Here is a 72,089-nt window from a genome sequence, read left to right as displayed (position 1 = left end):
GTGAATACCAAAGCGCTCTGGTTGTTAAGAAAACTGCTGACTGGTAGTTTAACGGTATTGTTAACATCAAACCAGTCAGGAAGGTAGTTGTACGCGCCAGGGGGTGGGTTCATAGGTGCATGATAGATCAATGAATATGTACAAAGCACTAGTCAAATGTTCATTGCCCCACACGAGTGGATAGTATGGCGTATGTAGATTGTCGGATCAATGGACCAAAATGGCCGGTGACCCCAACGGTGAGTAAAAACACATGGGGAAAGAATTAAAATATCTCACTTGTGGGGTGAGAAGAAATCACACCATGGATCACGGGATTGGGGTGGTGGTGAAATCGGCACACCCTTATAAACAAAAAGACACCATTCAGCACTGTTTGCATACAGATTGTACTAAGCTCTTTGTATCGGTGGTGTTGGCTCTCGACTTACGCCCACCACCCCCCTCCCGTGATCCATGGTGTGATTTCTTCTCACCCTACATGTGAGATATTTTAATTCTTTCCCAGTGTGTTTTTACTCACCGTTGGGGTCACCGGCCATTTTGGTCTATTGATTCGACAATCTACACACGCCATACTATCCACTCATGTGGGGTAATGAACATGTGACTAGTGCTTTGTGCATCATCATTGATCTATCATGCACCTATGAACCCACCCCCTGGCACGTACAACTACCTTCCTGACCGGTTTGGTGTTAACAATACCGTTAAACTACCAGTCGGCAGTTTTCTTAACAACCAGAGTACTTTGGTATTCACCAGCAAGACAACAATAGATATGTTCATGAGCTGAGAATAATAACTAATTGTTTGTTATGTCTCTTTTTTGTATGTCTATGTCGCTTCCTTTACAGGTGCATTATAAATAATTTTTTGGTTTCTCAAAGTTAAGAGTACCAAAGAAGAAATGTTTCCTTCCCATGCACTTTTTACATTATAATTTTTCACTTTCACGTCCCTAGGTTAGGGTGGGCCTTAGCATGCCCATACCGCCGGGGTTTAGTCCACTCATGGTCCTGACGAATGCCTGGTAAAATTACACCTCTCTTGGCAGAAACATGTTGACCCACTTATAGGCTAATGGAAATAGCCAAACAATCTATTTGGACTGTTTGCCTACACATTGTTTTTAATATGTCCAATTGATCAATTAATGAAAAAAAAAATGTTGATACAACTTAGACATTTTTACATTTCACCACCACTACTATCACTTAGCACTCACCATTTCACAATACCTGCTCCGCAGTAAATCTGGCGTTGTAGCACACTGGGGAGGCATTCAGCCTTTCCCAGTGGGGCCCAATGATGAAGCATGTCAACGACCATGTCGATGAGTGAGGGCCTTTTATACAAACCAGAATGGGTTTTGTATTCCTGCATTCTCTGCTCTTGTTGTTATAATTAGAGTTTTTTTTACATTATTACGTTCTCCATTTGATGCAGCACAGCGAGTTGTCTTGCTGTGTTATGCTGTGTTGCAATCCTTTATAAATCTGGGCCTAAGTTTCAAGCAGTCTCCTATGCTCCTATCACTGTTTTTGTTTGTTAAGTGGAACAGTGGCGGCTCGCATAGGGAGTGCTGCAAAGCGGTGAGGCGTTGAGGGGCAGGGTGGGGGGTAGTAAACGAGGACATATGACAGAACGAAGGAAAGTAATTATTAAGTTCCACCGTTCTGTCCTATGTCCAAGTTTACTACTCCCCACCCTGTTCCTCCCCCGCCCCGCCTCACCGCCCTGTAGCACGCCCTATGTGAGCCGCCACTGAAGTGTAACCCCACTGATTTGCAATTTGAATTATTTGAAAGCTTTCAAACAAAAATAAACAATCTAGATTACATGGGCGCATAAAATGTGTGGTAACATCCTTGGTTGTGTATATTAAAAATAATTCCTCATAAAACTCCAGACAGAGCTCCGCGGCCCTTCAGCCATATCTGCACAGCAGGAGAGCTGAAATAAAAGCATGCTTTTTTTTATTACCGAAGTGCAATTTTTATCAGTGTTGAAACCTTAATAGCTGCTCCTCAAGTCACTGGCAAGGAATGAAAGGTCTTAAATAACAGTTATCAGCAACCTCAGCAACTTGAATCCGCAAAAAAGCAAACCAAATAAATATGCATGGGAATAAAAACCAAGCACTGGGAGAAAAAGCTGCCAGGAGAAGCAACAACGTGAACAAGGAAAGGGGAAGCGATACAACGCCTCACAGAAAATGGTTGCAGGAGGCAGCCCTACCAGACCTGCATGATGCTCGGAGATGAGAAGAGTGAACAAGCAGGAGTAGCAAGACGTTTTGCAAGGAAGTCATACTGATCCGATGTCTACAGCCAATGTTTATTGGCTACTGCCTAGCGCGTTGATATTGGTTACGATTTAATACCAATTGGTTGGCTATCTGATTGTTTCATGTATTCATAGCACTATTTGCACATTTCTTGGTATGTTTGATATAGGAATTTTTATCAGTCGGTTATATGATTGTTTTATGTATTATAGCATTATTTGCACATATCTCAGTATGTCTGATATAATTTTATAGCACTGTTTAAGGAAGGAATTTTGTATTGTATGTAATGTTTGTCCTTTTAATTGTTGGCGTGTTTTTGCGGACCTCCGTAGGAGTTCCAAAACAAAATAAATAAATAAATAAAATAAAAAAATTGCCTTGATATTGGCATTGGGCACTGCACTCAAATAAGCAACACTGGATTTACAGAAAAAGAAAGTAACATGTTTAAAAAAGCCATTATCGAATAGAAGATGAATAAAAGGAAAACAAAATTAGAGTTCTTAGTAAATTAAATGTAAAAAAACAACGAAGGAGCACCAAAGGAGAAAAACACATAGCAAACGATCACCGTAGACACAGATTACACAATACTGCGTGGAGCAGCCTCCACCTGCGCCAGCACAAACAAGCTGACGTTGAAGGATGGGTTGTCTGACTGCAGTGGAAGGATGTGGCAGTTGCCATTAATAATGTGCCTCAGCATACTGACTTGCAATGGATGTGACGTGCAGGATTGGGAGGGAGGTTTTTCCTGAAGTAACGCTTGCCAGTTACTATTGTTTGCTCTCGACTCGTTTGCAGCTTCCTCATTGGCTAATTCCTAAAGGGGCAGTGGCGGCTCCTGTTCCTCAATTCCTGGGCATATCGATCTCATGGGCAGCGTTTCTGAATATCTAAGCCACCATCTGGCTTCTCAGCTGAATACAGTCAACATAGCAACAATGCACCCCCAGTGAAACAAGTGATAGGAAATGGTCTTCATGATGAAGTCAGGGTTCTACACCTGTCATAGCATAATAATGCCAAGCCTAATGGCTCTGTCGGTGCTTGTTGTGAATAGTAATCTGAGGGCGAGGTGGATGGGAGAAGTTAGGAAAGTTGATTGGGCTAGGTCTTCCATCTCATTTATCAGTACCCTGAAAGTTCAAGAACCAAATCTCACTCTGCCTTTCATCTTTAAGAGGCTGATACAAGTTATAAACAACACTTCCACCGTGGGAGCAGATGGCACGTAAAATCGTTAACATTCTTGAAGAAATTAAATTGGAGATAAAAAAGACACTATTTTGCTGGGTTCTTAACATTAATAACCATAAATTGCCCAGCATTTGATTTGGATTATCTGTAAATGTTATTTTGATTCTAACAACGCAGCCCTAAAAACTGCATTACTTTATCGAAGGCATGCAGGATAACGCAATTAATATTTGCTATTTAAAATAATTTTACATAGCAATACAAATGTATGCGACGATCAAAAGACGAGGCTATGAGATTCTGTCTGCTCGGCTTCCCTTTATCCTAGACGTCAACGCACAAAATACAGGCATGGTGCATTATGATTCTATTATTCATTATACAGAAAAGAATATGTGCACATATTTATAACTTATTAATGTGTGAAACATTGATTTCACGTAAAATAGACTTCGACACCCAAAGCCAGAGACCAAGATATTATCCTTACATGAAGGAGGTATGTGATATGACGTACATTCACCAGATGCATTTAATTATGCTATCTAGAGTGCATAATCTGACATCCATTGAAGCTGTGCAAACAAAAAGCAAGGCACATGTTTTATCACAATGGCAACTGTGTAAGTAGTTGAGAACAAGTATTATTCTGGAAAAAGGAAAAAAAAATTTCAATCCCCAGCAGAAAAGCAAGACACTCCAGTAAATTGCCACCAACGGGCCGCATATACTGTAGACATCCAGAGCGATAAAGAAGAGGAGAAAGGTGGAAATACACTGGGTGATGTAAACACACTTAAAAAAACCGGTATAGTTTAGATGGAAGAAGAGAAATTTTAACCTTTGCGACGCAAACAAATGATGGACAGAATGCTGAATAAATCATACATTCACCCCCAGACATATGGGTTAAATCCATTGATCTTTTGCTCACCATGCCATCCCTGTTTTGACCCAGCCATATGCAAATCAGTCTTGACCCTGCGCCTCATAGAAACAGTCCAGACGGAACTGCCAAGCCAGGTCCTCCCTGGACCAGAAACAAGCATCCTGGGACCGGTTTCTGGGTATTACCCTTCAACAGCCAGGCTAGCTTGAATCCAGTGGCACGCTGATCCTGGTCCTCTGACGCAGTGCAGAGTGCGGAGCGCAGAGCAAGGAAGGAGCAAAGAGCGAGGAGTGAGGCGTAGTGGGTGAGCGGAGCCGAGCCGCAGGCAAACTGCTGAGGAAACCGCTGCCGCGGGGGGAAACTGCAGCCAGGACACCCGCTTAAACACCCACCCGTGCGCACCCGCACACCGCTTAAGCACCTACCCGCACCTACCCGCTCCCCGCCCTCCTGTTTCATGGACTTGTGAGACTCGTGACACTGCTGATACTGCCGGTATCAGCGCCGGTGTCAGTGCCAGTGCCGGTTCACCCCCTCACCAGCGCTTGCTCGCTGAGAAGAAGTAGAAGGAGGAGACCATTGGTTCTGCATACCCTGGTGAGCACTTGACCATTATTGACTATCTGCCCCTCGTTGTCCCACCTGCACCTGCACCCCCGGTCCTGCACCTGCACCCCTTGACTTTTTTTCTCTTTGTGCCAGGGAGAAAGAACAATCTTTGCTCCCGGACTAGGTTCTCTGCCGCTTGTAGCAAGGCATGGGAGTTGCGTGACTGGGACCGCGCCAGCAGCAGGAAGGGGGTGGGGGGTTGCGCCGTAGGGCCACAGGGCAGTAGAGCACGAGCGCGGCTGCCGATAGAAGCAGCTGCTTAGTAAGAGCCCGGGGAAGGACAGTAAGACAGCTCGGCTAGGTCCAGCGGATCAACGGCCCTCCCCGTGAGCACCGCTTGCCTCTACTGTACCCTCTCAGTACCCTCTCGGCCCACACCCTCCAAAATCAAATCAAACCAAATCAAATTTAACATCAGCTACTTGCTAGCAACTGGCAGCAACTACCCTCCAGTAGGCACAATCCGCCACCAGTCTGCCATAGTCAGAAATCAGAGCATCAACTGGGGAAAAAACTGGGAAGCCGAAGCAGGAACCTTGCAGCTGTTCCCATTTGACCTGCTTTGTCCTGCTTTGACCTGCTGCCCAACTCTAACAAATCGCCAGCGTCGTGACTAAGCAGGACTCAACAAGGACTCACCAAGCCAAAAAAAGAAGGGGAGAGGGAAGGGAGAAAGCAAGAAAAAAGCAGAACAATGAGATCTGGAAGAATTAGACAAACACCAAACCCAAAATCCAATTCTAAACTTCAAACCAAATCACGGAAAAGGAAACTGGGGTAATTGGATGCAGCATCCCCATTACATCCAAATAATTCGCAGGTAGACATCCATTTCGCCTGCAACAAAATAAAAGAGGACACAACTCTCGCACTGGTGGAAATGCCAACATCAACATTAAACCAAAATTCAACCCCAATTCAAACTCAAATAATAAATAAAAATGCTCAAACCAAGTTCTCTGCTGCATCCCCTTGTCAAGTTACAGCCCTTCAGCAACCGCAGAGACCTACACAAACCTCATTACCTTCGGCATCAAAGCCAGCACCAACTGTCTCAGACAATCTGGTAATCATTGATGGAATGCCAGCAAAGAAAAGGATATGTTCCCACCAACCAAAGATTTACACTAAGTTCTTGTTCCTAAAAGATCCTGGGACAGCTATTTATTCCAAGATAGGAAACATTAGTGGACTCCATACACCGCTCCTGCAAAGCGAATTCGACTGTAGCCGGACCACTAGTGATCAAACAGTCGACTCCCGACTATCCGAAGTCCCCTACTTACCCAGAATTGAAACTGCCGCTGTCGCACCAGAATCAGTACCTTCTGCTTCTAGAAGAGCGGCAGCGGACACTCATATAGCAGTCCTAGACCTCACTGATTACAATCCTTCGGAAATGGCATCTACTAGAAACATTTCCATCAACGATTGGAGTTCACCAAAGAAAGCTGAGCCCCTAGAGACAGAAACTGCTGCCCATCCAATGGATCAGGGTTAGACTCACCCTTGGAAGCATAGATCGCCCCCATATGAAATCAAGACATGTCAGTGAAAGTCAAGGTACTGGTCCACAATGTGGAGCAAAGAGAAGACATATCTTCTTCTCAATTACTTAGCAGTACATTCAATGCAACGAAGGAAACTAGAGACCCACAACCAAACCCATTTACAGGTATTGAAGAGCAAGGAAGCGGCACTCAATCACTTCCATTCTTAAACACATCTTTGTCCCAAACTAAGTCACTTCAACTAAACTTGTGCAACACTCCTGAACAAATAGTCTCAAACAACAAGCTAGCAACGCCAAATCCATCTCAACGCCGTACCTTACTACCATACAATGATTCTCAACAACTCCATAAATAATGACATATCTTCCATAGCAACAAAGGAGATGGAGGAACTAGTTGCTACTTATAGCCTCAAACCATCGGAAGGGAAACCATCCATCGACGCATCTCCAACACTAGCGAGGAATAGTAACCCAGGAAAGCTACCCCCCGAGTCTATATGGCTAACAATCTTGAACACCTTACAACACTCGGCCACAGCCTTGGAATTTCAGTCCAATAAAATGGACCTGCAGCTTTCTGTTCTGCAGACAATGGCCAATTCCATTTCAGGAATCGTCTGGAAAATATCGGAACTAAACGGTCTGATAAGGAGGGGTGAAGACGCCCTTTCTGCTGCTCAATAAGCTCCATCACAAATACTACCCTGTGACCAAATCTTAGATAAATTATCATTTTTACCATCAATGTTAGGCGACTTGATATCCAACCTAAAATTGACAGTTCAACAAACCAGGATCCTGCAAATCTCGGATCCACCTCTTGAGCCCCCAGTGGTGCCAACAGGCCCAACGACGGAGTAGTGTGCTGAGCAGAGCTCAGTAATTGCTCTGCTCTCAGTACAAATACCATTGTCTAGACTTACGGAAACAGAGCTAATGACCACTTCTGAGACCTTATCTGAACCATGCCCAGCAGAGAAACAGGCCGCTAGTAGGATCCGTAGAAAGAAAAAAAGGAAAGGAAGAAATCAACTACTAACGACACAAGATTAAACCCAATCGGAATACAATCAAATTCTTCTCCTTATCAGCCACTGACAGCAGGACACCAAATTATAACGATCAATCGCCTCCCACCTGCAAGGTCGCTGAAAATGCTTCATCAGAGTCCCCACCTTATCGCGTAAAATTGACAGCTGGCGCCACCAAGAAACCCGTACCAAAAAAAACAAACAAACTCAAACAGAGACTCTTAAAATTCAAACCAATTCAAATAGTAGAGAATGCTTACAATGCTGAACTAACTCCATTCGAAAGTGTTCCAACAATAGGAAGAGATGAAAACGCCATGGCTATGAATGTGGAGTCAACTCAGCAATCTGTACGCAAGTTAAATACTAAAACCTGTGAACCAAGGATAGACCGTGACCAAAACGAACACCCAAATTACTTGGATATGGTATTCCCAAGTCACTCCCCTCAACCAACTCAACAGGGCTACGAGAGACCTCAAATCAACTCATCAACACCAGAGCATGTGAATTGCCCAACATCAATTTTTTTCATCCCTGAATACACATCTGAAGGTAGGGATGATATACTAAATAGGAGCAATATACTAAGACTCCTATGCTCAGTGACCAACCTAGCAACCATGAGCTCCAAAGACCTTATGCAAATAGCGTTTCAGACAAATACTGAGCATCATCGCCCAGACATAAAAAAAGCAACATGGCACTCACAAGAAATAGCACACAAAATTATGGAGGATAGAGACACATTACAGCAATGGGGGATTGAACTGAGGCTCGAACAGCGACTATGCTATCCGACACCTCTCTTACCATCGACAAGACCGTCGGTTCAAAAAATCCCTAACTCCATACTCAAGGGAGCAAGGAGCAGCTCGCCGAAGTTGTTGCCATCAGACACAAAAAGTTCTTGGCCTGCTCAAAACCAAACTCAAGGTAGCCATTTTTCGCCTAAAACCATCCATAACTGGAAGTCAATACAACGTACAATCATCACAACGACTATCGATAACTGACAAAAAAGTATTCACCACCCATTCTGGAAAGCCTAGGGAACTCAGAATCTGCTCCTGGAACATTAACGGCTGAGCTAGTAAAAGCAACGACCCCGAATTTCTTCAATACCTCAGTGCATTTGACCTTCTATTGCTCCAAGAAACTTGGGAAGAAAAAGCATTCGAGCTCCAAGGGTTTACTTCGTGCTGTATTCCGGCAACCAAAAACGCCACCTTTGGGCGAAGGTCAAGAGGGTTAATGTTCTTCCCCCCAATACCTACAATAGGCGAATTTGAGATAATGGATTTTCAAATAACTCCCCCAAGTGCCATACAGGTGGTAAAGATCATGCTTCGGTCAAAAAAGCAGGTTAAGGGAGTAACTATAATTAACACATACATCCACCCCAAGCAGAAACAAAAAGCCGTGGAAGACTTGGCAAAAACGCTGGAAAAATAATGGAAGCAAGGGAGTTTGACTCATTCATCTTGGCTGCCGACTTCAACATGCACCTCATTAACAAAGGTGAAGACAATTACCTCATACAAGACCTGAATGCAGCATGGGGCATACCAACACAAGGCCCAACAAAAACTTAGAAATCAACAAAGCACTCAAAAAACTTATTAGGATCATTGGAGCAACTTAACTTAAGGGCCTTAAACGGTCGCTACGTTGAGGATGATCCACCAGTAGCCACCTTTCACTCCAACAAACAACCTTCTCATCTTGATTACATGTTTATATCTCTAAACATGTTTTGCTGGGTAACAACTTTTAAAATAGGGACGAGCGACCTCAGTGACCACTTGCCTCTAGAAGCCAAATTAAGATCAAACTGTCAATTTGGAACAGCAACATTTATAGGCCCCGACACAGAAGTCAGCTCAAACTTAAAGCGGCTTCGGTGCAACGTCGGCAATATTGACTCCGTAAGCTGCAAAGCAAAAACCCTCTTCAATGAAATTGCCAGCTCCTCAGCCAAGGTGTCGGATGTTTGGCAAAACTTTATTCATGCCATCAGAGAGAAAATGGAAGAAATTATGCCTAAAAACTCACGTCGAGGGAAGGGAAATTCGAATAAACCAACCGTAGAAATGAAAACACAAAAATGACTAATAAATCAAAAATTGAGGCAATTGCGGAAGGATCAGACAAACCAGAGCCTACAAAGTGATCTACGGGCAGCAAAAAGCCAACTCAAACTGTTGAAATGGGAAAAGCAGAAATTAAGAAATGAAGACCTGTGAGTAAAACTTCTCTACGAAGGGAAACAGAAAAATTGCTCCAAGTTTTGGCAAATGGTCAAAAGACTACAGAACCCTGATCATTTAGGTAACAGCTAAGCATGGGCGTAAAATCCGTTCCGTTCGCGGAATTTGCGGATTTTCTGCAATTTTGCAGTCCGCGAATCTCGCGAAATTGCAGAAAAATCCGCGAAATCTCGTGCGGGACGGATTTTCAAAAACTGAAGTACATGAAGCACTTACAGGGTTACAGCAGGTGCCCAAGTTGAAGCTAATTTCTTTGTAACCATTTACAAAATGGTTACAAAGAAATTAACTTCAACTTGGGCACCTGCTGTAACCCTGTAAGTGCTTCCTGAAAGGCGCCTCCAGAGTTGTTGCCTACTTGCAACTATTCTCTGACCCTGCTCTGACCCTTGAAGCAGGGTCAGAGCAAGTATGTCACAATGCTCCAGGCTGTCACAAAAATTAAACCACAACAGGAAGCACTTACAGATAAGGAAGCAGCTGCCGGACTTGAAGCTCAAATTCAGTAACACATTAACCAGCCCCAGTTTGAGGCTGGGCAGGTGTGCTTTCTCCCCATAATCTACAGTGGTGAACCAGAGGGTGCTGTGACGAACCTGAAGGTGCAGTTGTGAACCAGAGGGTGTTGTGATGAACCAGAGGGTAGCAGTGGTGAACCAGAGGGTGGCAGTGGTGAACCAGAGGGTGCTGTGATGAACCAGAGGGTGGCAGTGATGAACCAGAGGGTGGCAGTGATGAACCAGAGGGTGGCAGTGGTGAACCAGAGGGTGGCAGTGATGTACCAGAGGGTGGCAGTGGTGAACCAGAGGGTGGCAGTGATGAACCAGAGGGTGACAGTAATGAACCAGAGGGTGGCAGTGGTGAACCAGAGGGTGGCAGTGGTGAACCAGAGGGTGGTAGTGATGAACCAGAGGGTGGAAGTGGTGAACAAGAGGGAGACAGTGATGAACCAGAGGGTGTCAGTGGTGAACCAGAGGGTGGCGGTGATGAAACAGAGGGTGGCAGTGGTGAACCAGAGGGTGCTGTGATGAACCAGAGGGTGGCAGGGGTGAACCAGAGGGTGGCAGTGGTGAACCAAAGGGTGGCAGTGGTGAACCAGAGGGTAGCAGTGATGAACTAGAGGGTGGCAGTGATAAACCAGAGGGTGGCAGTGGTGAACCAGAGGGTGCTGTGATGAACCAAAGGGTGGCAGTGGTGAACCAGAGGGTGGCAGTGGTGAACCAGAGGGAGCTGTGATGAACCAGAGGGTGGCAGTGATGAACTAGAGGGTGGCAGTGGTGAACCAGAGGGTGCTGTGATGAACCAGAGGATGGCAGCGATCAAGTAGAGGGTGCTGTGATGAACCAGAGGATGGCAGCGATTAAATAGAGGGTGGCAGTGGTGATCCAGAGGGTGGCAGTGGCGAACCAGAGGGTGGCAGTGATGAACCAGAGGGTGACAGTGGTGAAACAGAGGGTGGCAGTGGTGAACCAGAGGGTGGCAGTGATGAACCATAGGATGGCAATGGTGAACCAGAGGGTGGCAGTGATGAACCAGAGGGTGGCAGTGATGAACCAGAGGGTGGCGCTGCTAAACTGCCCGGAAGCCCTGTGGGTGTGAGCCCTTGCGCTGCTGAGCTGCCCAGGGGTTGTGAGTCCACGCGCTACTGAACTGCCCCTGGGCCCAGTGGGTGTGAGCCCCTGTGCTGCTGAACTGCCCCGGAGCCCTCTCAGTGTGAAAATCATTTGTGCTCAATTACCTGGGAGCCCTCTGGGTGTGAGCACACATTGTGCTAAGTGCCCCCCTGCCCCCCTGCCCCCAGTACATATATACCCGTACCGCACAGCACCATTATGCTCTTGCACCATGAAATCTGGTGCCTGGATGCTCCTGATCCGTGTAGGTGGTACCACCATCTGATGCAGTCAAAATGTAAAGTCATAACTTGCTACACAGCACCAATAAATACGTGCCCCCCCTGGCACCGGTATGCGAATGTATCAGGCTTGGAGCACCCGCATGCCACTGCAACCTACTGCCCAGCGCCAGCATATGCCTGTACGGGGCAGTTTAGAATGAGATGGGACATTGTCCAGCAGCAGCAGCTGCATGCGTCTGAACCCACTGAGCAGGATCTGAATGGCTTTGTACCAACACGCGCAGCAGAGCTATCTTGGACATCTGAAGGATACTGGGGTCCTGTGCCAAAAGTATTTTTGCATCTATGAGTTTCCTGAGCGCCATCCCCGTGTAGCTCCTGTGACCAGGAGGCTGATTTCTACTCATCTGCTGCATTGCTCGGTCTCTAGCCCTTTATAAACAAGATGCATGTGAACTCGCTTAGAAGCCCCGCCCGTTTGGCCCCGTCCACCACACACTAGCGGTATGAAACGTCTTCCCTCCCGTCCCCAGTATAATAGCCAGCTCACTCAAGGGACCTCGGCGCCTTTTGGCGCGCTGGCAAAGTTACAGGCACATGTGGTCCCATATTTGTGCAAATGGCACAAAAATCCGCGAGTTCGCGGGAAATTCGCGGACTTTTTTTGCAATTTCTCGCGAATTCGCAAATTTCGCCCATACCTAGTCAAAACTCAAATATTTCAGAGGAGGTATGGACAAAATACCTATTGATGCTTCTCAATAATGATGACACCATGGAGGACACCGTTATAAAAAATCCTTGTTCAATACCCATAAGGTCAAAATCAAAAGGAAATTTGAATAACACGGGCATAGAAGCCCAGGGAGAGTGTGCCCATGGAGTTACTAGCACATTAATACTTGATAAATTCAACACGGATAAAGATCCTGCAAAGGCTATCGTGCCAGGCCCATCGTATGAAATGTTGCCCATAGACATCAAACGAAAAATATTGAGGGGGCAACCCATTGGGGTACAGGGGCTGAATGGCATCCCACCAATACTGTATAATCAGATGTGGAGTTCTGGAGCGAATCGTTGGCACCAATATTCAATAATATAAAACACACTCTGACTCTCCCAGAGTCTTGGCACGGGTCAGTCATCAGCCCGATTTACAAACGCGGTAGCAAGAAGCATCCCAGCAGCTACTGGCTCATTGCCCTACTAGATGTGGAGGCTAAATATTTTGCTGGAGTCATCCTGGAGGAACTAACTTCATGGGCATCCGAAAATTCAATTATCCCAATAAATCAAACGGGTTTCTCCAAAGGCCAAGGGACCACAACCAACATCATGGCATTGTCCTTGCTGACGGGAGCAACAAAAGAGATCAAGTCATCTTTATACCTCTCGTTTATCGATTACACTGTGACATTCGATCATGTGGACCGCAACAAACCATGGCAGAAACTGGACCACTGGGGAATACCAAAACGCCTCCTAGATGCGCTAATTATGCTCCATTCAGAAACCTGGATCAAAATTAAACTTGGGGCAGGTACGCACCTTTCGAATGCCATCAGGACAACAAAAGGGCTAAAGCAGGGGTGCGTATTAGCACCACTACTATTTAATCTTTTCTTAGCCAACCTACCTGGGGTCCTCAATAAATGTCCTAACCACGCACCCAAACAGGGGAAAATCGTCCTTTCCAACCTCCTATTCGCGGACGACCTGGTGCTGATAAGTCGGACACCAACAGGCCTCCAGCACCTTTTGAACGCAACTCACACTTTTTCAGCAAAAAACACCCTCCAAATTAACTTTAGCAAATCAAAGGTCATGGCCGTGAATCAGGAAAAAAGGAACCTCTGTTGGCATCTGAATGGAGAACAGCTTGATCGGGTGACGTCTTATAAATACCTGGGAGTTATCCTGGTCTCCAAAAACACATCTAGGTTAAAACTTGAGTCCCTACGAGGCAAGGCGACGACGATCTACCTGGCATTAAAACCATTAAAGGACAAACTACCTGATCTCACCTTTAGACCACTCCTTGAAATTTTGCGAGCAAAACTACAGCCCACTCTCACATACGGCAGCGAATCACTTCATGGGAAGGATGCCGTATTACTGGATACAGTCATAGCCAAAACATACAGGGCTATTTTGAATCTCCCAAAATACGTTTCTCCAGCCCAAATTCGACTAGAGTTCGGCATCCTTAAACAAACTCTAGAAAGGCGGAGCGTGTGCATAGCCAGCTGGCACAAGATCCGCATTGCAGAGACGGGCTCCCTAAGTTCCAACGTATGGGAAGAGCTACTTCGGCAACGCAAATCCTCCCCCAGAGACTACTTATTTATATCACTCCAAGTCCTTGGCCTGACCGACATCTGGGAAACATCAATTGAACTTTTGTCCCTAAAAAAAATCGCCAAAAAATCGGCGCGCATCATCTCAGTGATTGAAGAGATGCAGGATCTAGCAAACAGGGCCCACGGCTGGATAACGTTGGACGACTATGGAAAAATACAACCGCAAGCATACCTCAACATCGGTATGAAAAGGGAATTCAAAGAAAAGCTGCTAAAACTATGCCTAGGCGTGATCCCCATACTCCCCCACCTCCCACCCTGGGAAAGAAACAACTCTTCACAGCAGTGTCGCCTGTGTAAAACCGCCAAGGAGGACATTGTCCATGTGATTTGCATCTGTCCTGAACTAAAAGACCTGAGGCATAACCTTCTACAACCATTTTTTAAACTACATGCCGTTCGGTCCTGCAGGCAGGCAGTCAAATTGTGTTTTAACACCAATAACACTAAATTGAACTGCCAGGTCGTGAGGTGGAGAAGTGTGGCTCAATGGTTAGAGTGGCAGACCTTGATGCAGAACGCTGGCCAGGGACCAGGGTTCGATTCCCGCCTCGGCGGGATCGGGCTTAAATTCCTCTGACCAGATATTCTCGCCTCAGTGCCGAATCTAAGCATGGGCCCCACGCTGCAACTCTGGGCAATAGCTTGCTTAGTCTCCACAACGGCCCCCGATGCACAAGGGATGCCTGGTTTCACCATGGGATGCCCAGGAGTGGACACCTCACAAGGAAAAGCCAGGAGGGGTTCCCTTGTGGTAGGAGTACAAGCGCCGGGATGCCTCCGGGTTACTGTTCGCGCTATACAAATACAACACATTTACATTTACTTTGATTCGACAAAGAAAAGACTAATCAGTGCTTAACGAACATTACACAGCCCCGAGGACAAGCACGAACTGATCTCAATTAACTCTTCCTTTTTAACTTAATTTAATCTGATACGCCTAAATATACACGTCTTTTAAAATTTATATATTGGTGTTTTTACAATTTTGTAAAGGTTTTAATTAACCATGTACAAACAATAAACGTATTACCTTACCTTACCAGTGGCACAGTGAGCAAGGGACCCACGTCTGGGCATACCCATCCCTCTTAGGGTGAAAACAAATGATGGACAGAATGCTAAATAAATCATACATTTATACCAAGTGAAGAGATGTGGGTTAAATCCATCATTCTTTTGCTGACAATGCCATCCCAGTTTAGACCCAGCTATATGCAAATCAGTCTTGACCCTGTGCCTCATAGGAACCGTCCAGACCGAAATGCCAAGCCAGGTCCTCCCTGGACCAGAAACAAGCATCCTGGGACCGGTTTTTGGGTATTACCCTTCAACAGCCAGGCTAGATTGAATCCAGTGGCACAGTGAGCAAGGGACCCATGTCTGGGCATACCCATCCCACTTAAGGGTGAAAGTGCTACGCAAACAAATGATGGACGGAATGCTGAATAAATCATACATTCACCCCCAGTCAAGAGATCTGGATAAATCCATTGTTCTTTTGCTCACCATTCCACCCCAGTTTATACCCAGCCATATGCAAATCAGTCTTAACCCTCTGCCTCATAGGAACAGTCCAGACAGAACTGCCAAGCAAGGTCCTCCCTGGACCGGAAACAAGCATCCTGGGACCGGTTTGTGGGTATTACCCTTCATCAGCCAGGCAGGCTTGTATCCAGTGACACAGTGATCAAGGGATCCTCGTCTGGGCATACCTATCCCACTTAGGTTGAAAAGTGCAACGCAAAGAATGGATGGACGGATTGCTAAATAAAATATACCTTCACCCCTAGTCAAGAGATCTGTGTTAAATCCATCATTCTTTTGCTCACCATGCCCCCCCAGTTTAGACTCAGCCATATGCAAATCATTCTTGACCCTGTGCCTCATAAGAACAGACCAGACTGAACTGCCAACCAGGTCCTCCCTGGACCAGAAAAAAGCATCCTGGGTCCGGCTTCTGGTTATTACCCTTCATCAGTCAGGCGAGCTTGAATCCAGTGGCACACTGAACAAGGGACCCCCATCTGGGCATACCCATCCCACTTAGGGTGAAAAGTGCTATGCAAACAAATAATGGACGAAATGCTGAATAAAACAGTTTGGGCTGGACTGTTCCCATTGCACACATGGTCAAGACAGATTTGCATATGGCTGGGTTCAAACTGGAATGGTATGGGAGGCAAAAAAACAATGGATTTAGTCCTAGACCTTTGTACTGGGGTGAATGTATGACATTCTTCTGCATTCTGTCCATCAACTGTTCTTTTTTTATTTAAAACATTGGGCAGCAATACAGTAAAGAAAGCAAATGCCAATAAATCAAAGACATGTAGTGCAGATATGAAGAAGCAGGAGAAACTTCCCGAAACGACATGCAGTATAGGGTGATACACACACAACACAACCATAGTACACACAAGTGTTGTACATGTGGAAGTGGAAAAAAGCAGGGATGATATTAACAATAGAAAAAACAGCAATGGACCGCACACCGCTAGCCCCTCCTCCGAAGTCGCCCCTAAGCACTCTGGTATGTGCAGTGCCTGAAGTTCGAAGAATTACTTAAAGTTCGTAAGTGGTTCACCTATGTAGGTGCAAGGAGATACTTGTTGTTCCCACCATCTCTAGACCCGAGACATGGCCCGGGTTTCGGGATATCTTCCCTCATCAGTAGAGAAAGTCAATAGGGGTGGAAGAGAAGGCCGCCTCGTAACCGTCACGGGCCTCGTTGCCCAGCATGCAGGTGTGTCGTCCAGAAGCTCGTCAGCTTGGGAGGCTCAAGGGAGCCCTTATGTAGAAAAAACAGCAATGGACCGCACACCGCTAGCCTCTCCTCCGGGTCGCCCCTAAGCACTCTGGTATGTGCAGTGCCTGAAGTTCGAAGAATTACTTAAAGTTCGTAAGTGGTTCACATATGTAGGTGCAAGTAGATACTTTTTGTTCCCCCGATCTCTATACTCGGGACATGGCCCGGGTTTCGGATATCTTCCCTCATCAGTAGAGAAAGTCAATCCTTCCAGCAAGCTAGTCTAGGGATCACCTGAAATAAGACACGCTTTCGGAATAGTCCGAAGACATGAGAATCGACAGATGCCCCGTACACCCCACACCCCACTTCCCGCCTGCGACTAGCCACACAGCATGATATGTGTATCCAAGTGGTGGCAGAGATGGCATGGAGCGGAGCGAATTATAATTACAAACCCAACACAAACCCAACACACACAGGTGTTGATGCTTCCCTAAAACATAGCAACGGCTGCATTGTCTCTCCCCCTCTCACCTCCCCTCCACCCTGAGTGGACACCCCGGCCCACACGCCGGACGTGGCCAACATCTTCGCCGTTGACTGATGGGGCTACCCCTGTGCCCGCATTTCGACACTCCCCACACACAACTAACACTGGCACCGGCGAACACGCCTCATTTTAATCACTATCTGGACCCCTTTTCAGTTTGCAATTACCTCTCCTCCGCCTTGTACGCCTATAGAAGACTTTTTTAGTCATTTTCCCTCTTCTCTCCCCAGAATCATCCCACCCTCCTGTTTATACGATGGTTACGTTACTGAAACTAGGGTACTATCACTGTTGATAAGACTCTTCTAAAATTTGCATATGTGATATTGGTAATTGCACTTCATCTGGCACTCAGTACCTTCCCACACGCTACAGTGCCACCGGTGCCAACCTGCCCCCTGTTTGGCCTTGGATTTTCTCCCCTGAACTGCTTTCCCAAACCTCGGTGGGAGCTGTTAGGGGGTTGTCTGTTGCTGGTGTAACCCCCCCAGGTTGATTGGTTCAGGGTCTGCTTGAGTGTATTAAAGGCACTTGTGTGCCCCAGTCGCATCTTCTACACCCTCATTAGACATATCCTTGTTTCCCCCAGATTGTCAGACTCCCCAGGGTTGGTGAATCGCAAAGGTGCTAGATTTTTTAAATAGGCTTGCACAATTGTGCTTATTTGCTCATGCTCTGCAGTGTTGGCCTTCTTGCTTGCACTGGGTGCTGGCCTGGGCTTGCTGGAAATTCATTGTTGCTTTTTTGGCTCTTCTATTGGCTCACTCTCTCGCTGCTGCTTTCTTTCTTGTGGCTGCACCTCGCTTGGCTCTTCACTTTCCCCGCTGTCACTGGGGTCTTCTGGGCCATTCTTTGCCTCTCCTCTTATCTGCCTCATCAGCTAGTCTGCACCATGTGCTGCTGCAGCCTCCCTTCCTGCTTTGATGAAGTCCTCTAGCTCCTCCTATCCCATGCTGCTGTCTGGTTCCACCATCCTCCTTCACATACAGGCAGGTCGCGCCCCCAAACACTGGCTGTCCCTGCTGCTTGCTGACTCTGGCCTTGGTGCCATGCAGTCTGGGTTGCGTTGCCACCTCAAAGTAACACTGAGAGCTGTCCCTAGCTGCTCCACCATTCTTTAGCTAACAGGTTGTGTCACCTCAATCAAGTTGTCTCCGCGTGTGGCCTTTGCTGTTGACCCCGAATCGCATTACCCACCTGGGCTTTCCCTGTGTTTTTGTCTTGCTGCTTGTAACTTATGGAGCTCTTTATGATATGGCTGAGCTGCAGCTCAACTACAACACTTGAGCGCTTTTTTTAACCCAACAACCTTACCTAGGGGGGGCTGTGCCGATGTCTCGGCACTCCAGCCCTGGCTCTCAGGAGCCTTCAACCCCTTCTGTATATTTTCCCCTATGCCGTAGCCACACAGCAAGGCTACCGGGGCACTGTCCTTATAAGAGGGTGACTCCCACCTTGAGCGTGCGGCTGGCTCAGTGCTAGCTCTTCCAGCCCTATTTTCCCCTTTCAGGACACATCTGCATTCTCGGGCCTTGGCTCTGTTTAACGTGCTGGCCCCTCTGCCCCCTTCGGTGTGGGCCTCTGCTTGAGGCAGTTAGCGCACCAGTATTTACCACTGGCGCGCACCGATAGTCATCCGCTCCTGCGCTTACGCCGGCTGGCGTGAGCGCGTCTATAAATAAAGATGGTTGGAGCCGCGAGGCAGTCCGCGCCACACCACAATACTGTGTGCACCTCATTATTCAGCAGCGTGCTGAAAGGGCCCCGCACGTACAGTCACAGCGGGAGGGTGGCCCCCGCGAACATCACATTGGCTACGAGGGCGGGGAGCAACATATGCCTGTTCCTGCCCTACTAAGCTTTGCAGCTCACAGCAGTAAAGCCAAGAAGACACCTCCAGAGTGTGGCAGGCCCACAAGGTGACACCCCAAGTCACCCTGCCCGGCCGCAGCTCCTACAAAAGCAGCTACTTGGTGACAGCAACGGGCACAGCTGTTCTCTCCTGCATTCGTATCCACCATGGAGGTCTTCGGCTCCGCGATACAGGGGTGAGTCGTGAATGCCCCAGGGGAAGCCCAAGGACTCAGTATTGGCCCCTGAATACATGTGGGCCCACATGATGCCTAGTGCCTTTGTGCCAGCACCCATATGCTTAGGCCCAAGAAGAGAAGCCGGCGTCCTCACTAGGCCGCTCATCTGCACCTACGTTTAGCTCAATGGGGAATCAAGATGATGCCTCCAGGCCCCTGAGCCGGCGGCTCCCCATCACCCGCCCTCAGGAGTCCTGCCTCCATTCATTGAGTCGGCAGACCCCTCCGCGGTCGTGCCAAGGTGGCAGACCTACTTGACCACCTGGAAAACTAATTCATCGCCATGAGGGAAGAGGATAGAGCGGTGAAACGCTCGCTGCTGCTCCATTACGCAGGGGAGGAGATCTACCACTTGTTTAAGCATCTACCAAACACAAGACCCCCGGAGGACTACACTGCAGCGGTCACAGCCCTAAATGCTCATTTCAGTCCCCAAGTGAACTCAGATTTCAAATATTTTAAAATGAGGCAAGCCAAGCAAAAAGAGGGCGGGTCAGTGGATGCTTTTCACGAGTGGCTCAGGGAACTAGCTGCCACTCACCTCAGGGGAGACCGAGCTGTGGAAGAAGTCAGAGCCCAGCTAATCCTGGGGATATGCAGGAAAGTCCTACAAGGTTTCATACTCAGGCAGCCGAACATACTGATGAACAACATCCTCGTACTGGTGCGGTCTCACGACCTGTCGGCAGCGCGAGCGGAAGAAATGGACATGGCATTGGTGCGTGGGGCAGAAAGGTGCGTCACTTTTAAAGCAGAGAAGGCTGATGCAGTCAGAACATGAAATAAGACCTACTGACCACGGGATCGCCAGCCGCAGACCCCAAAGAACCACTGTGGGTACGAAGAACATCCCGCATAGGTGTGCCCGGCCCAAGGAAAGACCTGCACTAACTGGGGCATTGGGAACCACTTTGCGTCAGTGTGCTGGAAGAAAACACAGCGCAAGAAAGTGAACAGACCAAAGCACATATGAAGGATGGTCCGACAACTATTGTAAGTCTCCCTAGCATCACAAGCCAGAAGGATGAGGGAGCCAACAGCCTACCAAAGAGATGAGTCCATATCAAATGACGAACGGGAGACGTACCAAATGTAATTCATCCAAGCCCTGAAGAGCAGGGCGCGACCCCAACCCTGCTGCACAGTACAGATGGCAGGGATCTGCGATCTGTACTGTCAATGCAGTAATCGATACTGGAGCTTCAGTGACTGTAATGGGGTCCAGCAATACAACAAGCTAAGGCCCAGACCGGAACTTAGACCGTCGAAGTCCCAGATCTTCGCGTATGGAAGCCGAATCGCCACTGCCCCTCCGAGGCAAAATGACTATGCCAGTGCGGTCAGAAGACACAGAAATCACCATTGATGTCCACTTCATTAATCAAGAGGTAGACACGCTGCTCAGTAGCCACACAGCTGAAGACCTGGTTCTGGTAATGTTCGCCAAGAGAATACAAGCAAACCAGATGGAAGAACTACTGAGCCAGTTTGGAGACCTGTTGAAGGGGCTAGGGAAGATTAAGAGAGCCCCCATCCAAATACACATAGACCCGGCTGTCCCGCCAACCGCCCTAAGTCACCGGAGAATACCTTTCCACGTACGGCCGCGGGTGGAAAAAGAGTTGCAAAAGCTCGAAGATCAAGGGGTCATAGAGAAAGTGTCCAGGCCCACGCCGTTGGTGTAACTGATGGTAATCGCGGAAAAACTGCGTGAACCGGGGAACATCAGACTCTGCATTGACATGGGTCTCCCCAACAAGGCCAGTTGGTGTGTACGCCACATAACGCTGACTATGGATGACATCGTGGCTGACCTGAATGGGTCCAGATGGTTTTTGAAGCTGGACCTGAATACGGGCTATCACCAACTAGCCCTTTCCGAAAACAGTTGATACATAACAGCTTTCAGCATGCACCTAGGCCTCCGAAGGTCTAAACAACTGAATTTCGGCATATCCTCTGCCGCAGAAATATTCCAGAATGCTGTCAAATAAATCCTGGTTGGACTACCTGGCGTCCTAAACGTGAGTGACGACATCCCCATTCACTCCAAGACAGTGGGAGAACACTACCGGCACTTAAGAGCCACACTGAAGAGACTCCTAGATCATGGAGTCACCCTACACAAAGAGAGTGCCTACTGTTCTACCAAAAGATAGAATTCTTTGGCTACACGTTTACCCAAGAGGGCATACAAGTTGATCCACAGAAATCCCAAGCCATCAAGACAGCAGCTGTCCCATTCTCTGTGGCGGAAGTACGCAGTTTCCTGGGAATGGCCACGTACTGTAGCTGCTTCATTCCGGACCTGGCCACCCTTGCAGAGCACCTCCGAAACCTCACTCGGGCAGATGCCTAGGGGCAGTGGGGACAGGCCAAGGAGACTTCATTCCAATCAGTCAAGAAAGCCCTCCTCGACCACACCACACTGGTGTACTTCGACCCGGCGAAGAAGACAGAAATACTAGTAGACGCTAGAGCCTAGAGGCTGTCCTCACACAAGAACAAGAGCCCGTACGATGGGCTGCCCTAGCAAACGCCAGCGTAGCGCTATCCCTGACTGAGAAGCGATATTCTCAAATTGAGAGAGAGGCCCTAGCCATCCGATGGGGTTGCAGACACTTCCACTCATACATATGCGGACACCCATTCACCGTAGTCACAGATCACCAACCACCGGTGCCGCTATTTAAAGGATCAGTACGCTTCCTGCCGCCACACATCGAAAGATGGGCCATTGGCTCCAGCACTACGGCATGGATGTGATTTACCGGCCTGACGCTAAGAACCCGGCTAACTTTCTGTCACAACACCCAGACACAACTGGAGAAGGCAATGGAGAACCCAGCAGTAATGACACTCAGGCACACCTGAACATAATCATGGCACTGACGTGCCCCTGAGCACTGACACTCGAAGAAGTAGCTACCGCGGCCGAGCAAGACCCAGTCATGATCAAGGTCCAGGACACTATCCAAGGAGGTCTGTGGCGTCAATTCCTGCAGGCTGCAAACGCCTGGTCAAGCCCAAAGAATGAAAGCCTGATGCACATGTGGAGGGTCCGGAATGGACTAAGCCTCACCAAAGGGGGCATTCTCCTCAGAGGATCCCGGATCATCGTCCCAGCATCCCTGCAGCTACGGGCAACGCAATTCACCCATGGGGGGGCATCAAGGAGTGGAAAAGATGAAAGTCCGCCTGAGGGAGAAGGTCTGGTTCCCGGGGATGGACACTCAAGTAAAAGAGACAGTCTGGAAGTGCCCGTCCTGTCAATTAACCAGCGGGCCCAAAAGGCCAGCACCCATACTTACAGAAGGACACGGCCAATGTCCATGGGAAAAAGTGAGCGTGGATTTTGGGAGTTTCCCTGATGGTCATGTCCCACTAGCCCTCATCAATAGCTACTCAAAGTACCCAGTGGTAGAAGATGTGCAGTAAACCACCTTCCTGCACATTGGACCTGCTCTAGAGAAGATAATCAGCATGTTCGGATGACTGGATGAACTCCGCAGCGACAATTGTCCCCCATTTCAAAGACACAAGTTCAGCGAGGTCATGCACCACCATGGCATCCGGCTCCACCGCATCACCCCACAATGGCCCCAGGCCAATTAGGAGATTGAACGCCTCATGAGAACAATAAACAAAACCTTCTGCATCACTGTTGCAAAGCAAAACAACCCAGAACAAAAACTGCAGAGGTTCCTGCTGGAGTATCGGATCACACCGCACTGTTCAATTAACCAAGCGCCCTGGGTTCTAATGTTCCATGGCAACCACCGAGATTGTCTCCCCACTGCGCCAGTGTGGTCTCCCTCCCCATTTGACGAAACAGGTGCCCTCAGGAGGAGAGAGAAGCACAATAACACCACCAGCCAAGCTCGGAGGGCGGCATTCCGCCAGTTACAGCACTGAAGGACAGGAGACCCGGGGGGAAATTCCGGACCGGGTATGAACAGGGGTACTGGACAGTGATCAATAGACCTGAGACCATGGTGACTGTTGAGAAGGAGGGAGAGACAGTGACCTGCAACATCTTGTGGTTCAAACAAGTGGACAGGCCCAACCTCCCCCTGCTGTCACAGAGCACGCCGAGGAGACTGAAGTCAGCCAAGGGGAGCCCAAGAAGCTGACGGCCATCCAGGGGTGACCCCAATGCCGCCAAGTCCGGAGGCCGCATGAGAAAACCCCAGTCTACCTCCAGGACCCCGCACCCCAGTCCCTGCCTCTACAACCGGCCCGGGCCCCTCCAGGTACGCCCTAAGGGGGAATCCTCCGCCGAGCACTCGTCTGAGAGACTTTGCCTGTCAAGTAAGTGAACCATGAGACTTTTGAGATCCAGTCAAGGACTGAGTTGAAATGGGATGTGACAGTTAGCGCACCCGCGTTTACAGCTGGTGCGCACCCAAAGTTCACCGCCCCTAAGCTCACGCCGGCTGGTGTGAGAGTGTCTATAACTAAAGATGGGTGGAGCTGCGAGGCCGTCTGCGCCACGCCGCAATATTGTGTGCGCCTCGTCATTCAGCAGCGCGCTGCAAGGGCCACACGTGAGCAGTCACGGCGGGAGGGTGGCCCCCAAACATACACTGCTCAAACAGCAACACAAGGAGGTACTGTGGTATGGAGCTGTCGATGTAAATTTAGGAGAAGCCATATAAAAATTGAGTTGCCAGTGCTTCTAGCACTTTTACAGAAACTGCTACTTGGACTGCTGTTTTAAAATCAGAGATCTCATTATTGAATCTGTAAACTAAACAAACAATGAAGTATGTGTGTGTCATGTAAATAAAATACAAGGCGTGTTTACTCCCTTAATAAAATGAGAAATCAGCTAACGAGTTGACAGCAAGGACCTGATTAAAGAGGGGGCATACACAAACATTAACTTTATCGCGTTTATTGTTGCTGGTACCTTAGGAAACGTCCAGTTTGAAATAGTTTCTACAGGATCCTTTCACTGGCAGAAGTTGCAATGCTTAATTTGAATCGGTGGTCACGGGGCAGCCACAGCTCTCATTGTAAGGGCTGGTTCCTATTTTTCCTTGAGACTTTGATCCATAGCAAAAGTGAGAAAAACACAAGAGGGGGCTGAAGGAGACAGAGGGCAGAGAAATGTGGAAAAGTGTGACAAATGGAAGACACAGCAATAACAGGGAGGAGTGCGCTGGCAGCAACAACGACTTATTAAGTTCTACTAAACGTGGCAAGCTTCACTTTACAAATGAGGAGGACAAAGAATGGAGCGACGATAATGCCAGCCAATGAGAAGAGTATAGGTGGACTGCAAGCCCAGATGTAAATACAGCATATTTCGGTTTGAGACAGTGCATGCGGGTCGTCTAGAGCTGTGACTTAAAAAGGCTGCGGGGTAAGCATCAATAACTTTCCAGGTGGAGTAAGAAGAGACAGAGAGCACAGGACCAGACCTTCTGGATACAAAAAGAATGTATATATATATATATATATATATATATATGAAAGCTCCAAGGTACCCACAGGTTAAGGATGCACTCATCCAGCAGCCCTTGCTTCGAACGGGTAAAGACATCTCCTCACCCCAGTCTGCAGCTTCTCATGTCTCGATTAAAAGCCTGACGCGTTTCTGAGCCTACGCTCGTCTTCAGAGGCTCGACTTGAGTTAGACCCTTTGACACTGCCACTATTTAACCGCCCTCAGATGAGCAAACTCATGTGAGTTGGAACGCACTGCCTTGTGGGACTTGTAGTTCGTGTCTCTTCCCTGTATGGGTGCGTGTTCTGCCATTTCATAGCCCTGGATGGGCCCCGGGATGCAGATGTCCATAGATCCCTTGGCTGCTGCTTCACAATATATATCGACTAATTCTTCAATGCAAAGTACTGTATTTATAATACATATTTAAATATCAAAGCAAACCACATTCACTGGATGATGTCGTCAGTGATGTCATCAGTGATGTCATTTGAGATGTCATCAGTGATGTAATCAGTGATGTCACTGACCATGTCATGAATGATGTAATATGTGACATCATCAGCAGTGGATTGCGGGCGCGCAAGTTATAGTGAGTACAACTAACTATAACGGGGGAAGTTCAATGGTTTTGTATGAGTAAATGGTCCAGCTAACTATAATGTATATATATTTATATATACGTGCGCGGACGTGCGCGGACCTTCGCGGGCGCGATCTGCATGCTGATTGGCTGCCAATGTCTGTCAACACTCCAAAACAGAAATTGTTGGCAGCCATCTTGTGCCTCGGTAGACTGAGGCACAAGAAAGCAGAAAAAAAACGTGTAGATCTCAAAAGGGGGGCAGGGTAGAAACACCCTGACCCCCTAGGCCTGCTCAGGGGGTCCCACTAGCACCCCCAAGGCAAAAAAAACGAAATGTTTTTTTCGAAAAATCACGGGGTGCGCGTACCGTGCGCGCACGGGTCCGCGTACGTACGCGTACGGTATGCGGACAGTGTGCGTACCTTTCCGAGAAAGCTGCATGCTTATTGGCTGTCAACACTCCAAACCAGGAAGTGTTGGCAGCCATGAATTTTAAAGGTTTTTTAAATGCTAATTCCTAACTATATAAGGCCTGAAACCTATGGTTTTTTCAGTGAATATATATATATATATATATATATATATATATATATATATATATATATATATATATATATTATAAATGGAAATATTTTTAGTATGTATAGACTATTCCCTAAGTGTTCAAATCTGCAAAATGCCATGGACTGATAGTAAAGTTGAAGGACAACTCTGTCAGCCAAGGCGTAAAACCAGAGTAATCAATGACTGGACTTGTCTGTTTGCTTACTTTTGCTCAGTCTAGAAAATGGGACAATATGATTTCAGTTTTGTAAAATAAATACGTTCTTAGGTGACATATGCACTCTTCTGAATGTATTAGAAAGGTTCCTATACTGCAGCCTAAAAAAAATGAGCACTGATCCCTTTATTGATCATCTTGAAAAGGTTGCACTTTAAATCAAATCACAAGCCACGCGTTCAATGTTTTAATATTTAATATGAAGCTAATGTATTATTGCTGAGTCACACATTGGCTTTTATCATATATATTAAACATTTCACTTTTCATCAATCACTTCTGTGAGTAGCTTATCGATGCGACAAGCGGTGCCTTTTTATTACTAATGCAGTTACTCCCTATTCACCGGCGCTTTTGTTGCTTGGCATGCTGTTCAGAGGCCAAATCTAATTGCAGCTGGAATTATCTTCCTGGCACGAGGCGGTGTTACATACACTCGGTGACCGTTATTTGTAGATATTAAACGCATTAAGTCGGAAAAGTGTCTATGTGCTAGAACCAGTCAGAAACAGCTGGGGTTAGACTACAAAAACATCATTAGGTTTAAAGAATAACCAGGTATTGAGTTGCTTATGAAACATAGTGTAGGAATTCAGACTTGCAATATGCATTGGTAACGTGATAAATATCATGGCTACTGCCGCCGAAATAAAGTGCAGACTCCCAATCTAGCTTTCTGGAACTTGGGAATGATCACAATCCTCAGTGATGCAGATCTAAACTGTATTTGAGGAGAATACCAGTTGAAAGTGGTTCTCAGGTTGCGTGGGCCCCACTGGTGAAGAGCCTTATAGACCATGCAGAGAGATTTGAAAATCCCCTGCATCCTCACAGGTAACCAGTGAAGTGAACACAATCCCTCCCTAACAGAAAGAGATGCTGATTTTCAGCTCTGACAGTGCACTGAGGCCTGCTAACCAGATCTCAGTGCCAGTGCTCCTTCAGCAAAAGAAGATGTTGTCTAATTTTGCTACAAGTGGCAAAGGACTTTAGCACCCCTGGAAGTCCCTGGTAAATGGTACCCCACGTACTTATGGCATTATTGCTAAAGAAGGTCCCAAAGTGCTGCAGCATATCTTTTGCCACCCTAAGGGACCACACACAAATCCCACACCAACTACTATTGCTGGCAGCGTGACATGGTGCAAACCATGATTGAAAACATGAGATGGTACACTCCTGTGTGTCATGGCAAAGTCACTGCATCTAATATATGTAAGTCACCCCCAAGGCAGGGTGCATTATATTTTATGCAAGGGCATAGCTAAATGAGCAGATATGCCCCTGTGATGTTTAGATATATATTACTGGATATTGCAAGTAAGCAGGGAAGCCATCTGAAGGCATGTACTGGGCACTGGTCAAAACGAGTTCCCAAGCTACATAATTGCTCCACTGAAACATATGGTGTTAGGTATCAAACACCTTGTATTAATAAACCCACAGTTATTCCAGTGATGGATTTATTAATGCATGCACCCAGAGGGTACCTTAGATTTACCACCTGAAATGTACCAGCCCTCTAGTGTGGTTGCTGACTAGCCCATGGGTTTCTGACCCACAGGAGTGAGAGTCCACGCTCTCAGGAGTGCCTTCTCTGGGGGGAGGTGTTTTACACCGCCTCCAGGAAGGCTGATAAATTAACCTTCCAAGGCAGGGAGCTTCAAAGAGTCCACCACCTTTGGTATACAAATCTGGCTTCCCTCAGAGGTGAGGGAAGGCCAACCTCCCTGAACAGGGTCCCTTTGGTGTCAGAACATGGGGGGCATTTGTATTCAGAGAGGCGTGTCCAACCTCAGGCTTGTTCCACCCCGAAGTTGGCCTACCTGATGTGGATAAGAAATTTAAAAGTTTGCCATCTTTGTGATGGTAGAATTAGGAACTCTGGGGCAGGGTTATGCCCACTTCCCACAGGAAATGGTCATGTAGGGGGCATAGTGAAAGAAGGGGTAAGTAGCCCATTGGCTACTACCCTACACATCCCTAACACCTTTAAATCCAGTATTTAGGCGAGCCCCTGTCACCAGGCAATCAGATTCTGGCGGACCTAAGAATAAGAAAGACACTGAAGAGCTGTGAGAAGCAAGGATTGTGGAGATGCAACTGACTTAGGGCCTACCCTGCAGGCCTGTTTGCAGTTCATGCCAGATTATGCTAAAGTCATCTCGTCCTGCAGCTGCTGTGCCTCCAAAAGCCTGGAAGGACTGCCTGCCTTCAACTCAGAACCATGAAATCCAGTGGAGTAGCGGAGCTGCTTCCCTGCATCTGCTGGCGCTCCAAAAGTACTTTGGGACTCCAGACCACAGCAAACTAGACATCAGAAAGCACCACTGCACCTGTGCCCCCTAGCCCGAGTTGAAGTGGGCCAATCAATCAATCAATCAGTGGCACTTATAGAGCGCGCTACATACCCGTAGGGTCTCAAGGCGCTGGGGGGGGGGGGGGGCGCTACTGCTCGAACAGCCAGGTCTTCAGCTTCTTCCTGAAGGAGAGGTGGTCTTGGGTCCGGCGCAGGTCGGGAGGGAGGGAGTTCCAGGTCTTGGCGGCCAGGTAGGAGAAGGACCTTCCTCCTGTAGTCGCTCTTCGGATGCGGGGGACGGCGGCGAGGGCGTGGTTGGCTGATCGGAGGTGGTTTTTCGGAGCGTAGAAGTTGACTCGGCTGTTGAGGTAGCTCGGGCCTTGGTCGTGTAGGGCTTTGTGTGCGTGGGTGAGGAGGCGGAAGGTGATTCTTTTGTTGACGGGGAGCCAGTGAAGGTCTCTCAGAGGTCCGGAGATGTGGCTGGTTCGTGGGATGTCGAGGATGAGTCTGGCTGAGGCGTTCTGGATCCGCTGGAGTCTCTTCTGGAGCTTGGCGGTGGTACCGGCGTAGAGGGCGTTGCCGTAGTCCAGTCGGCTGGTGACGAGGGCTTGGGTGACGGTCTTCCTGGTCTCGGTGGGGATCCACCAGAAGATCTTCCGTAGCATGCGAAGGATGTTGAAGCACGCCAAGGAGACGTTGTTGACTTGCCTGGTCATGGAGAGGGATGAGTCCAGGATGAAGCCCAGGTTTCGTGCATGGTCTGTCGGTTTGGGTGCGGTGCCCAGGGCGGGAGGCCACCAGGAGTCGTCCCAGGCGGAGGGTGAGGAGCCCAGGATGAGGACCTCCGTCTTGTCCGAGTTCAGTTTCAGGCGGCTGGTCGTCATCCACTCGGCTACCTCTTTCATCCCTTCGTGCAGGTTGGCTCTGGCGGCGGCGGGGTCGTTGGTCAGGGAGAGGATCAGCTGGGTGTCGTCGGCGTAGGAGATTATGCTGAGGTTGTGTTTGCGTACGATGGCCGCGAGGGGGCTCATGTAGACGTTGAAGAGGGTGGGGCTCAGAGATGATCCTTGGGGGACGCCGCAGATGACTTCGGAGGCCTCTGACTTGTACGGTGGTAGGCGGACTCTCTGTGTTCTTCCGTCGAGGAAGGAGATGATCCATTCCAGCGCCTTGTCCTGGATTCCGATGTTGCTGAGGCGCCGTACTAGGGTGCGGTGGCAGACCGTGTCGAATGCCGCGGAGAGGTCTAGGAGGATGAGGGCCGCTGTTTCTCCATTGTCCATCAGGGCTCGGATGTCATCGGTGGCGGCGATGAGGGCAGTCTCGGTGCTGTGGTTGGCTCGGAAGCCGGACTGTGAGGGGTCGAGGGCTCCGTTTGTCTCGAGGAAGGCGGCCATCTGCTTGTTGACGGTCTTCTCGATGACTTTGGCTGGAAACGGGAGGAGCGAGATGGGGCGGTAATTCTTGAGGTCGGTTGGGTCTGCTGATGGTTTCTTGAGTAGAGCGCTGAGTTCGGCGTGTTTCCAGCTCTCCGGGAAGATGGTGGTGTCGAAGGATGTGTTGATGATGTCTCGCAGGTGGGGTGCGATGACAGTGTCGGCCTTGTTGAAGACGTGGTGAGGGCAGGGGTCGGTCGGTGATCCGGAGTGGATGGAGTTCATCGTGCGGATGGTGTCTTCGGTGCTGATCGGGGTCCAGGCGTGGAGGGTGGTGGTGGGGGGTGGTTGTTCGGTCATGGTGTGCGTTGGTTGGTTGTTGAAGCTGTTGTGTATGTCCGCGATCTTGTTGTGGAAGTATGACGCGAGGGAGTTGCAGAGGTCTTGCGATGGGGTGATGTCGTTGTTTCCTGCGCTGGGGTTGGAAAGCTCTTTCACGATGTTGAAGAGTTCCTTGCAGTTGTGTGCGTTGTTGTCCAACCGGTCCTTGAATGCTGTTCTCTTGGCGGCGCGGATCAGCTGGTGGTGTTTCCGGGTGGCAAGTTTGAAGGAGGTCCTGTTGTCCGGTGTCGGTTCCCTTCTCCAGACTTTCTCGAGGGCTCGGCAGTTCTTCTTGGAGCTCTTGAGTTCATCGGTGAACCATGGGGCCTTCTTGCTGCCGGGTCTGCTAGGCGGGGTCCTCAGTGGGGCGAGTTCGTCCGCGCAGTTGCTGATCCACTTCGTGAGGTTGTCGGCGGCCTGGCTGGGGTTCGCTGAGCTGGCAGGAGGGTGCTGGCTCAGGGAGGTGGCGAGCTGGTGTGCTGTGATCTTGTTCCAGCTTCTGCGGGCGGCCTGTTGCTGGTGGTGGTGGGTCGTCGTTCTCTTGAAGGTGAAGTGGACGCAGCTGTGGTCCGTCCATTGCAGCTCTGTGGCGTGGCTGAAGTCGATGTCTGTGCTGGAGGAGAAGACTGCGTCGAGTGTGTGTCCGGCGAGGTGGGTGGGGGTGGACACCAGTTGCTTGAGTCCCAGGTTGGCGAGGTTGTCGAGCAGGGTGCTGGTGTTGCGGTCGTTGTTGTTCTCCAGGTGGAAGTTGAGATCCCCCAGGAGGATGTAGTCTGCGGAGGGGAGGGCATGCGGGCTGACGAAGTCGGCGATGTCCTCGCTGAATTGTGTGCGTGGTCCAGGGGGTCGGTAGATCAGGGTGCCTCTGAGGGTGGTGTTCGGGTTGGTGTGGATCTGGAAATGCAGGTGTTCGGCGCTGGTCAGGGTGTTGTCGGTGCTGGTCGTGAGACGGATGGTGCTCCTGTGGACGATGGCGATGCCTCCTCCCATCTGGTTGACGTTACGGTCCCTCCGGACGATCTTGTAGCCCTCTGGGATAGCGATGGCGATGTCGGGAGCTGAAGAGGTGTTCATCCAGGTCTCCGTGAGGAAGGCAACGTCAGGGGCTGTGGCGTCTAGGAGGTTCCAGAGTTCGATGGCGTGTCTGTGGACGGAGCGGGTGTTGAGCAGGATGCACTTGAGGTGGGTGCTGCTGGTGTTCGACTTGGCGGGTGCTGGTGCGAGGCTGGTCCGGATGCAGGTGAACTTGCAGGCGTGGCAGCTGAAGGGTCCGTGGGTGTGCTTCGGAGTGGCTCGGTAGCATCCGTGGGTTCCGCCGGGCTTGAGTGCGATGAGTGTTGCGGCGGAGTACGTCCTGCGGGTCGGTCGGGATCTTCGAGGTCCAGGGGTCCTGGCGCTGGGCGCGGTCCAGGCGCGGACGGGCGCAGACGGGCTTACCTTCGGCGCACAATCGGCGCGCCCGCTGCGCGTGACCGCTGCGCGTTCGCACGGTCGCCATTTAAGGCGAAGTGCGCGGGTGGGCGGAGCAGCTGGGAGGCGGGAGCGGGGAGGGTTACAGAAGAGAAAAAAGGGGCGGGGACAAGCGGCGGTGGCGGGAAGGGAGGGCGGAGGGCGGCGAGGTAGGCGGACAACAAGGAAGGAGAGCCAAAACACGGGCAAAATGAAATTAAGCTAAACAGGCACAAATATACGACAAAACAAGGGAAAAATGAAGTTAAACGAAGTTAAACAAAAACAGGCACAAATAATCGACAAAACAAGGGAAAAATGAAGTTAAACGAAGTTAAACAAAAACAAGCACAAATAATCGACAAAACAAGGGAAAACAATCCCCGCAGCGGAGGCAGCCGGCAACCGGCAGACGAGGCAGCAGTGAGGCAGAGGGCAGGCAGGGGGCACACGCAGCAGCTGGTGGCCGTGCGGCGCGGGGGTGTCCCACAATGGTCCCAGCATGGTCACTTCACCTTCCAGAGACAAAGTCTACCTGGGGTTTGCCCACAGTGGACTCACTGATGCCCCCTGAAGCCTCTGCAGGCACCCTAAACCACAGGTGCCTCCAGTGACATAAACCCGACACCTCAGATCACCTCTGCACCCAGCTGCCCTGGCCCGAGGAGAAGAGGACCAAAGATGTCCCCATCTCCCTGAGCATTGTAAGACCACAGCCTCCTTGTTGGTTTAGCCTGAATGGCCTTCCAGTCCCAGCTTGTAGCCTCTTTGCAACCGGTCTATTCCCCATTATGGTAAATGGTACACCCCACGCCATAACTCACCCCTGCACCTCTATGCTCCAGAGCCTCCCGAGGTGACCTGTTAGTGTGGCCTTGTACCTTGCCACATACTCACCTTAAGTCCAGATCGGTCCCGCAAGTCTCTGTGAAATGCCTGAATGCAGCATATGTTTTTACCCCATAGGGTAATAGTGGGCACCCGACGCTGAAAAGCACCTCTGTACCCGGCAACCCCAGAGCATCCCAATGTGGCCTGTTGGTGTCGCCTTGGACCATGCCCCAAACTCACCTTAAGTCACTCTGAAGTGCTCGAATGCAGTACATGTTTTTCTCCCGTAGAATACCATTGGGCGCGGAACGCTAAAAAGCACCTCTGCACCCAGCTGCCCCAGAACCTCCCAAGGTGACCTGTTGGTGCTGCCTTGGACATTGCCCCATGCTCACCTTAAGTCCGGACAATTGGTCTTGTAAGTCATTGTTATGTGCCTGAATGAAGTACTTGTCTCCCCCAATAGGATAACATTACTGCTCCCCAAAATTGCCTTGTCAACTTTTGAAAACTGCAAAAATTCATAATTCAAAAAGTACTTACCTGATTCCGATGATCTTTGTATATAAATTCGTATAAAAATATGTGTTATTTTAATAAATTGGTGTTGGATTTCTTTATTGAATGTGTGTCTCCCTTACTGCCTTCCTGGGTGCAATAAATGCTTAGCAATACCCACTGATATGCCTAACTGCTCACCCACACTACCACGAAAGAGAGCATTTGGGGTGTTATTTGTGCCTCTATAATTCCTTTGGGGCTTGCCTGGACTCTTTACTCTTTACCACTCAGTGTACCACTTTTGGGTCTATCATATAAAGTTGTAGTTATATACAAAGATGCTTCCAGGTACAAGATGTGCTCTATACATTTAAAAATCAAATCATAGGGCATTAAAGTAGTCAAGGCAAAATGTAATAAGGGATATAACCATTGGAACTCTTAGTTACCCACGTAAGAACAGAAAAATGTTCCTCAGGATCTTAATATTGAAGAAACAAGAGCTCATCGTCCTGTTGACCTGAGAGACAAAGGTAAGAGTTATATCTAAAATCACTCCAAAAAATTATAGGGGAGGCCTCAGGAATGGGTATAGGGCCACACCTCACAGGCCTCCAGAGCACCGACCACGCAGAATTATCTGTGCCAAAAACCACAATCTCAGTCTTCTCAGTATTACGTTTTAGCCAGTTCTCCTTCATCCAACATTGTTTCTTGTTATTCTCTGTGGTCAGCCACTAGCCCCTAGACATAATAGAGACACCCAGTACTGTTTTTGAGAACATATGTTTAGTTATATAATCGAGGATACGCAGTTTATAAAAAACAGAGTGGAGACTTGCCGACAAACCAATGGTCCTGAGATGAGAGGGCTGCATCAGCTGGGATGTAAAGCAACTATCTATGTATGCTGAGGTATGGGGTCCACTACTAAAACCAGAGATTTATAATCACTTTGCTTCAGTAGTGAGGATGGGTTTAGGCAAATCTGTCAGATAATATGACAGGGCTTTTTATTGTATATGGTCTGCTAATCATGCTAATAACACTATTGACCAGTATTTTTTGTTTGTTGCATAAATACTGCATATTAGAGCAAAATAGTTTAAATAAACATTGTAAACTTCCTTTGTGCCTCTTTTCTGTTTATTATGGACACGTACCAGTGAGAGAACGAAAGGGGCTGACCTGCTACCGAAATCCATGATAGGGTCTGGAGTGTTGTGTTGTGCTGTGCCAAATCACTTGTCTCTTAGGAAAGTTTAGGAGGGCAAGTGAGACACTATAGCTAGTCGGATTCAGCCCATGGACACTGATGTAGTATGGTAAATCAGTCCCTACATGCTGATGTTCTATGGTCACAAGCACAGTTCCGTTCCTAAGCAAAATCCCTGTAACATGCAAGAGCTCATTTCCGCTCATTTCACGTTGTGTGAATCAAAGCCATGCACGGGCACAGAGTGGTCAGCTAAATGTCAGTAATGTGTTAGTGATAGAGGTGTCTCCACTGCCACAGCCAGCAGCATAATGAGGACTATATAGATTGTGGTTGGCGGCAATCAGTGAGCATACTGTACTATCAGCAGTGCATTAAGATTACATTTCCCGATTAAAAGCTTGGCGATCAATCATTCTGAATGCCTCATCAATGCTGTCAGCATTATCTGAAGCAGTTTCTCTTTGTCATTGGAAGCCAGAAAGAAATCTGAACTTCAAGGAATCCAGGAACGCTTTTGACATGGAAGGGAAATAGCTTTTTTTCCAGTTTTTTTCTCCCTGTAACTATCATTGATATTTTTTTCCAAAACATAATTTTTGACAGGTAAATTGTAGCATGCCCATAATATGAAAAATATTGGAGGTAATGCGATTTTATTTTTACATCGTTAAGCAGAATGGGGTATATCCTGATGCATACCTCCTTTCAGAAATCATAAAACTTAAGGCATTTAATGTTCTTCCGGTGAATGCAGCAGCTCTTTGAAATGACATGCAATATTAACAAATGTGTATATCAAAACCAATATACATTGCGCAATGTCAGCACAACACATAAGTGTTCTGACTAAGCTCCTTAAAAAGGAAGAGCACAGCATTAACAAAACTATAAGAGTCATTTATAGCCTGGTGGATAGTCTGCCAGCCTGCGACAATGGAAACGTCTCCCAGTGCCAGGAGAAGGTTTCTCCGCCTTATTTAGAGATTCTCGCTTTCCTGGCCGGGATATATGTACTGCTTCTGACTCCTGTCTGCCAAACTTTTTTGTGAAGAAAAAGCAAACTTCTGAAAGTAGGGGTTTGTTTTCGTTGAACAAGTAGCCTCAAAGCAGAGGACGATTTCGCCTTACGTGTTGGGGCCATTCTACATTTTCCCTTCCTGGTGGAAATCAGAAAAGAAACAATTGAAGGCCTCCTTGCCCTCAACATGGCGTGGCAGGCTCCTGTGCGTTCCGGCAATCCTGCTGCAGACAGACTGCTGTGTTGGAGGTTTCCATTGGCAGACGAGCGGTGGCTCCTCCAATGGTAATCCACAATTCCCCATCTCTAAATGGGGCAGGAGAAAAGCGGATTGGCTGACCTGCATATACCACCCAGTCAGTCAGTCAATAAAACTTTATTTGGTTTGTTACAACCATAAAAGTATACAATTTCCATTGCAGATACCACCCGTTTACCGTTACTCCCTCTAACAAAAAAACCTGAAGGGGCCTCCGTATATTTCACTTGTGTTCTAGAAGTATAACTTGTAGGTATATATTACCTTCTAAGATGCAAATTCATGCAGCTTCTTCTGACTTTTTTTCTGCACCTGTGTGGTTAATGATTGACAATCTGGTATGTAAAACGACTGATGTACATGAAGTTCTGGGTGTAGACACTGGTATGATTCCTAACTTGGGTAATAATTATTTTTAATGGGATATATCGTAAATTAGATAACATTAAAGGGACAATACAAGGATTCCACTCTCAAAATCAATTATTCGTCCTGTATACAGAGCCCCTTTTAAAATATGTCAAAACAGATATCCCATTAGATTGAATTTAAGCTTGCCGCCTTTGCTGATGACATAGCCAGTTTCACATCAGGCCTATTGCACGTCCAGGTATGCAAGTGAACAAGAAACTTGATGTTTTGGTCAAGTGCCAGGATATCTACTGAACCAAAATAAAGGTGTCAGACTCTTTAATAGACCTTAGGATCATAACTGCGCACAGTTTATGTATCCGTTACCTATCTTGGAGTCAAGCACTCAAATCTGATTGGCCACATTAAATAATTTAATTATGAAACCCTTACCTCCACCACTATTCTCAATATGCACAAGTGTGGTCAACTCCACCTCTGGCAGATCGGCAGGCAAAGAGCCATACATATAATTATGCTGCCTCATTTTTTGTATCTTTTTGCATTGTGGGGCACTACCATTATGGATTCCTTCCACATGCTTTTCATGGAGTGGAGCGTTCCTTGATTCACTTTTTTTGACAAAATAGACAGTACATTTTTCTTCAGTTGCCTTTGAATAAGGAAGGATGTGCCCTCCCATGCATTCAGTTTTATCATCGGGCTACGTTCTCTCTTAGATGTCTCAATTGCTAGGCTATGCCCCACAATGTGGTGTCTTTATCATGTATATAGTGACTCACTACCACATACTGGTTTCATTGGCCCCTCATTCTGTAAGAGAGAAAGAGTTGAGGCTCTTTCTGTCTACGTTATCATCTGGCAATATATTTCTTATTGGATCAAGTTTTTTTTTAATTATTACTCCAAGCAAATTATTATTTTGTAATACCTTTATTCCAATTTTTTCACTTGGTGTATTCCTTACTTTGTGGTCTAAATCATCCGTCCAATATGTTGATTGATTACTTAAAGGGATCACGTTTTTCTCTTTTGAACAACATAAGTGAGCTCGTGCACATCCAGCAGCTAGATTTGTTTTACTTACCTCCAAAAGGCAGAATACTTTGTACACCAGACCTCTCCTCCCCTCAGTTATGACGTGTATGCCCGATAGAAATGGCCATATTGCAAAGTAGTCGAGGACGACGATATCTGCTGAAAGTTTGGCTTTTCAATACCAACTGAATGGAGCCACTTCTTTCAGGATACACTCTTGATTCTTGAATTCTCTAACCATTCTTGTAAATGCCCTCTAATAATAGTTACAACGTGTTCTCCCTGCAGACAAATCAAGCTATTTCTCTCAAATTAGATATCTTCTGCATCTGAATCGTACTGCTGGTTTATTGCATTTAACTCAATGTATATCATACCTAATAATGCAGGATTATGCTGCTATTTTATTGCATGTTTATGGAGTATTTTGCACAATCGTTACAAAATACATAAATGCAAGGTATCTGACTGGATAAATGTTGATAAAAGTGCAGTTAGTCATATATTTTCTAAACCAAATCTCATTCTTTTCAGAGACATCTTAACTTGATATTTGGATTGCCCATAACGTGAATGGTGCCGACTATGGTATTCAATTCCATCTGTGTGATACAATAAAAATATGCATTTCCTATTTCGTGGTAATTGGTGAAAAATGTATAACATATCGGTGTGTAGAATTAGCATGTTTTTGTTTGTATTTTTTGGAATTAAATCAGCCCTGCCTCTGGCCACAGAACATTGACAAATGCTGGCGCACATCTGCCTTCTGTTTTTTACAGCCGGTGTATTCAGCTGCCCAGTCTTTTTAATTTGCCATCCGCTTACCAATCAGAATGAACTAACCACAGAAATCTGCCCTGGTTGGTCGGAAAGAGGCCATAGATAATTATTGCAGAGACAGCATGATGTTACCACCAATCTCAGCCCCCCCCCCCCTTACCAATCAGAAATTTTCCCTGTGTTTTAACCATTTAGTACAATAGCTGGAATTAAACCCTATTAAGAGATGGATCCTCACAAACTGGTATGAGTTGGAAGGAAACATTACATATAGAACAGTTGGAGCAGTCTTTGTTTGAATTCAGCAAAGGACATAACGACTCGTTAGGGCATAACAAAACTAAAAGAAACTCTATTAATGAAGTGTTCCAGAGTCAGAACACTACAAATTTAGTAACAGCAAAGTATTTGAAAAGAATAGAACAGAACCTCCTTTGTCCATTACACGCAGCTCAAGAAACATATATTGGAGCTCCTGTGACCGTCAAACATAGGTAAAATCATGCAAGTATAAATAAAGATATTACATAACAACAATTCATACTCTTTTGCCATCCTCAAAGTACCTTTAGTTCTACAAATGCTCTAGATCACAGTTCTCCATCTGTTTATAATATGAAAGCTGCTTCTGACCAATGGACATCACCTCGATTCACAAATATCAACACAATTACAATAGTGGCTATATAAGATGGAATTACAGTACTGACCACAGCAAATCCAACATGGCTAAAACGAGCAATGTCAAGTCATTAAAGCCTTTATCAATATGAAAAATACCTACATTCAAAAAACTATTCCATTTATAGCATCCAGGTCTATGCTTCTAGCCCCATAATTGCTTAAGGTTGGGCTACGCCCATTAGTCACCTATGTTTTACTTGCACGAAAGTAACATGGCAGTTTCAGACAGTAAGGGTGGTAAATCCCCTGACGCGGGCAGCATTAACATTGATCTTTTTGAAGCCAATGTACCTTTATGGGCCCTATCTTGACAAGGGTGCTTGGGGCCTGTTGTTTCGCAATACTGGAGACCTGGTCGGAGTCCATGATAGTGCCTATTTATAAGAAAGGGGAACGATCCAACGCACATATCACTACTTGACTCCCTGGAGAAAGTTACAACCCGTTGAGGCTACACTGTTCCCATGGGGATCAGGGTCAAGACTGATTTGCATATGGCTGCATCCAAACTGGCAGGGCCGCACTGGCTACCGGGCAGTTGTGTGTGCTGCCGAGCTAGGGGCTAATTTCTCTGTGGTGGGGGCTTATTTCGTTGATGGGGACCTGCGTGCGATCTGAAATAAAAAAAGCAAAACGAATTTCGTTTTGCACACGCAGGTCCCCATCAACGAAATTAGCCCCTGGCACGGCAGCACACACAACTGCCCGGTAGCCAGTCTGGCCCTGCAAACTGGTCTGACATTGCGAGCAAAATAACAATGGATTAAACCTAGATCTGTAACTGGAGGTGAGTGTTTGAAAAGTTTCAACACTGCATCCATCATTTTATTTTGTGATGTTGCTATGTGCACCCTAAGTGGCCAAGGGTATGCCTAGACGTAGGTCCCTTGCTTGTTGCGCCACTGGATTTTTGATAGCCTGGCTGATAAGGGGTGATACCCTGAAACTTGTCCCAGGATGCTTGTTTCCAGTACAGGGAGGGCCTGGATTGGCAGTTCGGGCTGGGCTGGACCGTTTCCATTGGAAGCAGGATCAAGACTGATTTGCATATGGTTGGGTCCAATCTTGGGTGAGGTGGCGAGCAAAATAACAATGGATTAAAATCCATATCTTGACTGGGGGTGAGTGTTTGAAAAGTTTCAAAATTCTGTCCATCATTTTATTTTGTGATGTTGATAATTATTTGAAACTGTTTTTAAAAAAATCTACTTTTGTGCTGCAAAAATGTGCCATTAAGCTCAGAAAAAAACTTGTGAGGGAGATACATAATGCCAAGTCTGTGTCGACAGCCGTAAATGGGTTGGGGCTCTGAGGCCACAGTAACATCAACCAACTCCAGATGGATGATAATGATTTTCTTAGGAAACTTCTGTCATTCCCTCCGAGTTATTCTTCATTTGTATGCCGCTGTGAGCTTGGGGTTCTGATTTTAACTCATCTGATTAGAGTATTTTTATTATGAAACAGAGTTTGGACTTCTGAACACACTGTGTTAAATTGAAAATGTATTCATTACTGTCCTAAAATGATATGGGTTCAATCAATCCCATGGTTTAGATTTGTCAAACAGTCTTGGTTGGAACTGGACCATGTTGAATATTTTGAGAACCCTGCTGTACTTCATTCTATCAGTAGAAACGAACTAAAGAAGCAATCTCTGTGTTTGCTTAAAGAATGAATATTATCCCAGGAGTTAGTGAAACCCAGTGTAATAAAAAATCAGATGATCCTTTGCACTTATAGCCTGCAGTGGAAAAATAATTATTTATTTAATTTTCCCTGGTGATCGTCTCTCGAAATACCCCCCAACCGGCCCCACCGCTCTTGCAGTGCAGCTGCTCCTGTAACTTAATTCTCTGCAGAATTGTTATCAGAGGTTTGTGTTCACGTGTTTTATATTACATATTTTTTTACTACTGAGTCACTTTTCGTAACATTAGCGACTGGTCGAAAGTACTGATTAAATACCCCAGTGATGATCTATCTAGCAAATTCACTTTGCAAATTATGTTCTTTTGCACTTTTCATAAGGTTCATCAGATACGTTTTATATATTGCCTATTCTACACAACTACGATTTTAAACAATGTCATCCTGGATTACTGTTTTTACATCAACTTACCTCCTTACTTATTTGCTGGGGGATTTTTAGCTTTTTATGCTCTGTGATTCATCTCAGAAAGAAAATGGCTAATTGACAACGAGATTTTACTGACAGTTTTTAGAACCCAATTGTTTAACTGCTAATGATTGTGACCGTAAAAATTATCTTTGTTTTTGCATGCTTTTATGGTTTGTTTTATGAAAATCGACTAAAGCTGTACTTGACTTTGACCTACATGAGTAATGAAAGATTAACCATCTCATCAATCTCCCTCGATCACCAAAGAAATATCATTAACAATCAATCTCCTCAAAACAGCATGAATTATCATTCAACTATTAGTTTTAAATTGATTTTAGAATTTAAATATTTTCGGTATTCACCCTGTTTAGGAAGTAGAAACATATATTCACTCATCCCTCAAACTCTAAAGAACACCCTTTAACTCTTACATCAGCTTATTAGTTTGTGAACATTTTACCCAAACAAATGTTTGTCATTTTGTGAAAAATATGTTTTGCCTCAAAATATCAGTTTTTAAATTCTTCAGTTTGCCCATATTTGGTACCCAAACATTAGCTTGTAAATATTCAGAAAAGGCTCACATATACAATAGGGCGAGGCTCCCGTAAAGATATTTATCAATTGAGATGACAGGGGAATCTTTGAGAATTGAAGGGACGGGGGGGAGGAGAAGTCTGGCCCTACCCAAGATGGCCAGCTCCTGTTAATGCTTCCTGACCCGCGTCTTCCCCTGAATTCTGACCAGCTGAAAGCACCACATTGCTCCATCCACTGGGACATGAGGTCTGAAGCATTTAGAGCCAATTGCTGCCCACAGATTGGCTGCTTGACTACCAGCAGTGCCCACAATGATGAAGCAATTTCTCTGGTTGCAAAGCTTCATAGTTGCTGGAGTGCCCTAGGTCTGCAACAGCGTCCTCGGCCACATTGCACTACATTTTCACCTTAGAACCGCATTGGGGACACGTTGGGCTTGTCCCATTGGATGCAACCCTTTCCTTGTGGATCTTGGCCTTGGAAACTACCTACAACAGCTGCAATGCCATCCATTTACCAGAAGTGGACCTACTACCTGATGCCCCATTCTTTTTTAAATTAAAAAAAAAAGAATTGTATTGAAGGTGTAGAGGTATCAATCTACAATACATATACTACTCAACAATCAATACATCAATTGTTCATTCGAGCAGTAATACATGAATAGGGTTGTCAAATAGAACAATAGTCATAAGAGGTTGAAGATTATCATAATAAAAAATAAGATAGACATTTTTGGAAACTCTGGGAGACTCAAGGGGGTTTAAGTACTTCTTGTTGGGCAGGATGCAGTGAGGAAGGTTGCTTGGCAAAAATATCAAACAACGTTGTAACAGGTGACCATAACTGAATGTGTTTTGTAGCCATATGTGTAGGATAGGTGAAAAAGGTATCCAATCTATGATTATGACAGATATCATACCACCATGCTTTGTAAGAAATTTTTGAGAAGTCTTTCCAATTCTTTATTATTTGTTGAAAAGTAACCGCTATTAGTAGATCAACAATTTTAACTTTGCTTGTATGCTTGTTCCAGATCAGTGAGATAATTCCTAAAAATATGTTCATGATAGAGAAGGGATCATTGGTGCCAAAGATTACATTGATTTGAGACCATACACTTTTCCAATAATTATGCACTAATGGGCACGAAAATAACATGTGGAATAAGTCAGCATTTGGAGATGTGCAGGTCCAACAGGTATCTGGTACATTGGGAAATCTTCTATTCAAATTATTTGGGGACAACAAAAGTGTTTGTGTTAGACTAGCTGCTCTTGAAGATTTACGTATCTTGGTCCATATGTTGCTCCACATTAACATTTCTTCATCCTTAAATTTTAGAGCCGATTGTTCTTCATTAATAGACTCGATGTTCAATTTATTATTTCTGGTTTTCAAATAATTAGCTAAGATTTTCCCTACTTTTTCTTACCAACATCAAATTTCGCACTAGATTTCAACAGATATAATGAAGCATTATCCGTTGATTCTTTGTTAAACTGTAGTTTTGCTTTTATAAGTTTGTTCAAAACATCTTTTGAGTTAGAAGTATAAAAAAATGCTCCAGTCTCTTTATGTCTTGGAGAATAGTTTAAGTACGTTTGCTTGTGTTAGTACGTTTTCTGGCTACATAATTTATTATAAAATCTCTTGTTGAGGTATTGAAAGCATCCCATATAGTTGAAAAGGGTAGGGAGTCAGTTTAGTTTATTAAGAAAGACTAGCAGCCCGTCCCGACGTTGTCCGGGCACTTACATGTCACACACCGAGTCAGTGTCCGCTCCCGCCCGTCCCGACTTTGTCCGGACACTTAGACGCCACACACCGCATCAGTGTCCAATCCCGCCGACGCTAGACGCACACAAAGACGGCGCGGGGTACCTAAATGGCACACACCACGTCAGTGTCCGCTCCCATCGACACCCTGACGTGATAGAAGGCTATCCTGATGCTGATGCTGCAGGCGTGAGTATCAGACTGCACACACCCACAACGCTAAACGGCAGTCCCAAAACGCTATTCGCGACGTGATAGAACGCTATCCTGACGCCGATGCTGCAGGCGTGAGTATCAGACCGCACATGCCCCCAACGCTAAACTACACGCCCAAAATGCTGTTCGCATGCTGCATAAGGCTTTTCACACACCCACCTCTGAGCTGGTGCCACTCCTACGGACTACTTTGCCCCACAATGATTTTTCCCCTTACAAAGTATATGTTGGGCTGCTGTATAGCCTATGTCCATCTGCTGCAACTCCCCTTTACAATGCTGTTTTGGGTGTTGTGACTGGTGCTTTAATTCTTGATCTTACCTGCCTCAAAGGTTTCAGCTCTCTCTTTATAATAGTAGTATAGATTAATTAAAATAGGTAGTAAATGAAGAGGAAAATGCTGGAGAGCAATATTAAAATGCCATTTTCTGGGGGTATTAACTTTGGGTATAATGTCAAGGCAGATTGAAATAGGGGCATGGTCTGATAATAATATAGGTCCTATTTCTGCACTCATGAGTGCTTGCAATATGTTATGTGATATAAAAACATTATCAATTTGTGATTGCAAGTGGTGGACTGGAGAATAAAAGGTATATTCTCTAGTGACTGGGTTGCATAATCTCCATGCATCTATAAGTTTATGATGGGTAATAGCATGGATGAAGGATTTGTGCGACTTGTTAGGACTCCTCTATGTTTAAGACTCCTCTACTATGTAATTCTTAAATCCCACTGTTGTAAAGCGCTCCGATACCCTCGGGTCAGGTCAACGCCTAAAATAAAAAAAATAAACATATGAGGCTTCGGAGTTACGATCTATAAATGGGTCGAATACCTGGTTGTATTAACCCGCTAGTATGAAATTATCTTCCATACCAAGAGTAATTTGCCTTGCTAGTGAGGACCAAAAAGAGGAGTCACCACCAGTAGGTGCATAGATATTAAAAAGAGAGACTGGAACATCCTTCAACCACAACTTAACATTAAGCCAGGGGCCTTCAACCTCAGATTCTTGTGAAATAAGTTTGACATGCGGTGGTGGCCCCCTACATTGGGCTCTCCGCCTACGCCTAAGAAGGAAGTTAAGAATCTGGGTGTGATCTTAGATGATGCTCTCACCCTGGACTCCCATGCGAAGAGAATAGCCGGTACTTGCTATGGTCGCCTGCGCTCTCTGAAACCTATTCTTGGCTTCTTTGAACCTTCTATCCGTCAGACAATTGTCCAGGCTATGGTCTTATCCCATCTAGACTATTGCAATGTATTAATGCTTGGGTCCAATCTGACAGTCATCAATAGACTACAGAAAGCTCAGAACGCCGCAGCTCGTACCCTGTTCGGCCTGCCAAAACGCTGCCATACCTCTCAGGTCCTGCGAAGGCTCCATTGGCTGCCCGTCAAACAGCGCATACAATTTAAAACCTTGTGTGTTATGCATAGAATGCTACATTGTTTAGGTCCCAAAATCCTGCGAGGAATTTGCTCCTTTTATGTTCCGCAGCGTGCACTCCGGTCTGCGGACCCTTTCCTTGCCTGTACTATCAGGATCCGGAGATGCAGAGCGGGTGGCCGCTCTTTTAAGTTTTTGGCCCCTAAACTCTGGAACTCTATCCCTCTAGGTGTACGCTCCATCACAAACCACCTACATTTTCGAAAACAAGTAAAAACCTGGCTGTTTTCCTCTATTTAGGGTTCCGCGGTGAACAGATATCTTGCCGCATTCCTCCGGCTGTTATGTGATTGGACCTGTCTGCAAGCGCTGGGATGCCTCGTTGTTGGGGTAGCCATGCGCTATATAAGCGTTCTATAACATAACATAACATAACATGAAGTGAATTTCAAACAAGTATCATAACTCCGTTAAGTTTTCCGTCACCTTTGGAAAAGAAAACTTCTCCTACCCAAACCTTTTTCATATTTAACGATTAAACTTCAGTGAGATGCGTTTCTTGGAGGAATATCATATCTGCATCTAATTTAGCTAAATGGGTCAAAATTCTCTGCGTTTTCAGTGGCATAACATCTTAGAAGGAGAAATGAATGAAAAAAAGTACATACCAACAACCCAATTCAATTGAACACTGATGAAGAATATAAACGAAAGAGTATATCCTATGAGTAATCACAAGGACTAATATAGAAAGAAATAAAGATCTATAAAATATTATGACCGAAAAGTATAGCTGATATAACGACAAAAAGAGGATACAAAGATAGTAAACTAAATACAGAAATAGGAATGTGATAAAAAAGGATAATAAAAGAAAGTAAAAAAGTGATGACAGGAGTGAACAACAATTAAAGCTGGAATATAACAGTAGCAATATTGAAGAGGATCAGAAGGAGAGACAGAACGTAAGAAAAAAAGACATAGGAAGTAAGAGAATTAATGACACCTAAGAAGAAAAGGAAAAGATTATTTGGAAAGGAAAAGAGAAGAAATTCTTGGAGTAAAAAGAAAAAAGAAAAGGAAATGCAGGAAGATGACATACCTACAAAAAGAAGATTCAGATATATTCGGGAAGGGGTATGGACCACATGGAACAAGCAACACATCCGGGGTCAGCTGAACGGAGGATCGGGAAGAAACCATGATACAGGGATATTAAATCTGCGGAGACTAACAAAGAATAAGGATCATGATAAATATTGGAGCAGACAATAACAGGTAAAAACAAGCTATAACATACAACAAATTGACATAAAAGGAACTAATGTAATAACAACAAGCTTATCAAAAACTAAAGAAAATCATTTCTTGAGTATCAGGATATTATGAAGAAGAAAACAAAACCTGAACAACCTGTGAGGGAAAGAAAAAGAGAAACATCTATTCAAGCATTAAATGAGGAAGAAGGGCCCGAGGAGTCCATAACATCCATTTTGCACAAGTTAATGAAACTTTGTAGACGTATCGGGTCTTCGTACTTTGTTGTTCTGTTGTTGTACGTAACCTTGAAGAGACACGGGTGGAAAAGGCCTTACCGGGCACCTATGGAATGGAGATCAGGTCTCATATTAAGAAAGGCCTTACGTCGGTTAGCAGTAGCTTTAGCGTAGTCTTGTGCAAAAAATAAAGACAAGCCTGACCATGTAATTCTTGGAGAAGCTTTGACCGCCGACAGAACTTTCAACAAGTCAGTGTTAGAAGTATAAGATGACTCCTGTTGGTCTTTGTGAGGGTGTAATGTGAGATGGAGGACGACCCAACCTGTGAGCCCGTTGAATGTTGACCACAGTTCCTTCTGGCATGTGAAATAGTTTAGGGAGAAATGATTTGAAGAAAGTAAGTGAGTCAGATCCCTCAAGTCTTTCTCCCAGGCTATATATGCGTAAATTATTCCATCTATTGTGGTTTTCTAAATCCTCAACCTGTTTTTGAAGCGTAGAGACTTGTGCATGTAATTGAGAGACACTAACACATGTTTCTTTTAAGGAAGAAACTGTATGCTCGACTGCAGAGACCCTCGGATCCAGTTGAGACCAATTATCTGTTAAGACTTGCATCTTGGTATTAGTCTCTTCCATGAAGGGTCGAAGAGCTCTAATTTCCTTGAGCAACATTTCCAACGATACAGGCGAGACTGACTTAATTGGTGAGGAAGGGTCTTTTTTAAGACGTTTAGTGATTGATTTTTCAGGAGTTACAGAGGAAGGATCCATTGTTGTGTTTGAGCAGTGAGGCATGGACAACAGAGAACCTTCAAGCTTGGAAAACTCAGAAAAAGTTTTAATTTTTTTATAAAAATACGTTTCTTAGATGGTGAAGTATGGTGTGTCTTTATTCTGCCCATAAAGCGTTGTCTAAGCACTTCCTCCGGATGTAAATATGCAAAAAGTTAAGTTGTGAAATGTGAGAAACACTAGGAGGGAAAAGTCATGGAAGTGGGAAAAAGTCTCACTGCTTTATCAAAATGATTGTAAAAATTTGAAAGTAGGATTCTCCTTAAAATGGAAAAAAGAGATTATAATTCACAATTGGTGCTCATCTCATTTCACTTCAGCACATTGAGAATGAAGGTATATATCTTCTCTGAGAAACTGCAGATAGACACAAAATGGCCGCTTAGCTCAGTCCTCAAGGATCCCTTATTAAACTTCCAACAGGAAAGTGCAGCATAATGAGACAAGGTTTCTTGGGTAAATCAAATATTTTCCTCCTTGTCAAGCATGCTGGGGATGAAAGGAGAACATTGACTGAGAGTCATGGCTCGGTTTGTGTAAAATCTGCAATTGCAGTTAAAAATACAAAATGGCATCCGTGAAAATACGCGGCTGCGAGTGAGCTATTTTCTGTTAAAACAAAATACTTGCTAGCTTTAAAAGGGGGCGCCAAAGGCTACATCATGCTCAGCAGATCTTCCGCTATCTATAGCCATCTACCGCAATTAGCCAAGCAGTCCGGACACACCGGGTAGCTTCACCCGTGCGCCGCCATCTCCCTTGGGTGCCAACCCACGCCCCTCCCTGAGGCCCCATTCTATAACTGACCTGTTTCTTTGCTCCTCCCACACTTGGGTAAGCTTTTATCCTTTGATACATTTATGGCCTCTCAAGGCCTCCAGAATATCTTAGGACCGCATTCTTGCCTCTTGCCCACATTGCCCAATACTGCCACACCACAGGCACACTGAGGCACATCAGGCTTGTTCCTGTCGGACATAGTCTTATGCATACTGTGAACCAGCCTTAAGACTTCTCCCTGATGATATATACCATGTTTTCTTCGCAGCAGGACCAACTCTGCTAACTGTGGCCTCCCTCATCGGTCCATCCTCGCCTCAATAGGCCACTGTCCTTCTATTATATGTGGCCTTTCTGTGGAATCTGGGGTGGCCTGAAATATGAGGGGAGCCCTGCCTGCAGTCTGGTCATGGTGCCCTCTTAACAAGCAAGTTGTCCTTGGACACTGGTCTTCTTGGCTGCCTGCTAGGCCTGCTAGGCCTGCTATGGTCCTGCCAACACTCCTGTCCTATGCATGACTTCATAGTCTACAAATATCACAGGTGCTTGTTCATATGTTTAAGCTCATTCCTTGTCTCATTATCCTAAAATGCTATGGTGTTTCATATGTTCGAACTCAGAACATGCATATGATCCAATTTTGACTGGTAGTGAAATGACGAGTGAGACACAAACTGGGTGCAGTTTTCCACAATAAAGGAAAACCAAAGAAGAACTGGACCCTATAACAGAATGGAATGACTGGCTTCATTCAACGCCACATAAAAATCCATCAGCTGGGGGGCAACTGTCTTATAATTATCTTGGAAAGCTCATAGATCACTAGGATAGCCACTTTTTTATGTGCTATGGCATGACCCAAAGTCCACAAGGCCTTTATCCATGCGGTCACATATCTTAAGGCAGGAGCGTAGTTAACTAGCAAGATGCTTCTTTGACAGTTTGACCAGTCTGGATAAGGTGTGTGATGATATCTATTTTAGATACCTAGACAACTCTTGTGACCAAATATGTGTGAATAATCTTCAGATTTTATTACAATAATAGGATTGAGGCACTAAAGAATTACCACAAGGCAAAGATTATCATGATAGCCTGATGTAAGGATTAGGCGCAGGTGTACAGCTCCGCTCCGTTTGCGGATTTTACAGAATTTGATAACTCTGCTGTGTCTGCAGAAACTGCAGAGTTACCTTTAAACCCTGCACTCTGGAACAGAGCAACAGAGTGAAGGATTGGCAAGCTTGAAAAGTCCTTTGGTACGCACGGGTGCAACTTGCCGGGTGCTCGGGTTGCCCATGACATTTTCAGGGCTGTTTGCAGGCACCACGAGATTTGCTAGCCGGCCACATGCTCTCACGAGATTTTGCGGTCGCCAACACGTCATTCAAGCGCTCCAGCAACATATGGCAAATGTTTTCTGCTGTACGTGATCCTGAATGCGCAGGATCTACTGCGGCTGCAATATGGGGAAGATTCTCTCCTCGAGAAGCATCAAAATCTTCCTGAACTGACGATTTGGAGTTAAAAATCTCTTTGAATTGACATTTGGCATTGTTTTTTTTGTGTGAGGAGTCCTTTTTTACTTTTTTTATCCAACTGGAAGGAAGTGCCCCAGAGGCCCCAACTTTCTGTTCCTGCCCAGCAGGCTCCCCCCAGTGCTTTGTCCTTCTCTTCATCACTTTTCATTTGGATTTGGAGCTGGAAAGATCATTCATTGTGTCTTCTGGATGTCCCGTTGGATTTAAGTACTTTGTATTTGAGATTTCACAAGAAAGCTGAAAAACTGGTGTTGTTTGTTTGATTGGAGCCATGCACCTGAATTTATTTGGTCTTTTAATGGATTTTTTAAATGTATTGTGGTGGGTGTCTGTTCTTTCAGTAGGGGCGTAGTGACTTATCTGCATTTAATTTTTCTTCTTTTGTAAAGGGAAAATGTTTCACAGTTTACTACATTTATTTCTCCATGTTTTTATTATACATTTGCAATATTGATTTAATTCACTATGTGGCCTAGTCTGGCAACTGGCCTTCCAGCTAATACGCCCAGTGCTAGTCATGGGTGTAGGAAACAAATGTTTCTTTGGTGTCTGTTGAATATGAACCAGCTTTTTTTTAGACCGTGGATGGATTTGGATTGAATACAAAATGTGTTTTTTGGTGGTATTTCACATTTGTTTCTGCAAACTTTTTATAGGACTAGGTGGAGTAATACCTTTGAAGGATGTGTGTTTTTGTAAACATTTTTTTAGCCCTGTTAATTTTTGTTGATGGCATTGCTGAATTAATGCTGTGTTCTCTGTTTTGCTGCACCTCCCTGTCTGGCCAGTGTGTGTGTGTTTGCCATAGGTCACTATTTGCCTTTGTTCCAGATGCCATGTGACCACTGGCCAGGGGCCGTTTTGTATAGTCAGTGGACTGCCATAGGCCTGCATATACTCTTTGTTTTGCTGGCCTCCTGCTTCTTGTTGTGAGTGACCATGTGGCTGGTGGTCATTTTGTGTATCCATCCATTGTGCTTTTGCCATAGGCCTGCATGTCTTCTTTGTTGTGGCTGTGCCTTCTGGATGGTTGTTGTACTTGTGACCATGTGGCTGGTGGCCATTTTGTGTAGGCAGCCAGTGTGCTATTGCCTTCAGCCTGCATGCGTTCTTTGTTTTCTAGCCCTCCTGCATCTTGTTGTGATGACCACGTGGCTTGTGTCCATTTTGTGTAGACAGTCAGTGTGCATTTGCCATAGGCTTGCATTTGTTCTTTATTTGTAACCATGCCTCTTTGGTTGTTGTTGTTGCTGTTATGCATGTACTTTTCCTTATTTGTACAGAAAAATGTTTCACATTTTAGTACATTTTCTCCATGTTTCCTAATACATGTGCAATAGTCTTTTAGTTGAATTCACTATGTGGCCTAGTCTGCCAATGGGCTTTCCGGCCAGTAGGCCCAGTACTATTGATCAGTGCATGAAACAACTGTTTCTGTGTTCTCTGTTGGATGAAACTGCTTTATTAGGCCACAGATGAATTTGGATTTAAATACAAAATGTGTTTTTCCCCTGGTATTTCATGTTTTTTATCAGGCACACAGTGTAGGCAATGCCTTTAAAGGATGTGTGCTCTTCTAAACACTTTGAGTCCTGTTAAATTTCATTTTTGGCCTTGCTGAATTAATGCTGTTTTACCATGACTCCTTTGTCTGGCCAGTGTGTGTTTGTGTTTGCCATAAGCCATAATTTGCGATTTGTTCCACATGCAATGTGACCAGTGACCATTTTTATATCATCTGCGCGGTGTCACGGTCTGCAGGTGAATAAACAGGGACTCGCCTACAGAACGATTGTGTTCTTTGGCGTCCCTCCCACCGGACACCAGTTCGAGTTTATTAATACTATGAACTCGTGAAAGTTCTCCCGCATCTGAGGGAACTGTCTCCACACACATCACGGGAGGGGTACGGATCTAGTGGACCTACCTCACCCCAGGGGTATCATTATCCGAAGTACGGAGAAACCCAGAGTGGCACTGAATGCGACGGTCCTGAAGAAGACCGGAGTGACCCTATGGGCACATACAGAGCGGTCGAAACATGTTGACTCTGGCAGTGGTAGGAGGGAAGCTTTGAGATTCCTAATTATCTCGCTGAGGCTTTTTCCCATCCTTTTCCTCTTTTGAATCCTGATAGGGGTGTCAAGAAAAGCTTAATAAAGGTTGTGTTCTGGTTGGCATCCTTGATCAGTTTTAATCACTTTTCCTAACTGCACCTTTCGTCGCACTTTTCAGTGGTGGTCACTTGGTGCTTGCATGGCTTTCACCAAGATTTGTGTTACATGTCGTCTATGTCTACTTGTCTTGACTGTATGTCTTGTTTAGAGAAGTTTATTATTTTTTTCCCCTTCCCTTATGCTCCGCCCTGTGTGTGGCTACACCAGGGCGTATTGTAAGCAGGCCCAATGATGAAGCATGTCACATACTTCGGTATGTGAGTGAGGGCAGTTTTTCCAAATAGAGCGATTTGCCCTATTGGGGCCGTCTCTGTTTGTTTATTTCTTTTTTGTTACCCACTCTATACACCCCCCTTGTGTGTACATTAGTGTTTCGTGGGGGTCTGGGGTGGTAGAGTATAAATTGACTTGACCCTCGCCCCTCTTTTGTGTTTAATACCATTTTTATGCAGTCAGTGTCCATGGGTCTGCATGTGTTCTTTGTTTTCTAGGCCATGCCCTTTTTCCTCTTGTTGTTGTGACCATATGACAATCAGTCATTTTGTGTTACCATTGGATAGCCAATGGGCTTTCCCCATAGGCCGACATGTGTTCTCTTGTGACATGTGGTCGGTAGCCATTTCGTGTAGGCAGTCAGAGTGCTTTTCCTGTAGGCCTACATGTCTTCTCTTTGTTCCCACTGCCTTCCTGCTCATTGTTGTTACTGTTGATGACAATGAGGCACTGGCTGGCAGCCATTTTGTGCATCGACCACTCTGGCCCTTTGTCATAGGCAGCATGGATGGAGGAGCAATGAGAAAGCAGTTTAATAACACAATATTATATCTTAGAGGATAACTTCACTTCTGTTAAAAACATTTTTTGATTGTTTCGATTTTTTAAATTAATCTGTAAATTATATTTTTTATTTTTTTTATTAAAAAATGTTCATACCATTTTTCACTACATCTATAGATGCACAACAACATTATTTGTCTAGAGATTACTCCTTCGATAGTCATTTGTCAGCTACATAACACGTGAGTGACGTCACATAACCTATATAAAGCAAACAGTTTCATCTGTATGTTGTTGTTGTTTTTGCTTTATCTTATCCTTCCTGAGTGTACAGTCAGTCAACATGAACGTTTATGTTGGTGTGGTTTTCCGTTTTATGAATAGATACACTGTATTGTTAATTATTTATATGATAGGGAGTTACCAGTGACCACACTAAATGATATTGTGTTTGTTTGTACTACTAATTGAACTGCAAAAATGCCACATTTCAATGATGTCCTTCTTACTTTTTTTCTTTTAGGTGCACATGAGACATCATCACCCACAGTACTGCTAAAAAGAAGGTCTGTGCACAGTGTGATGCTTGAGTGACCCACACATCACGGACATCTCTTCAACTTGTGAAGCTAAGTGCCACTGCTATCTGACAGCTTCAAGATGGCCCCAAAGAAAGGTGCTACCAAGAAAGTGGCCAGTGAGAAGAATAAGGAGCTTACCACCATCACTGATGAAGCAAGGTGAAATCTGACTGCATGGTTACCCCCACTTTTTTCCTGGTGTTTGTTGGTTTTTGACTAGTATGACTGGGATCCTGCCATCCAGGACCCCAGTCTATCTGCTTTCTCCCTTAAATTGCAATACATGTACTTTAGGTACATTCCAGATTGGATTCTGGGGTACCCTTATCAGTCCCTAGTATATGGTACACCATGTACCCAAGGCAGGGGTAGCCCAGGAGCCTCCAATGGGCTGCACCATCTATCATGCCAATTAGAGGCCATCCAAATTGACACAACAGGTCTACTACTGCAGACTGTGTAAGATGGTGCTTGCACCACGTCCTGAGATATAGGTTCACTAATCTCTCTAAATCACTACCCTTAAATACCTATCAGTCACCCATATGGCAGGCCTTATCAATCCTGAAGGCAGGGTGCTGGGTTTTATGTGAGAGGGTGCTCCTGCATGAGCAGAGCCCCATTGTAGAATTCAAAGTCCATTCTCCGGAGTTGTCTGTGATGCAGCCAGATATATATGTTTAAGTGCATTATAACCTTGCGGTAAATGCTAACTTTAAAACGGCTGCTTAGAAATATGTTGTGTTTGGTGTCAAACACCTCGGAAACATACCTCCAAACCAGTAACTGGTGTGGGAGGTATGATTTCTCCCTTCTAGAACAACTACTGTGGGTCACCGGTATTCCCGGAACCAGTTTTCTCAACCTGGGCAGCACAAAATGGATGCTTCCAGCCACAGACATGGGTTTGCCCTCCTGCTCCTGAGCCAAGCTACAGCAGAGGAAAGCATGACAATAGGCATCCTGTCACAGGGAGGTGTAACCACCTCCCAGGCAGGATTTAGTGTATTGGAGCTGGGCGGGTACACTCTCTGAGTACTAGAAAGTCTGCACTGGGGGCACATTTGGTGTCCCTGTGCATAGCCCAGCTCAAACCAGATCTGGGAGCGATTGGCTCCTGCTCTGGCGCAAAAGTGGACAAAGGACATGGGTGTAGCCACCCCTCTGGCCTGCCCCAAGGAGGGTCCACATAATCTTTCCAACCCCTTCCATTGGGTATAAAGTGGGTTACCTGGCTACAGAACTTTACATTTTACCTGGACAAGATTCTGCTTAGAAGAAACCAAGTACTTCGACTGCCTGCAGGATCAGTAGTGGTCAGCAGTAGGAGTTTCTGCAGGGTGGTGACGTGGGGAGGGGGAGGGGTAGGGTGGGGGGTAGTAATCTATGGATTACAGAGCTTTACAGGTAAGTAAACATTTAAATAAATAAAACAAATTTTGTTGCGTGCACTGCATCACCAAATGGGATGCAGTGCGCGCAACGAAATTCGCTTTATTTATTTAAATGTTTACTCACCTGTAAAACTCCGTAATCCATACATTACTACCCCCCACCCTGCCCCTCCCCCTGCCCACATCACCGCCCTGCAGTAACTCCTACTGCCGACCGCTACTGTGCAGGATGCTGCACGACTGAAGAATCTCTCTTGGAGTAAAGGAATTACTCCCCTGCAAAAGCAGGCACCTAAATGCATCTATCAGGTTTGCTTCTCCAGGGCTCCTAAAGGCTCAGAAGATTTCAGCAACACAGGAGGTGGGTTCCCGAAGGTCCCTGAGATTGATCTGCCCTCTCAGCAATTCTGAGACCAGTATCACTCGTGGGGACGGTGCAAACCTGACCCCTGCGCACCGCGTGGTTTTGAAGTTGCATATGCTTAGTGATGATTCCTGAGCCTGTGCGTTGGACTCCGTGTACTCCAGCCCTTGAGCAGTATTTGCACTGAAGATTTCCAGCCGCCACTCCTTGAGTGTCCTGTGGGCTGGTCTTTTGCTTACGTGCTTGATTTCTCCTCGTAATCCCAAATCCGTTCGCCTGTGGGTCCTATTGAGGGTCACCTTGTGAATTCTTGGGCTTATCTGGTTGCTCCAGACATGCCCTGACTCTCCATTGCTAGGAGAGTTCCTTGGACCTTGCTGGTCCACCCCATAACCTGTTTCCTCTAACCACATGGGTGCAGTTGCCAAGGCTTGTTGGTGCTCCAGCTGGACATCGACCCCTCAGCTCTCGACATCCTTCGTGGGACAACTTACCTCCAGATTCTGGTTGTCCTAGACATCTCCTAGTCCCTGTGGCTGTAGAGTCAACCATTCCTTCTTTGCACCTGAAGCACCAAGCATACTTAACTTGAAATTTTACAACTGCGACTTTCCCATAGAGTTGTATGGAGCACGCATCTGGGTTTCCTCACTGCACTTGTCCTCCATGGGCTCCCTGTGTCACTTCTCTGGGTGGTTCCTTGGGTTTCAAGCGATTCTACGTGCTCTAGATACTGTGTCTATTGAAGTCGTGATTGTTATACCATTTCTTTAGTATATGGTTCATTCTCCCCCCGGGTATTGTGCTATATACGAATGTTCTATTGATTCAGTATTGTGTGCTTTATGTTCAGAGATTAGTAGAGATAGTTATATTAATAAATACATATTTTTATATAACTACTGTGTGGTTCTCCTTTCATTTTGTCATTTAGGAGGTGATATTCTGGTAAAAGGAGCTGCTTTAATTCCTTCAAGATTAAGCCTGAAGGCTACTCTCGATAGCTACTGTGAGAAGTTGGCCTGGCATATGCTGTCCACTATTCTAGTGGGTACCTTGCACCAGTCCAAATGACCCTTATTGATGGTACGTTTAAAGACAACCTATATAGAAAGCTATCCTAGTGGTAGCTGTGGAGAGCAGCCTTCAGGCTAAGTCTTGAAGGAAAGTAAAGCAGTTTGTTTTACCAGTCTATAATGTCATGAATGACCAAATGAAAGGAGAACCACACCAGGTATATATATAAAATATATGTATTTATTCTAAACACATCCCTCTATTCTCTTTATGAGGCTAGAGGCAAAAGTACATTCAGTAAACTTATTTAGCACACAGTAAATTAGCACAATATACGTTGAGCCCTGGGGCGTACCAAGCCATATATTAAGAAAGTGATATAAGAACCACAACTGACATAGATACAAGGCCTAGAGCCTTTAGAACTGCTGGGGCCACCAAGAACCACCAATGGTAGTGACGCAGGGGACCCACGGGGGACGCGGGCAGTGTCTAAACCGGCCACGAATCAGCATTAAGTTCCATGGGGAAAGTCGCGGTTAGAATTTTACAGATTAAGGACACTTTGAAGAGGACTTGGAGCAAACCCCTTTAGAACTAGAAGGTTCTAGAGTCAACACTGCTGCTGGCATCCAAGTGGAAAGTTTCCGGGTGGATCCAAGGGTGGATCGGAGATGTGAAGAACCTGAAAGCAGAGGGGACAGAGTCTGGGTCACTTGCCAGTGACCAAGAAGGCCATGAGAAGATGCCTCCCGATGTTGGGTGATTTCAGGTGCAGAAGGTGAAGCTTGACTCTTCAGCCACAAGGACCAGGAGGCGTTGACAATGACCAGGAGCTGGATTCGTGCTGTCTCACACAGAATGTCGAGTGCTGTGGTGTCGGTATCCAGATTGGACCCAACAAGATTTGGCAACAGCAACCCATGCAGAAAGCAAAGATTGGCTTTGGTGCAGACCAGCAAGGTCTGAGGGACTCAACACTTGGTGGGGAGTCAGGGCAAGTCTTGAGCAACCAGGAAATTCCAAGGAACAGAAGAGTTACCTTTGTGGGGACCCACTAGTTGATGGACCAGGGATTGCGAAGGAGCCTCAAGCGGAAATGCTAGAAGCGGGCCCATGGAACACTCGTGGAGAGTAGGCCCACAATCTTCAGTGTAGATGGTGCTTTGGGCTTGGACTACAAGTAGCCAATGCACAACTTCGGGAAAGCTCGGGAAGTTGATGACCTTGCAAATGTGCACGGTGTCCAGGGGTTTCGGTTCCACGTCACTCGTGAGGGCTGCGGGTCTCAGCTTTGCTGGGATCGCGTGTCTCCCTCTGAGAAGTCTGGAAGTCCATGTCATGAGTCGCAAATCCATCGGGATCTGGTTGGAGCCTTGGAAATGCAGACCAGTAAGATGCTTCTTTGGTGCCTTTTTGAACAGGGTAGTCACTCATTGACCCCAAGGGAGATTCTTCCGTCTTCTAGTCGAAATAGAATGTCGAAGTTCCCGGATTTATGTTGTAGAGTTTCTTTCAGGTGTAATCTGAAGTCCTTAGGACTGGGATCCCATACTTATACTAAGTTAGGGGGTTGGACATACTCTATGGATCCACGTATAGTCGGATCCAGGGAGGAGGGTGGTTACACCCCTTTACCTTTGTCCAGTTTCACGCCAGAGCTGGGGCTGAGTGCCCCTGCAACCGGTTTGAACTGGGTAATGCACAGGGCTACCAAGTGTGCCCCAGCAATGTCTGAAAAGCATCACGGCCAGGGCGACTGACGCTGGATGCTGGTGAACACTGTTCGTACACCAAGCTTCGGTGGCAGGGGTCTGCTCAGCACCATGCCACTCTTGGCAATAGCTCGCTTAATCTTCCCAACGGCCCCCAGCGCCTTGAGATTCGTGCGCTATACAAGTACTGGATTTACATTTACATTGTATGAATGCATCCACCCAGCCCCAATACACTAAATCCTGTCTGGGAGGTGGTTACACCTCCCTGTGACAGGAAACCTACTGTCCAGGCCTCCCCTGCCAGAGTTTCACTCAGCAGCAGGAGATCAGACCCGTTTCTGGGGGGAATTCTACCCCTGCTACCAGGACTGGCCGGGGGGTAGGATTCCAAATTGTTTGACACCAAACACAACATGTTTCCATGCAGCCATTCCAAAGTTAGTATTTACTGCAAGATTATAATGCACTTAAGAGTATATGGTCTGGCTGCATCACAGAACAGCATCAGAGAATAGATTCCAAAAGCTGCAGAGTGGTACTGCTCATGCATGGGCATCCTCTCACACAAAACCAAGCACTCTACCTTCATGATTGATAAGGCCTGCCATAGGAGTGACTTATAGGTTTATATGTGTCTGTGATTAAAGGTAGATATAGGTAACCTATATCTTAGTAAGAGGTGCATGCACCATCTTACCCAGGCTGCAGTAGCAGACCTGTGGTGCCATTTTGGATGGTTTCCCGGGGGAGGCATAATACATGCTCCAGCCCCTGGTAGGACTCGGTGGTACCTATGTCCTTCGTACCTAAGGTACCATATACTAGGAACTCACAAAGGTAACCCAGTAACCAATCTGGAGTGTACCTAAAGTACATGCAATCATTTTAGAGAGGGAACAGCTAGGCTAGGGTCCTGAATAGCAGGGCCCCAGCCAGACTAAAGTCGAAAAACAGTGAAGCACCAGCAAAAATTGGGGGTAACCATTGTAAGCAGATCCTACTCTCCTACAGCTACCACTAGGATAACTATAAATAAAGGTTATCTTTGACCTCATACATCAAAAGGGTTGTGTGCACTGGTACACGGTACCCACTTTAATTAGTGGACAGCATATACCAACCCCACCTCTCACAACTGGTATGTCGTTGGCACCCCTAGATTTTTTTGTGGAAAAAAAGCAGTGCCTGCCGCACCAGCCGCAGGGGAGCAAGCTGGGAGCAGCCCCCCAAATCAGTGGATCCACCCCAATCTAGGCCCAAGCCCATATCTGTCACAGAGGCAGTCAATCTAATCACAGAAACACAGACGAGCAGTGAAGTTGAAATTGACTTATTGCAAAGTAGTACCCGATCATTGAAGGAAACTCAGAGAAGTCGACAACAACAACAGCAGCAACCGCCAATAGTAGTTTCTTGTGAAGTAGGTGCAGTTCAAGAGATTGAACTTCATGCTGAGGAACTAGAGCAATATACTCTTTCAGAAGATCCATTGTCTTCCATATCTTCAGCTAGATGAAGGAGGTTTAGTGGTGCATCATCTTCTTCTTCAAGCCCTCCTTCTGATGATCTAGACACCACTGGATCCCACCTCAGTCTGAGAGTGAGACATGACACAAAACGAGGTTAGGGAAAAGGAAGGTTCAAGAAAGCCTTAGAGTTATGGAGGCAGATGTAGAAGAGGAGGATGATGATGAGCCAGTCATCATGGATGTTAGCCCAGCTGCAGTGGAGACCTATGTTACCCTCCCAACTTCCCAGGGGGGATGTGGCAATGGCACCACAGATCCAACCACTGCCAGCTGCCATATTTGCACCTTCCCAGCAGTGACCTACTTCCACAACAACCTCAGTCGAAGTAGATACTATAGAGAGTCAAACATCAAAACACATGCATATCACCAGTTCATCCAACACTGACAGTGGAACCATCGCCAGAAAGTTCAGCTCCCCGGTTTAGGAATTCTTTTCAGTTAGCCAGATGGATGTGAACATTTCCATATGCCCTCTTTGTCGTGCAAGTGTTAGTTGGAGTAAGCTTGGTAAAAACTATAGTACCGGGGGACAGACAACCCATTTGAGAAAGCACCATCCGTTCCATTGGGAGGCGCACCTTAGCGGCCCAAAAACTGCAAGTGTTGTTGGTGAAGGGGTTGAAAGCCGGCTGAGCAGGGAATTTGAATCTGATTTGATCACGTTGAAAGGTGAAGAAGAGGAAGGCATCTTTGTTACTCAAAGCAGCCCACTACCCAGCCGTGCAGGAGTATCGCCTGAGTCAGCAACATCGCAAGGGCACAAGACTCAGGTCGAGACACCAAGGCAACAGAGGACAGTGACTGTCCCACGGAATAGCACATTGAGCCTTCTGCTGCCTGCTCTCGAGAAGTCACCTGCATCAGTAGCATCAGGAAAGAAAAACATTCAGGCTACAATTCCTGCCATATTTAAGCCGGAGGGACAGCATTAACGCAACCACCCAACGGCATGTTTGTACAGCGCAAATCTGGCTAAAATGTTAGCACTGGACCTCCTTCTTTTTTCTTTTGTGGAAAGGGTGGATTTTCTTGAATTTGTTGACGCCATCTGCCCGAAATTGAAGGTTTACAGCTGGTCCTATTTTGCTAGCTTTGCTGTTCCAGAGCTACATCATGATGTGCTAGAATTGCTTGAATACGTTTTTCACAGCATCTACCTGATAATACACATGTGGACCAGTTGCCAAGCCACTGATTACATGTATATCCCTGCACACTGAATCTCTTTTGTGGGGCTAGAGAAAAAATATCTGCAGATGTTGACACTGTTGAGATTTGTAAAGCTACTCGGAAGCATGCAACAGTAGCCATGTTCACCATGGAGAAATCCCATGCAGCTGGAAACATTTTGAAGACATTAAAAACAAGGTCTTTGAATGGCTGCGACCAAGAGGGCTTAAGATTTGATTTGTTGTCATGGAAAATGGCAGTAATATAGTTAAGGCCATGACCGATGGTGGTTATTTCAGGGCCCTGTGTTTTGTGCGGTGCATCAACATCATTGTACAAGACTTTCTCAAAAAAGAAGACCAAGTAAGCAACTTAAAGTCAACCTGCAGAAGAATCTGCACTCTTTTCAGCCATTTATTGTAAGCCAGAAACAGCTCAGGGTCTTCAGCGTGATAATCGAATGCCAGTTAAAGCACTCGTACACTATTTGCCAACACTTTGGAATTTGACTTATTACATGCTTCAACGCCTGTTTGAGCTGTACAGACCTATCAATTGATATGTCATGCAAAGAGGGGATGCAACTGTGAAAGGCATTATCATTGAGCTGGGCCAAAGGGGCCTAGTCAAATGCCTGAAAGAGATGTGGCTTCCTTTTGAGGTGTTCACTTTGGAAGTCAGCAAAGAGGACAGTACCATGGGCCAAGCTATCCTGTTGTTGCACATGCTACAGGAACAGCTAAAGGACATGTCTGCAATGTACACAGGTGTGGAGGAAAAAGAGATGCATATGACTTGGTAGAGAGCTTTATCCTTTGCTTGTCTGCTAATACAAGGGTGCATAGCGATAATATGTTCTTCAAACATTTCATCTGTGTCACAATTCTCTATCCACGGTACAAAACAATACTATCCACTTTCATTCATGTTTCAGATGGGGATGTTAGAAAATAAAAAACATGGATAGCTGATCATGGCAGTGAGCTAGAAAAAGGACATCAGGTAATTAGAGGCCCACTCCTCAAGAGTACAAGTATTGTGGGCAGCCTTCAACTTCAGAGGCTGAGGGCAGTGCTGTTGGCTCACAGAAGCCAAAACCAACAACAAGAACACAATCAATAACAAGACATAAGCATCAACCCCAAAATCTGCAACTGGGTGGTTTCTACTGGCACGGCGTAAGTTCAGTGCAGAGGCAAAGGCGAAATAGGTAAATCAATGTGCAGCACCAGTAAGGAACATTGAGCGAATGGCCCAGGCCGATCTGGATGACACAACAGAGGACTACCTTGATCAAAACCCATCGGTTTATTGGTATGGGAAGAGATGCCAAAGGCTCAGCAACCTGGCAGTAAACTCTCTGGCTTGCTCTGTAGCCAATGACCCTGCTGAGCATGTTTTCAGTGCTGCTGGTGCCAGTCTCTCACCCCAAAACATGGAGAAATTAACCATGATCAAAATGAATCAGTACGTTATACCATCAGATTACTCTATACCTGAAGTACCACAGGAGGAAGATGAGGGAGACTCAGGTCATGGAAGTAGTGTTTTAGATTACCTACTTCTGGGTGAACCACCAGAGTTTGAGTATGAGCTCTACTTCCCTGACTAATAGGCCTGGGGAAACAACAAACATATAACTTTTCTCTCAGTCTCTAGGCTATTGATGATCTGCTTTCTTTCGTTCTTTGACACCAAAAATATATTTAGCTACTACCGAACATTATTATTTACTTTAATTTTTGTTTCTGTCTGGTTTACCAATTTATTCCCAAGTCTTACGCTTAGACACATTTTATTGCTGGATTGGAGTTGCAACTGTGTGCAGTGAAGAAGTCCTGACTCCCCCACACCCATTTCCCTCAAGCTGTGCATCGGATAGAGAATAAAAGCAAATCTTTGTGTGCCTGCCTCCAACCCTGGGCTGTCACTATCTATCCTTTTCTACCCTAGAGGGACTGGCCCACACGTGACATTATAATTCGATTCCCACTGACCATTTTCTGGTTCGCCAACAAATAGATCTGCATTCGGCAATGTCCCACGAATCGATCACGGTGAGCACACCGGAAGAACAGGTCAATGGCATGCATTGCACGCTGAGTTATTGTTGTTTGTTGTGAACCTGTTGTGATGTGTCATAAATGTGTGTTGAGAAGAGATGATTCATGTGGTGGTAGGCAGTGTGACACTGGGTGTTTGTTTATCTCTAACTATTTGGCTTAAAATGTGTTTCTGATGATTAACAATGTTTGTGGCCTACCGACGGCTAATCGATAATTTCCCCCTGAATGTTATTTTTTTAACTTCCCCTTTGAGAGATAGCAAGATTCCTTCCCCATCCACGCTGCTTTGTTTTATTGTTTTCTGCTTTATCCTCCTGAAACAGTCAGACCTGACCAGCACCTTAGATAACGCAAACACAAAACTAGTCTACACAACAAATTACTCAATCTTTCCCTTCTTGTTGTACAACAACAAAATTGTACTACCGACTGATCTATTACATTTGTGTTGGGACTCAGGGCACAGTTGGTATTGAGTTGGACACAATACTCAGAGTCAGGCTCAGGAGGATCAGAGATGATGGATTAACTCAGGGTGTGGGTGTGACTACTTCAAGAACTTCCACAAGTAGAAGATGGAAGTTTTCAAATTCACTGAAACCAACCGATTTGGTGATGACTTTGAAGTGGCCTATGGTAAACAACAGACCTACTCAACTCTGCGTAGTGGTGGTGAGTGGTGGGTGACGGCAAAGTGTTGATTTTTCTTGATTGGGAAAATGCTATGTAGGTGGGTGTGTGTGTGCTCAGTGCTGTCTGGCTCAAATTTGAAGATAAGTGGTGGTTGGATGGGGGGCCTGTTGTTGGAGGTAACTGGAAACATTTAGCCATGCTGCCTCTGATTCTTCTTGTTGCACTTCTTATGCAGTTTAACTTTTCTCCTTGATTCTTCAATATAATTTTTGTTTTTCAATCTACAGGCCCTCTTACTAAACATCGGTGTAGGAACTCTGCAAAGCAACAAAAAAACTCTGCAGAGTTCCGCAAGTGGTGGAGTGCAGTGCGAACTGCTGGTTGCGCTGGTTTTCCTGCCGCTCGGGTAGGAAATCTACCGAGCAGCAGCTAACGAATTTACCTTTCCCCCAACCAATGTCAAAAGTAAGCTTAATCCAAAGTGAAATTCCAAAAACATAATTGTCCATAAAGAAGAAATAAATAAGAAAACACCAAAAATACCCTAACTCCCACATTCCCACCCTCTCCCAAACAAGTCTCACCTCAGCGGCGGGCTAGGAGCTTCCTCTACTATTTGTCCAAATGCTCTTCCATCCAGAGTTCCATGTGTGCCTGCCTACGGAGCATGCATCGCTGAAAGGCTGTAAAGTTGGTGGGAGCAGCAGTGGTGGAGTGGTGGCTGGAAGGTGCTTGTGACCACTGTGCCAGACTACCAGAGGCACTGGGGCCCGGGGCATTTCAAGCTGCAGTTACTGCCACCTTCTTCTTCCTCCTCTGCCACCATCCACTGGTAGTCAGCCCTGATGGCCTCCAGCGTTCCTTGCTGGGTCCTGGCTGCTACCTCCTGCCTGTTGGAAGGTTGTGATGTATTGACAGGAGTAGCTATATTAAGAAAGATAAAAAGACAAATTGTAACCAATACTCTTAGCAAAACAAATAAATTGATTACAGAGGCACAGTAGCACTAACAGTGCATAAAATTTGCTGGTATCCTCGAGTTATTAGATTGAGATATGATTAAAGTTTCTGGCTCTAAGCACTATGGAGTATACAAGTATTCTTCTCTCTTTTGTTGAGCTAATTTACTGTAGGCATGCCAGCTCAGCTTGCGCCCTAGACAGACATACTCGTATTGCGTTACTTTACTTTGCCACTGTCTGCAGGTGGGGCAGCTGTACTAGACAGTTATCTATTTTCCTATAATGGCCATGCTCTGTTAGGTGCCTCAATTTCACAGTGACTACAACCAGGCAGATGAATAGTTACAATAAATGATATACGTCATGTGAGGTACTACTAACTAATAATACAGAAAACAATTATGCAGACAGACAAAGGAAAAGCAATGCACTACAGCAGAGAGAAAGGATTAAGGAACATGATATTCTATTTGGCATGTTCATCACAGAATGTCCAATCCACAAAATGCAAGGTCACCTACTCTTTAGTCCCACTTTACTCCCTGGCCTCATCCCCCGTCACCACAATTGACATTTCTTGTTCCCAACAAAATAGATTTGCTTGACAGTAAGGAAAATATTTATTAACTTAGTCAACTGCAGGTAAGTTCGATGAGATAGACAGATAGATAGGCAGACATTTCACTGACATTTGTAAAGGGGCCTACACATTAACTGAAGCAGACGCACATTACACAGCCAACAATGCAGTGCTGTTGAAGTAACCATGGAGCTGATAGGTCACCCATGGCTGTCACTAGCAAAATGCCATGGGTAGGGACTCGGAGGGAGGCGATTGATGATGATGGGTGAGTAGTACTAGGAAGGGATACATAACATATGTTGCACTTTGAAACTACTGTGAGTCAAGAGAGTAGTCTGAAATACAACTTCAACCCTTTGGATAAAAACCTTAATAAAAAAAAACATTCCTTGTTTACTCTTCTTGCCAGGTATTTTTCCATTCACCATTTCATTGATTTTCTAGTATTTTCCTTTTTCACCCTTGGCTTTGCTACACAGTCATTGTTTAAGTTTTACATTTTTGCCATCTAGTATCCTGCTGTGATAAATAACATCCATCAATCCATATATTTATCAATCCAATCCTGGCTCTCATTCTCAACAAACCTTTCACCAACAAACATTTGTCATTTTACCACCCATGCATCCTTTGACCTATCAAACCCAGCAGAGGATTCCTTTCACCCATACACTTTCACCCACACAGACAGGCTTCCTTTCACTTTTCATCCATCCTTCACCCACCCATGCATATTATCAGCCACCTATAGTATATGCATCCTTTCACCCATGCATCCTTCTCTTCCAGTCATTTTACATTTCACCTGTCATTCCTCCTTGTCTTCTTTCCCTTTTCCATCAACTCATCAAGGTCGGACTCTTCATGAAACTTTCTCTGCTGAATTTAAGATGGAAGAGGCCATTAGTTACTCAACTCCCGCTGTATATGCTAAGTAAAGAGGGGTGTGCTTAACTGTTCACAAGTCTCAACAGTACTGTGTACACCCTTGCAGCAAGAAAATAATGAATTGTCAATAACCAAGCAATATGACTTACCACCACCCACCACTCCTGCTGGCTCACCCCCTACAGCTGCTGCATCTGCTACCTGACTGGCGCCGCATCCCTGCTAGCCCCGTCACTGGAGGTCGGTGTGGCAAGAAAAAATAGTACACATTTTTTAAATGTCAGATACGCCTCCCCTATTTATTTTTATTGCAGAAAAATTGTAAATACACCACACACATTACTAACATTCAGATACAGACAGTATCTTCTATCAAAAATATCCGGTTGGGCTTTTAGTGGGTAGCAATTTTTGAAAAGCCTCTCAAGAAGATAACCTGTAAAGGATTGGAGTGGCTAGAGCTATTGCTGAATCTGAGTTTTTTTTTAAAAATTAGAGTGGACAACTGGACATGAAGAACCGGGTTATTTAGTACCCAGCGGTGCCAGGGGACACACCCGAAGTCTCCGGATTCACCGGTCTCAGAACTACAGAAACGCGGACTCTTCTTGGTGACGTCAAATAATCGAATTTATTGGCTGCAACCAGTAACAGAGGTCCACGAAGTACAAAGGCTGTATATTCGTAGGACACTGCTCAATCTTACAAAGCAAGCCATCCCTTTTATACCAAATATTGTGCTTCAGGCAAGCATTCCTTATTTACAGTTGACCAATCCCATGTGTACATGACAACAAGCATTGCATGACAAGCCCACATTTCATTGTCCAGCCCACCATCAATTACCCGGGAAGGCCCACCACTCTTTATCAGATAAGTCGAGCGGACCCCTAATAAAAACAGGCACCTCCCCATCGTAAAACGGACCATAAAGAAAGGAGCAGAGACAGGTGTGAGTAAGTCAAGACATCGTTGTGTGCAATAAAAGGGTTATGATGTCCTGCGCCCGGATCCTCAATCTTGACCAGCTGCCGAGGAAGGAACTGGCTCAACAAGTTTGGCCTCAGGCAACGGAGTCAACTTGCCCAGGTCACGCAGAAGTCAGCTAAAGGTGTACGTGTCCCAAGGACTTGTTCGGCCTTAGTCATCGGCCTATGTGAGGGCAACCACAAAATGTCTGCCGTACACAAAATGGAACCCAAGGGTTCAGAACGGAATCCCTGATCTCATGGGGAACACGCTACTCATACATGACGAAAACACGCATACATCGTACGCTCGCCATTTTCGGTTCGCTGATACCAAAATCGTCATGGTACGACGACATTTATGAAACGGGTTCAGAATCTCAGAACCTCAGACCCTCCATTTGCCCTTACATAGGCAATAACCTAAACCCATGTCAGTCTGAATCCAGGTCTATACTCATCAGATCATCAAGATGTTGCTGTAGCATCATCCTATTACTTAGCACGTCTCGTGATACAGGTCTTCTTACACATGATGTAGCACAAAGGCCACATATAGCAGGAGCACACTGTACACAAAGACAGAACAGGAAAAGGACGGCTAAGATCATCCCAATGACCATCAGAGTCTTCCATCCCCATGTGGATATTAGTTCCCAGAACCATTCCATCAGCGACCAATCTCCTTTATCCACGTGTATAGATTCGGAGATTTTATGTAACTTGGAAATGGCCTGGTATACTGTCGGAGCATTGTCGGGAATGAAAACACAGCAGCTCGATTGGATCAATTTACATACCCCTCCTCTATCTGCAAGTATGACGTCTAACGCAACTCTGTTCTGGAGAGTCATAAGACGATCCGACTGGAGCTCAGCAGTCAAGTTACTGAAGGCACCGGCAGTTTCAACTTCGGTGGCCTCAACCACTCTCGTTAATTGCCGTATGTTCCTGCTGTTAACCATCGGTCCCCAAAACGGCAGAAAACCCTTCAAGAAATCTCCTAACTCTTGTCCTGCAGTATCTTCCTTACTGAAGACACCTCTGGCAACTCTCGTCTTGTGGTAATCTGCCGCAGCCGTGTAGGTAGGAGGCAACAGGAACGAGACAAAACATGTGCCCGAAAAATCAGGGGGCAACCATGTGTACGCTCTATCGTGACAGACAAAATAGGTACCCTTAGCTGCTAGAAACGATGGGGAAGTCTGGGATGCAAAAACATATGTCTCAGTGCAGATACTCTTCCCTAACTGAGCTCTCGGATTCTTGCCATTACCTTGCAGACAAAGATGGCCCTGATGGGGTACGATCCAAATCGGAGAGGATCTTTTCGCTCGCTGGTTCTCACTCAGACTAACTCCATATCCAGTTACGTTCCATCCAATATACGCTAGTGTCTCATCTTTCGGGATTGTCTCATAGGAGCTAACTCCTCTAATCATGTCGACTATTCCTTTAACTAGAGCACTATTCTTTGGATTGTCCTTTACAGAACGTAGGGGGTAGACTTCGCGAGCATATATGAACATCGTTCTGTATGCCTACACGGAACCATTGTAGCTGAATGGCAGGACCAAGTAAGGAATACCTTTATCAGTAGTATGAGGCATAAGACCACACACCCAACAGTTAGTTGTGCTCACTACTAGTTGGTGTTGGTTCAGAAGCTGAACAAAAGAGTTATTAACAAATTCCAATCTTCTAATGGACTCATGTTCAGGCAGAGGATGAAAAGAATGTGGAGAAACAGTAGAGGAAGGTATGGGCTGTGTAGTGGGTGCAAACGTCACTTGGAAAGAGAATATTATATATTCCATCAAAAACATCATTAAGCTAAGCAACATGAAAAGACACAATATTAAAAAACATTTTCTGCTCATGAGTTTACACATTCTGCTTTTAAAATTCATTTCTTCAACAGGTCTGTCCATCTTGAAAAACTCCATCCTCTAACCGTGCTGTTCGCGGCTGTTGGGTGTTCCGTGCTAAGGAATGCGTCTGTCAATCCTTGGAACGCCCTAGGACCAACCAGAACCGTCGACCTTGTGTCTCCGGCTTGCACTCCAAAGACTTGACACCGCGACCTTACAGCTGAACCCGGATGGCGGCTCGAAAAACAAAAATCGGTCAAAACAGTTTCTCAGATGGGAGAGCTGAATGTTCAAAAATAGATCATAAAAGGAAATCTCTTTAGTTTATTTGTCCATGAATCTTGGTCGCAAATTATAACGACCTTTCCCAGGCAATGTCTGATCTCAAAACAGGAGTTCAGGCTCAGTAGTGTCCAAACGAACTGACGGTGGCACCGCTTTTTGCAGAAGATCATCGCTTTCTTGCTCAGAAGTTGTCCCAATTAAACGTGCATTGCTAAAAGGCAGAAAACGAGGCACAGTGTCCGTTTCTGAATCAGGAATACCCTCCTGGACCCACCGGTCATACGGCAGAGGCAAAGGGACCCTCCTACAGTGTACGCCGTGGATCCAGTTTTTCCTTCCATGCACTCGCACCGCAGATCGCGTTGATAAAAGTACCAAGTAGGGACCAATCCAGCGAGGCTGATCGTTCTTTGTCCGCTGGAAGTTTTTTATCAGCACCCATGAGCCAGGATCGATGACATGTCCTGGATCTTCAGAAACCTGAGGCAGTGTATCGTGAAACTGTTGGTGTAAGACACGCAATTTAGCCGTCAAATCATACAGATAATCAAGTAATACAGGGTGTTCAATCTCGCTAAATTTCGTCGGCCTCGGCACTCCCCATATGTTGGCCGGGCGACCAAACACAATCTCATAAGGACTAAGTCCTACTCGGGAATGTACAGTCATCCTGGTTGACAAAAGTGCTAATGGCAGAGCATCAGGCCATTTAAGACCAGAGCTCGCCTGTATCTTGGCGAGTTTCAGTTTAAGCGTGCCATTAAAGCACTCTACTAGTCCAGCTGATTGGGGGTGATTTGCAGCATGGCATTTTTGGCGTATTCCTAACCCATCACACACTCTCTTCATCACTTGACCCACAAATTCACTCCCATTATCACTCCAGACCATTCTCGGAAAACCATACCTAGGGAAAAACTCTTTGACAAGGGCTTTAGCTGTGGACAAGGCGGTATTATCTTTCAAGGGATATGCTTCCACCCATCTTGAGAAGGCACAAACAACCACGAGTACGTATTTCAGGTTGTTGCATCTCTCCATGTGGATAAAATCTAGCTGCAAAACCTCGAACGGATACGTCGGAGGCGCAAAGTGACCAGCTGGGGTTGGAGTTCCTTTACCAGGATTGTACTTCAAGCACACCATACAATTCTTGACCACATTCTCTGCACACTTAGGAATTTCAGCATGTTGCCATACTGGAGACAACAACTTGCAAATCCCTTTCACACTGATATGAGCCATTCCATGCGCCATCGTAACCACTGCAAGCACGTACGCATCGGGTAACAACCATCGCTGTTGCTATGACAACTCAACCCAACAACCATTCGCATCCAATTTACCCGTACTCTCTCTCCACACACTCAATTCTTTCTCTGTAGCTTCAGCTTGAATAGACTTCACACTCTCTATCGTATCCTCACACATTCCTCTATCCGGAACCCGTCTTGCCGGACCCGCAACATACATCTGACTCATCACATCTCTTGCCACGTCTTTCGCCACTTCGTCTGCAAACGCATTACCACGACCAACATCATCGGTAACCTTCTTGTGTGCACTGCATTTCACAATCGCAACTTGCAATGGCAAGGTAAGTGACTCTAGAAACTCGTTCACCAACTAACCATTCTGAATCTTCGCTCCATGAGACGTGAGGAACCCACGTTCCTTCCACAGGCGTCCAAAACTATGAGCCACACCAAACGCATACTGGCTGTCGGTATATATGGTCACTTTCTTTCCTTTCGATAACACACACGCTCTCGTAAGTGCAATCAACTCCGCTGCTTGGGCTGAATTATGTGGGATACATGCAGCTTCAACAATCGTATGCAAAGTAGTAACAGCATATGCCGCAGTCGTATCACCATTCGGAAGCTTGAAGCATGAACCATCCACCCATAAGGTACCATCACACTTCACAAGAGGAGTGTCCCTAAGATCTACTCTCCCTTTTGTTTCCTCCTCTGTCCTAAGAAAGTAATCATGCTGTTCAAAAACATCTGTCTCTACTGAAATCGGCAACAAAGTGGCTGGATTTAACGTATTACATCTCTTTATGTGTACATGACTCGCTAAAAGCGTCAGCTCATAACCTGACAATCGAGCACTAGTTAAGTGCTGTGTCTTGGTCCTGTTTAACAAAGTATCCACTGCATGTGGAACCATCACAATCAGTGTATTATTCATCACCAAACCAGCAGACTGTCGAATAGAAACAGCTGCTGTGGCTCCCAAACAACTCGGCAACGCTTTAGCTACCGGATCCAAAGTCGACGAAAAATACGCACACGGACGCTGCTTGTCCCCAAAAGATTGTGTCAACACTGACAACGCACATCCCTCTCTCTCGTGGACATACAACGTAAAAGGCTTGCTGTAGTCGGGGGTACCCAACACAGGAGCCGAACACAATGCATCACGCAATTCGGAAAAACTTTTCTGACAATCTTCAGACCACGGGAGGGGATTCGGTGTATCTTTACAGGTCAATGCCACCAGTGGTTTGGCCAGGAGAGAAAAATTTGGTATCCATTGTCTGCAATAAGACGTAATACCCAGAAAAGCACGCACTTCTCTTTGTGTAATTGGCACACTCATGTTCGCAATCGCTTGAATTCGTTCTGGGGTCAATCTTCTTCCCTCCTTCGATAAGAGATGACCTAAGTAGTTCACTTCTTGTCGACAATATTGTAACTTCGAAAGAGACACCTTGTGATGAAAATCGGACAAATGACGCAACAACGACAAAATAGCTTTCTTACAAATTTCCTCAGTATCGGCAGCAACTAACAAATGGTCAATGTATTGGAGAAGAGCAGCACCATTAGGTAAAGCAATCGTACCAAGCTGTGTTTTCAAAGCCTGACTATATATTGACGGACTCTCACAATAGCCTTGAGGAGCTCGCTTGAACCGGAAGCTTTGACCTCCTAAAGAGAAACCAAAAACTATCCCTACTCTCCTCGGCAATCGGGATGCTGAAGAAAGCATTCTTCAAATCAATCACCGAAAACCAAGTTGCTGAAGCTGGAATCATGGTTAGCAAGGTAGTGATATCTGGAACAACAGGAAATTGCGGAACTACTATCTTGTTAACCTCTCTAAGATCGATCACAAACCTGTAAACAGGTGGCTGAGAAGAGTCAGTGCATTTCAAGACAGGCAAAACAGGACTATTGCACACATTACCTCTCGTTTCTTCAATTACATCTTTCTCAATTAGATCGTGGATAATCGCTAGCAACGCTCTTTCACCATCACTAGAGATCCTATATTGTGGAATGCGTGGCATTTTAACGTTCGCTTTCAGCGTCACAATATATGGCGGTATCTCCAAAAGACCCACGTCATTAGGACCAGTAGCCCAAATAGTATCAAGAAGAGAAGACAATTCTGCCGGAAGTTGATCCCTCGACAAATACATCGAAGAGACTACTTTCTTACCTAATGTAAGTTGTACTCCCGAAGGAGAACAATACAATGTCGCATACAATCTTTACAACAGATCCAATCCCAACAAGTTCTCACCACAACCTGTCGTCAGAATAAGGGGTGCTTCGAATTCAAGATGTCCAACAGACAGAGACAATGGACTAGAAATCGGGTTTCTAACTGGGGCGCCAGAAAAACCTACTGAAACATTCGTTGAGCCAGACAAAGGTGCGCCAGGGAGTCTAGAGTGCATAATAGAACTCTTCGTAGCACCAGTATCCAACAGAAAAGGCTCTGACACACCTGTTGTAATCACTTCAACATATGGTCCACTCTGATCTACTGGAACTGAAACAACTCCCTCTCTTTGTCCATGCAATCATTACCATCCACATTCTCACCTTCAACATAGTAGTCGTCAGCATAGTACTGAGTCGTTCTGCCAGATGCATTATTTTGCTGGTCAAAACTATTCATCGAATTTTGTGGAGGAAGGGAACGTGCGTTCTGGGGGAAACCTCCACGTCCCCTACCTCTAGCA

The sequence above is a fragment of the Lissotriton helveticus genome, chromosome 8, assembly GCF_964261635.1.
Source record: "Lissotriton helveticus chromosome 8, aLisHel1.1, whole genome shotgun sequence".
Lineage (NCBI taxonomy): Eukaryota > Metazoa > Chordata > Amphibia > Caudata > Salamandridae > Lissotriton > Lissotriton helveticus.
The sequence above is the reverse complement of the archived record's forward strand: the minus strand, read 5'-3'. Positions refer to the sequence as shown.